Source organism: Oncorhynchus tshawytscha, linkage group LG07 (assembly GCF_018296145.1).
Source record: "Oncorhynchus tshawytscha isolate Ot180627B linkage group LG07, Otsh_v2.0, whole genome shotgun sequence".
Taxonomy (NCBI): Eukaryota; Metazoa; Chordata; class Actinopteri; order Salmoniformes; family Salmonidae; genus Oncorhynchus; species Oncorhynchus tshawytscha.
Window position 1 is genome coordinate 27444182 of NC_056435.1, and position 71206 is coordinate 27515387.

The 71206-nt window shown below is 44.1% G+C and overlaps 4 protein-coding genes across 7 annotated transcripts in view; 1 reads left to right on the forward strand and 3 right to left on the reverse strand.

Moving 5' to 3' along the window:
* The window catches only part of LOC112255449 (tumor necrosis factor receptor superfamily member 4-like), a 2480-nt gene extending 1584 nt beyond the window's left edge, over window positions 1–896 (reverse strand). The window contains exons 1-3 of the mRNA XM_024428431.2: window positions 640–896; window positions 285–398; window positions 1–85 (exon numbers count right to left, since the gene is read on the reverse strand). The exon at window positions 1–85 is cut by the window's left edge and continues 50 nt beyond it. Of these exons, the coding sequence (XP_024284199.1) occupies window positions 1–85; window positions 285–398; window positions 640–736 (296 nt within the window). The 5' untranslated portion in view covers window positions 737–896. The remainder of the gene's footprint in view (window positions 86–284; window positions 399–639) is intronic.
* Window positions 897–8812: 7916 nt separating this feature from the next.
* On the forward strand, window positions 8813–36070 carry LOC112254240 (protein DDI1 homolog 2-like). 2 transcript variants are annotated; one of them, XM_024426608.2, is made up of 10 exons: window positions 8814–9249; window positions 9721–9850; window positions 10151–10432; window positions 15728–15854; window positions 16041–16168; window positions 23882–24010; window positions 27621–27724; window positions 31045–31237; window positions 32638–32688; window positions 33297–33611. In XM_024426608.2, exons 1-9 carry the CDS (start codon window positions 9112–9114, stop codon window positions 32646–32648), a joined length of 1242 nt encoding a protein of 413 aa, XP_024282376.1. In that variant the 5' UTR covers window positions 8814–9111; the 3' UTR covers window positions 32649–32688; window positions 33297–33611. The 2 variants fall into 2 exon arrangements, with proteins under 2 accessions (XP_024282375.1, XP_024282376.1); XM_024426607.2 differs by lacking the exon at window positions 32638–32688 and having other exon boundaries at window positions 8813–9249; window positions 33297–36070.
* Window positions 36071–37399: 1329 nt separating this feature from the next.
* Window positions 37400–39748, reverse strand: cplane2 (ciliogenesis and planar polarity effector 2). The gene is made up of 5 exons (XM_024428432.1): window positions 39382–39748; window positions 39091–39243; window positions 38862–38986; window positions 38595–38731; window positions 37400–38428 (listed from the first exon to the last, which is right to left on the reverse strand). The coding sequence occupies exons 1-5, from the start codon at window positions 39524–39526 to the stop codon at window positions 38188–38190; spliced, it is 801 nt and encodes a 266-aa protein (XP_024284200.1). The 5' UTR covers window positions 39527–39748; the 3' UTR covers window positions 37400–38187.
* Window positions 39749–44730: 4982 nt separating this feature from the next.
* Window positions 44731–63846, reverse strand: LOC112254241 (ephrin type-A receptor 2-like). 3 transcript variants are annotated; one of them, XM_042324229.1, is made up of 15 exons: window positions 63767–63846; window positions 57361–57428; window positions 55205–55844; window positions 50669–50824; window positions 49957–50417; window positions 49564–49741; window positions 49353–49455; window positions 48457–48512; window positions 48214–48339; window positions 47913–48098; window positions 47352–47626; window positions 46980–47129; window positions 46361–46554; window positions 46087–46242; window positions 44731–45686 (listed from the first exon to the last, which is right to left on the reverse strand). In XM_042324229.1, the coding sequence occupies exons 2-15, from the start codon at window positions 57412–57414 to the stop codon at window positions 45566–45568; spliced, it is 2856 nt and encodes a 951-aa protein (XP_042180163.1). In that variant the 5' UTR covers window positions 57415–57428; window positions 63767–63846; the 3' UTR covers window positions 44731–45565. The 3 variants fall into 3 exon arrangements, with proteins under 3 accessions (XP_042180163.1, XP_042180162.1, XP_042180161.1); XM_042324228.1 differs by lacking the exon at window positions 63767–63846 and adding an exon at window positions 59471–59650 and having other exon boundaries at window positions 47352–47623; XM_042324227.1 differs by lacking the exon at window positions 63767–63846 and adding an exon at window positions 59471–59650.
* Window positions 63847–71206: the final 7360 nt, after the last annotated feature.

Consider the following 71206-nt stretch of genomic DNA (forward strand, 5'->3'; position numbering starts at 1 on the left):
TTGTCTCTGTTAGTGAATCCTCCACGACACTGACACTTAGCATTAGAAGTCTTTGTGCACTTTGATATTACCTCACTCCCAGAACCTGCATAGAAACAAGCATATCGTCTTTGGCTTACACTGGCATATTTTATGGCTATTTAGATTCAACTCAAAGATTTGGCGTGGGATCACGATACATTTGAAAGATGCCCTCTTCCGTCATGATTTACACATCCACAGGTTATTTTTTACGTAATGTATTCGTACTGATTATGACTTCTTATTGCATAATCATGTCTTACTCTCATTGCAGGAGTAGCAGGGTTGACATTGCAGAGATTCATTTGGTACTGCCTGGAAGTTCTCGTCGGGGCACGGTTCACACTGTTCCTTTTTTCCTCGACTTATCCTCTCACCTTGATAATATCGTTCACATAATTGTCATTGTACTGTGAATGTTCTCAATGCCGGACAGAGTCATTATTCCATGATGAGTGTCAACCAATTAGAAGTAGTCTTAATAGTATCAATGGTAAAGAAAAATTATTCAAGATAAATCTGCATCTACATTCATCTGCATGGCACAGTGGAGTACGATTCCCAGCAAAACATAAAGAAGCTCCACAATAGCCCTTAATATTCATTAACATACTTTACCTATTTTGCATTTAAAAGCCTCCAAGGGATTTAAAGATCCATTACAAATAAAAACACATACATAGATGAGCACCCAGAATCTAGGCAGGATCATCATATCACTCTGCCAATAGAAAAGAGAACTCCTGCCTGTCAACCTGTAGAGAGAGCGTGTAAAACTGTATGAAAGCTACTCGGGTGATGAAATCTCACTTATATCTAGAGTTTATATCGATATTTGATGTGGTGTAAGTTCAGCTGTACCATGTCTGCGTTAACATTCCGTGATGAATCATAATTTCCTGTCCCTCTTATCTTATCCCGCCCCAAGAGTGGTAAACAAATTATATTTCTCTCATTCTTTCAACTGAAAATCCTCTGTCATTCAAGATTCGTTATATTTCCTTCAGGTCACATCCACTCATATAGAATTTTTGTTTTACTCTTTGTTTGTGAGACAGTAATCAGTTACCAGTTACCTGTCCAAAATTGTAATCAGTAACATAACATTTGGGTTACCCAAACTCAGTAATGTAATATGATTACATTCAGTTACTTTTAGATTATTAAGAGGCATTCGAAGAAGACAAAAATGGATGTTACCAATTGAACCACGTCTGTTGCAGGATAAATCAGTGTTGAAGTTTACATAGCTGACCACATATGGATGTTACATTTTACTTTATGATTCGGTTATGTAGGCTTCTTCTAACCCATCACTTTCTACTACATATAATAATATGAAACAATTCTATATTTACATTGAAAAACCAAAGTCGATCAGAATTTCTGTCACTCCAATAAATGTTATACCCCTTGATCTTCAAGAATAGGACTTGGAAATATGGATGTATAGATTAGCCAAATTGTTTTACCTGAGCATAACCCCAAAACTAAGGATTTATTAGCCAGCTATGTGTCTCTCGATGTGCAAAACTGATAGAGACATACCCCAAGCGACTTACAGCTGTAATCGCAGCAAAAGGTGGCGCTACAAAGTATTAACTTAAGGGGGCTGAATAATTTTGCACGCCCAATTTTTCAGTTTTTGATTTGTTAAAAAAGTTTGAAATATCCAATAAATGTCGTTCCACTTCATGATTGTGTCCCACTTGTTGTTGATTCTTCACAAAAAAATACAGTTTTATATCTTTATGTTTGAAGCCTGAAATGTGGCAAAAGGTCGCAAAGTTCAAGGGGGCCGAATACTTTCGCAAGGCACTGTACATACACTACTGGTCAAAAGTTTTAGAACACCTACTCATTCAAGGGTTTTTCTTTATTTGTACTATTTTCTACATTGTAGAATAATTGTGAAGACATCAACTATGAAATAACACATATGGAATCATGTAGTAACCGAAAAAGTGTTAAACAAATCAAAATATATTTTATATTTGAGATTCATCAAATGGCTACCATTTATCTTGACAGCTTTGCACACAATTTGCACACTGCTCCACCAATTTTCACAGTGGGTGCAAAACACAGGCTTGTAGGCCTCTCCAGGTCTCGCACCCACTGTGAAATTTGGTGGAAGATCAGTGATGATCAAGGGGTGCTTACAGCAAGGCTGGAATCGGGCAGATTTGTCTTTGTGAAGGACTCATGAATCAAGCCACGTACAAGGTTGTCCTGGAAGAAAACTTTGCTTCCTTCTGCTCTGACAAAGTTCCCCAACTCTGAGGATTGTTTTTTTCCCAGCAGGACAATGCTCCATGCCACACAGCCAGGGCAATCAAGGTGTGGATGGAGGACCATCAGATCAAGACCCTGTCATGGCCAGCCCAATCTCCAGACCTGAACCCCATTAAAAACCTCTGGAATGTGATCAAGAGGAAGATGGATGGTCACAAGCCATTAAACAAAGCCGAGCTGCTTGAATTTTTGCACCAGTGGTGGCATAAAGTCACCCAACATCAATGTGAAAGGCTGGTGGAGCGCATGCCAAGACGCATGAAAGCTGTGATTGAAAATCGCCGTTATTCAGCCAAAAATGTAAACTATTAGTATTGTGTTGTTTAAAAATGAATATGAACTTATTTTCTTTGCATTATTGGAGGTCTGACAACACTGCATCTTTTTTGTTATTTTGACCAGTTGTCATTTTCTGCAAATAAATGCTTTTAAATGACAATATTTTTATTTGGAATTTGGGAGAAATGTTGTCAGTAGTTTATGGAATAAAACAAAAATGTTAATTTTACCCAAACAGTATACTGTATATATATATAGTCCAAAAATGAATGTAGCAACTCCAGATTGCCCCTTTAAGTCTATCAAAAGTATGTATGTATGTAATGTAATCCCTTACTCCCCAACCCTGCATGCCATGTATACTAAATCTCAGCATAACCCACCTTCTCGTAGGCTTTATTATGTAAATTCAAGTTTCAAGATACGTTGAGGTGTAAAAATAGAATGTATTGTTGTGTTTTATTGACAACAAGATATCTCAAAATTGCAGACAATAAAGTATTTTATTGTTCTTGCATGACGTCATCTCCTCCCACTATGTTAGCTTCTCATTGGGTCCACTTAAAGTTATCTCATATCTTGTTACGGGATGACTCATTGTTGTCCATTGTTCTATATTGTTACATGCTATAGTTGACATTTTGGCAAGAAAAACAACCAGAAACATTGAATCTTCAACAATATTTTGTACACAATTTCCTTCCCTGCCCTTTGCAAAACACTGCATGATGATTCCACTGCATGGAGGGAGCAAGATTACTATCTGCATGGTTTTCATACACTAAGTGTACAAAACATTAGGAACATGCTCTTTCCATGACATGATATCCTTGATGTCACCTGTTAAACCCACTTCGATCAGTGAAGATGAAGGGAAGGAGACAGATTAAAGAAAGATTGTTACGCCTTGAGACAACTGAGACATGGATTGTGTGTGTGTGTCATTCAGAGGGTGAATGGGCAAGACAAAATACTGATGTGCCTTTGAACGGGGCATGGTAGTAACTGCCAGGCTCACCTGTTTGAATGTGTCACGAACTGCAACTCTGCTGAGTGTTTCACGCGCAACAGTTCCCAGTGTGCATCAAGAATGATCCACCACCCAAAGGACATCCAGCCAACTCGACACAACTGTGAGAAGCATTGGAGTCAACATGGGCCAGCATCCCTGTGGAGCGCTTTCGACACCTTTGTAGTCCAAGCCCCGACGAATTGAGTCTGTTTGGAGGGCAGAAGGGGGGTGCAACTCAATATTAGGAAGGTGCTCCTAATGTTTTGAACACTCAGTGTATGTATTCTACCATGTCTAACAGACTCATGGAGAGACACAGAAGTACTGTGGTATCATCCACTGTGTTCAAGTCATGGGCTGATCAAAGCAATACAATCTCTGAATAATAATACAATGCATTAATAAGGCTACTGATAACATGCCATCTGCTATGACTAGAAGGAAGAGACATTCACATTCATTTCAGCACTGTTGCATAGTGATATAATTAAGCAATAAGGTCTGGGGGGCGTGGTATATGGTCAATATACCACGGCTAAGGGCTGTTCTTATGCACGACGCAACAGGGGGTGTCTGGATACAACCCTTAGCCGTGGTATATTTGCCACATACGGCCAACTCCAGGGGTGCCTTATTGCTATTACAAACTGGTTACCAATGTAATTAGCGCAATACAAATAAATGCTTTGTCATACCAGGGGTATACGGTCTGATATACCACAGTTGTCAGCAAATCAGCATTCAGTGCTTGAACCACCCAGTTTATAATGTTCTTTATGATGAGGTTCTCAAGTTAAAATGTGTATGTACAGTATTTGCAGGAGAGGGTTAGGATTATGTCAAGATTTGGGTTATGGCTAAGGTTCAATCGGGGTGTGGACATGAACCTAGGGTTAGGGTTATGTTTATGGCTTGGGTTAGGGTTACTGCTTTAATGTATTGCCATTTTAGGGTTAGTATTTTTATCTTACTTTCTATCCTACTCCTCTTTGGACCAGTAAGGCGCTGAAGCTTGGCTCCACCTGGCTCTCTCTTTGACACAAGGTGGTTATTATTCTGTTAGATGAGCTCATGGTGGACGGGTAAGGATATGACCCTGTACATTTGATCGCCGTGTAACACCAAGCTGCCCCTGTTTATGTTTTTCCCTAATTGTTGTATTGAGAACATTTAAGGTCGGAGACAATGAGGAGATAGCTTCTGGGGAAATACATAGCAGTTACTGTGGGCCTATTTTATCGGAAACTGTGCTGTTTAACCATATGTTTTGCCTGTAAGTTCAGGGAGTGCCAGTCTTTTGATTGCTATTACAGATGGAAATAACCACATTTCTTGCTAATCTGCAAGATAGACCTACAACCACGCAACTTCCTGTGGAAGAGCACTCAAACCTTTGGTGTTTTCTCCATCAGCCAATGTTTAAATTCTGATGTTATTATTTGATTTGCAACAGATAAAGCACATACAATCAATGAACCATCCACACAGGAACATCTCAAGTAAAACATGCCACCGAATGATAGAGTGTTGTAATGTTGTTGTCCAACGTCTACATAGCTCACCACAAAGAAAAAACGTTTTTAAAAAATGATAATAACAAATGAACAAAAAGTAGAAACAGAGGTGTATATCCTTGTGATTAAAGGCAACAATCTGTGATATGTACTGCTGCAGTGCAATAGTCTTTTCAACTGATAAATGCCCATTGATTCTTGATGAATATTTATACATTCAAATTAAATAAATACAAATCAACAGTTATAAATTAGTACTGTAAATGCCTTATGCTGCATTTACACTGGCAGACCAATATTGATATTTTGCCACTAATTGGTCTTTAGACCAACCAATCAGATCAGCTCTCTTGCCATAGTAGGGCACCCCTGGGCGAAGCTGCCAACAACCGGATGTATCCGGTTTTCAGGGATACAGCTAATCAACCTAGCTTACTTTCCCCCTGAAACCGTATGTGAGAACTTCGCTCAGGCGTTTTCTTCACACCTGATACGTTAGGTTAATAATAGGGCAAAAGAGTAGAATTTAGCTGCCTGTGTAAACGCAGCCTTATGCATTTCAGAAAGTAAATGGCAAGGTTGTAGGTAGTTTCTGTTTTTGTTGTCATTTGACTGAACAAAGCATAGCTTCAAATACGTTTACAACTGTCAATTACATCAATGTGTCAAACTCATTTAATATATTATTTGTAAGCACAGGGTCTTACATCTAAACACAACATGTAAAGTGTTTCATGATCTGAAATAAAACATCCAATACATTTTCCATACGTACAAAAAGCATCTTTCCCTAAAATGTTGTGCACAAATTTGTTTACATCCCTGTTAGTGAGCATTTCTCATTTACCAAGATAGTCCATCCACCTGACAGGCATATCAAGAAGCTGATTAAACAGCATGATGATTACACAAGTGCACCTTGTGCTGGGGACAATAATAGGCCACTCTAAAATGTGCAGTTTTGTCACATAACACAATGCCACAGGTGTCTCAAGTTTTGAGGGAGCAAGCAATTGACATGCTGACTGGAGGAATGTCCACCAGAGTGTTGCCAGGTAATTTAATGTTAATTTCTCTACCATAAGCTGCCACCAACATTGTTTTAGAGAATTTGGCAGTACATCCAACCGGCCTCACAACCGCAGACCATGTGTAACCTCGCCAGCCCAGGACCTCCACATTCTGCTTCTTCACCTACGGGATCGTCTGAGACCAGCCATCTGGACAGCTGATGAAACTGTGGGTTTGCACAACCAAAGAATTTCTGCACAAACTGTCAGAAACCGTCTCAGAGAAACTCATCTGCATGCTCGTCGTCCTTGACCTGATTGCAATTTGGCTTCATAACCGACTTCAGTGTGCAAATGCTCACCTAAGATGGTCACTGGTACTCTGGAGAAGTGTGCTCTTCACGGATGAATCCCGGTTTTAACTGTATCAGACAGTGTGTATGGTGTCATGTGGGCGAGCGGTTTGCTGATGTCAACGTTGTGAACAGAGTGCCCCATGGTGGCTGTGGGGTTATGGTATGGGTAGGCATAAGCTACAGACAACTATGGCACATTGACCGCACACAGATACCATGATGAGATCATGAGGCCCATTGTTGTGCCACTCATCCACCACCATCTCCTCATGTTTCAACATGATAATGCACAGGCCCATGTCGCAAAGATCTGTACACAATTGCTGGAAACTGAACATGTCCCGTGTTCTTCCATGGCCTGCATGCTCACCAGACATGTCACCATTGAGCATTTGTGGGATGCTCTGGATCGACGTGTACAACAGCGTGCACCAGTTCCCGCCAATGTTCAGCAACTTCGCACAGCCATTGATGAGGAGTGGGACAACATTCCACAGACCAGAATCAAAAGCCTGATCAACTCTATGCGAAGGAGATGTGTCATGCTGCATGAGGCAAATGGTGGTCACCAGATGCTGACTGGTTTTATGATCCACGCCCCTACTTTTCTTTTAAGGTATCTGTAACCAACGGATGAATATCTGCATTCCTAGTCATGTGAAATGCACAGATTGGGGTCTAATGAACACATTTCCTTATATGAACTGTAACTCTGTAAAAATCTTTGAAATTGTTGCATGTTGTGTTTATATTTTTGTTCAATGCAGGTGCAGAGATAGATGGTGTTGCAATTTAAGATTTTCCCATTACCCATTTCCCTTTCTTTTTGGTGACTAAAATGAGCAATCCACACTCCAACCTGTGAAAGGCAGCAATACGCAACACAGCGTCTAGTCGATAGGCGGACGGAACTATTGAGGAGGAGACGAACGAAAGATGGCGGAAGCAGAGGATGAAGTGGATTCTGAATACAATGACGGTAGAATCAAGGAGAATTGGAGTGTTGTCCAAAATAATGGAGAACGGAGAAAAGTAGTGTACAGTGATGAGAATGACCCTTCGCATCTAGTAGGAGTGCGGTTAGTTAATGAGGAGAAGCTGAGCAGAGTACCAATCTTGAAGAAACCATTTGAGTTATCCAAAATGCTGGAGAGAGTGCTGGGTAAAGTGAAGGCTGTGAAGATCACGAGAGGCGGGCTTGTTTTGATTTTTTTATGTGCTTCTGCGGATCAGAAGGAATGTACGTTGTGTCTTAACCGATTTGATAAGTTTGAAGTGTTGTGTGTGTCTCTTTGGAACAGGATGCCCCTCAATAGGATTATATCTGGCATCTCCTGGGAGGTCTATTTTGAAGAATTGAAAAATAGGATCTCCCTACTCAAGTGAAGTTAGGGTATATTAACTACAGAGTCAGAGCATTTATCCCAAGACCAACACAGTGTCATCATTGTAAAGCTTTTGGTCATGTATCAAGTATTTGCAGAAGGGAGAAGCCGAGATGTCCAAGTTGTGGAAAATATCATAGTATGTGTTATAAAAGTGATGAATATGTGACGTTGCAATTGTGGTGGGAACCATGATGCCACATCTTTCGATTGCCCGACAAGGGTGAAAGAGAATGAGGTGGCCAAAGTCAGGGTTGTACAGAGCATTTTATATGCAGCAGCTTTGAAAAGAGTTGAGGGTTTGAATGGTGCACCAGAAGAGTCCATGGTGGTGGATAGGCCTGCACTGCAGGCTGCAGGGGTTGCCTTTCACCAGCAGGATCCTGACATTTTAAACGTTAAGAAAGTGGTCGTTGTGGCAGTTATAGCTATGGTAATTAATGACACTGCCAAGGTGGAGAGAAGATCCAGGAAGATAGAAGTCATAGTGGATGCTGCGGAGAGGTTCCTGGGGCTGAAAGATTTCTCAGCGAAGGAGTTGCATGGAATAATGGCACAAGCCGCACCACCCTCTCAGGAGCCTGAGAAGGGAGATATGGAGAATTAAAAGAAGGAAGAAGTGGGAGTTTTGTTTGTTTTGGTAATGTACTGTAACGACCCTGGGTTTATACGCGCGGATATCGACTCTGCCGCACGAGCATGCTTTTGCGTCTCATTCGATAGCGCGCTGGACTTCGGGCTAGTAGGTCGAGGGTTCGAGACCTGCTCCCTCCCTGTTTCATTACAGTACTATTTTTATTAGGGTTGATTAAGTTAGTTTCACTATTACGTATGGATTTACTTGTACATATATATATTTTTTAACCCGTCCAGTTGGTGGCGGCAATACACCTTTTGGGATTGTAGTCCGCAGTAAAAACCCTCACAAGAAAGAAGAAGACAGCGTCTCGTCTGCCGGAAATTCACACGAAGAAGAAGAATACGTCAATGAGAAACATAGGCTAGTTAACAATATTTGATAAGACACAGCAGTCCGTGGTGTATGTACCTAGCTAGCTACTATCCGTGAATACGTCAATATGTCATATTAAATTGTCTTTGTTGAGCGTTTGACTGAAACAGAACTTTGCGTTCACAACGATACTGACATTATAGCCACGGAAAATTTGCTAACACGCTAGCTAGTGTCAACAAACTGCAAGTGACTAGCGGGTTCAAGAGACCCTGCCCAAAAGCGCGATGCTGGTAACCGTTTTCTGCGCCCCGAATGACCGCTCGGAAATCACATTTTCTCTCGATGTGTCTCCAGAGCTTGAACTTAGAGATTTTGTTGCTCTGTGTGAACTAGAATCAGGAATCCCTGCTGGGGAAATTCAGGTGAACCACTAGCTAAAACATGCTAACTAGTTGGCTTAGCATAAACGTGGTAGTAGCTAACGTTACATTAAGCGATTGTTTTATGTCAACCAGTTAGTTAATTCAACATTTTAATTATCCAGACAGACTTGACAGTAGTAGCTAGCTAGGAATAATATATTGCCTTTGCTAGTCAGAATTAACTGTATTGTTCGTCTGGTCGCTAGCTAACGTTAGTTGTACCTTAGTTATTAGCCAACTTTGCTAGCCTATGATCATGTCAACCGTCTGAGAACACAACTTCTACTGACTCCTATAACATTACATGTCAAGCTGTCCAGTGCTTTGCTTGCCACTTTTTGATTAGTAACCTAGCTAACTGATCGAGGTGGTCTGGCCATCAGACAGCGTTTTAATTTGTCTTTTTATTTTTCGTCTAGTGTGGAAAGAGAATGTTTATTTTTTTCCCCTGTGACCCTTCCCTCTCTTCAGATCACATATGCAGAACAGCCTCTGAAAGACCTGACCCGTGCTTTAGGGACCTATGGACTTAAGGATGGAGATGTCGTGGTGCTTAGACAGGCAGACCGAAGGCCACCACCAGCACAATCAGCCTTCCCAGGTAAAGTCAACACTGTTGGGCGAGACAGATTTCGCACCGGTTCTATCGCTGCTCTGTTACAAGGTTGGAATTATGGGAGGAGTCCAGCTGCTCTAGTGAGAGTTTGGCGTCCCGGAGTGGTTAACAGACCTATTAACCTTGCACTTCAGCTCTCACATTTTTCGTTATTTATTGGTCCTCAGTAGTGGCTCACTGTTATTATCTCAGCCCAGTTGTCTACCTGGCATCATCTTACTGAACCTGGAACCCCCTGTCGTGCTCATACTCTCCTACCCTCCCTGTCTCTTCTCCCTCCCCCAGGTCTCCCACGTATTGACTTCAGTTCCATCGCAGTCCCCGGCACTTCTTCTGGTTCCAGTCAACGGTTCACTCGTAGACAGCAGCAACAGGCCCCAACCTCACAACAGCAGCGCTCTCCACCCCCTGCTGCACCCCCATCCCTACCGGGCTCCGCCTCCTCTCCTCAGGGTCTGGATGACCCCGCCTTACTGCAGCAGATGCTCTTGGCCAATCCACACGAGCTGTCCCTGCTCAAGGAGCGCAATCCACCATTGGCTGAAGCCTTATTGAGTGGAGACCTGGGTACGTGGGGATAGGGGATAGCATCAACCCTTCTCTTTCGATGTTGATTATCTTGTCATTATAAAGGCTTTGGTTAGATATCAATGCGAATAATGGGTCTTAAAGGGATATATCAGGATCTTTGAAATTAAGCCCTTTATCTACTTCCCCAGAGTAGGCTGTTATGTTTCACTATATTGGATCACTCTAATATATTGGTATCAGTCCGCAGCAGAGGGATACATCCGAGGTGAGGATTTACAGATTTACTCCCGTGTACACCTGTGTCACGGCTGGGATCCGCCCCTATATATAGACCCCATGGCTGCGACACACGTTCTCTTTCATTTTCTCGGCGCACGTCTGTATGGTTTGAGGTACAAAGTCTCTGAAATTTGCTTGGTAAGTCACTGGTAGTGCAATATCTTGCATGGAAGTATACTCACTGGCTGTTTGCAGCCTGGAGCAGCTGGCCACATGGCCAGCCCCCCCTCTTGAGTGCTCCACTCGCTGCGCACGGTTGATCTGTATCTTAACATGCTGTCACCGCGCCATGTCACCGCGACTGAAGCCGGGACCCCCCAGAGTCTTTGATGCGGACTTGAAAGCCACCTATGGGACCCTCTGATCTCTTGGCTGCCTTACCAACACGGCCATGCTGCTGCAGGCCTACCTGCAGACTGTTGTCCCAGCTGCAGGGGGGCACAGAAGAGCTCCTCCGGGAGGCGATGGAGGTGTCTCGCCAGCTTTCCCTGCTCCAGAGGGATGTGGCCCGCTCCAACGGACGGCCATGGCGCAGGTGGCTGGCCCAATCCCATCTGCCAGCTGCTCTCCAGAGCAGGAGACCGTTCATGCCGCCTCATGCACAGACGGGCCCCGGCAAAACCCCTGACACACCCTGCCTCGGCCACTTCTCCTGGTCTCAAAGGGCAAAGTGGGAGGAGTATGTGGAGTCCTAATGGGTGTTGTCCACAATGCTCGAGGGGTACCGACTCCAATTCCGGTGCCGGCCACCGTCCTTCAGGGGCCTTGGTGTCACCGCGGTGGCCGACCCCATGAAGAAAACCCTGCGGCTAGAGATCTCCTCACTCCTGGACAAGGTTGCCATCCGCAGGATCAAGAGTTAAGAACGTGTAGGTGGGTTCTACTCCACTTATTTTGTGGTCCCAAAAAGAGATGGAGGATTACGACCGATTCTGGACCTCCGCTACCTCAATGGGTACTTAAAGGTAGAGAGGTTCCACGTGCTGTCCCCAGTCTGCGCGTTGCAGGCCTGTCCAGGGATCAGTGGTTTGTGACGCTGGACCTAAGGGATGCGTATTTCCATGTCCCTGATCACCCAGCTCATTGGCATACCTCTGATTCACTTTCGATGCGAGGGCTTACGAATTCATGGTTCTTCCCTTCGGCCTCTCCTTGGCACCCCGCACTTTCACAAAGTGCATGGACGCTGTCCTGGCACCTCTCACGTCCCGAGGGTTGTTGATCCTCAATTGCCTGGACGATTGGCTGATTTGTGCCCCAACCAGGACTCAGGTCCTGTCAGACAGACATGCTCCTGACCCACATCGGCAGGCTGGGCATTACTGTAAATGACAAGAGTCGTCGTCTGACGCCAACCCAGAGGGTGGCCTTCATTGGCATGGAACTGGACTCAGTCCTCATGAGAGCACGCCTGCCCACCAGAAGGGTTCAGGAATCTTATCTTGCCTCGAACACTTACGGCAGGGGCGGATGGTATCCGTCCTAACCTGCCAACGCCTGTCGGGCTTGCTGACGGCGTCCTCGTTGTTGATTCCCCTGGGCCTGCTCCATCTCCGGCCTCTTCAATGGTGGTTCAACTCCCACCGGCTGCAACTGAAGCGCCACCGTCACCGCCAGCTGTGGGTGACCATACAGTGCCTCAGGGCATTGTTGAGGTGGCTCTGTCACTCCTTTCTCTTAGGTGGGGGGGAGATGCTGAGGATGTGATGCCGGGAGCTGGTCAGCACAGACGCCTCCCAGTTCGGCTGGGGGGGGTGTGACCAAGGGCAGGTCAGCCAGCGGCTGTTGGCTACCCCCTTGGAGCGGCAGGCGCATCAATACACTAGAGCTCTGAGCTGTACTGCTGGTCCTGAAGTCTTTCCTTCCACAACACCGCAGTGGACTGAGGTCGCACAGCCTCCTCCTTATGGCACAGGAGCTCCTTCTCTGGGCTCAGGGACATCTAGTGACTATACGTGCAGCGCATAGACCTGGCTTCCTGAATGTGGCAGTGGATATCCTCTCGAGGGAGGGCCTGCCACTTTGGGACTGGAGCCTACATCCCCAGGTGGTGCAGCACCTGTGGGACAAGTTCGGGAGGGCACAGGCAGACCTATTTGCTTCCCTGGACAATGTGCACTACCCCCTGTGGTTCTCCATGTCGGCGCCACCAGGGCGCCACCTGGATGCTCTGGCTCAGGATTGAGCTGGAGCTTTACGCATTCCCCCCTTTTCTCTGATCCAGGCTGTGCTGGACAGGACCAGGTTGAGCATCGTCTGCTTCTGGTGGCCCCATACTGGCCCAGACGACCCTGGTTCAGTCTTCTCCTGTCGCTGTTGTTTGGGACACCTTGGAAACTTCCCCTGAGACCGGCCTGAGGAACTCTGTGGCATCCGAGGCCGTGCCGTTCAGTGGCCAAGCCCACAATGGTCCATGTTAGGACTACAGGAGGGTGTAATGAACACCATGCAGAACGCAAGGGCGCCGGCTACAACCGCAGCATACCAGTTGCGCTGGCGGTTGTTCTGGTATTAAGGTTGTGCCCGAGTAATGCAGGGTGTAGTATGTCCTCCAATACCTGCAGTCTCACTTTGATGAGGGCTTGGCAGCCTCTACACTGAGAGGATATTTGGCCGCTATATCTGCCTGCCATGCGGGGTGGATGGACAGGTCAGTAGGGTGCTATCCCTTTGTCTACAGATTTATGAAGGGGATTTGTCGCCTGAGTCCAGCTAGAACCCGCTCTCTGTCGAGCTGGGATCTGGATGTGGTATTGGCAGCTTTGGCAAAGCCGCCTTTCTGAAACACCTCTCTATAAAGGTGACTTTCTTGGTAGCGATTACTTCCATGAAGAGGGTGGGTGAGCTCCATGCTCTTCCAGTAAGTTCTGAGTGCTACCGGATGGACCCCGGGGGGAGGAGTATATCTCTCCGCCCCAACCCTTGATTCCTCCTGAAGGTGCTGTCAGACATGCATGTGAACTTCCTTTTTTATCCTGTCTGCTTACAACCTCCCTGCAGTGACGAGAGAGTCTGGGCCTCCCTCCGGCATGCTGTGTCCTGTGAGGGCACTGGCTGCCTATGTGGATCAGCCACGGTCAGTGAGAACAACAGACCAGCTCTTTGTCTGCTATGGTGAGAGAGTCCTGGGGGCTGGGCTATCAAAGCAGAGTCTCTCTCACTGGATCGTGGAAACGGTTATGACGGCATACCGCCTGGCTGGCAGGCCAGTGCTGGGATCTGTGGTGGCATATTCAACACTGGGTGTGGCTGCGTCCTGGGCTCTACTGAGAGGAGTGCCCCTCGCTGATATCTGTACTGCGGCCAGCTAGACTTCCTCTTGCACCTTTGCTAGGTACTATCGGGTAAATGTGACACCTCCCTCTGCGGTTGGTTCAGCGGTCCTGAGCATTGCCTCACCTATTGGGGACTGTGCCGGGACCCGCCTTCCACATAGATGGCCCCTGCGTCTCGGTCCTGCGCTGGGACTTTGCCGCTGGCTGGCCAGGTCCCTCTAGCACAGACTAATCTGGTACGGGTATACCAATATTGGAGTGATCCATATAGCTCACATAACCGTGGTTACATTTAAAAAAAAAAAAATATTTCACCTTTATTTAACCAGGTAGGCTAGTTGAGAACAAGTTCTCATTTGCAACTGTGACCTGGCCAAGATAAAGCATAGCAGTGTGAACAGATAACACAGAGTTACACATGGAGTAAACAATTAACAAGTCCATAACACAGTAGAAAAAAAAGAGAGTCTATATACATTGTGTGCAAAAGGCATGAGGAGGTAGGCGAATAATTACAATTTTGCAGATTAACACTGGAGTGATAAATGATCAGATGGTCATGTACAGGTAGAGATATTGGTGTGCAAAAGAGCAGAGAAGTAAATGAATAAAAACAGTATGGGGATGAGGTAGGTAAAAATGGGTGGGCTATTTACCGATAGACTATGTACAGCTGCAGCGATCGGTTAGCTGCTCAGATAGCAGATGTTTGAAGTTGGTGAGGGAGATAAAAGTCTCCATCTTCAGCGATTTTTTTGCAATTCGTTCCAGTCACAGGCAGCAGAGAACTGGAACGAAAGGCGGCCAAATGAAGTTTTGGCTTTAGGGATGATCAGTGAGATACACCTGCTGGAGCGCGTGCTACGGGTGGGTGTTGCCATCGTGACCAGTGAACTGAGATAAGGCGGAGCTTTACCTAGCATGGACTTGCAGATGACCTGGAGCCAATGGGTCTGGCGACGAATATGTAGCGAGGGCCAGCCGACTAGAGCATACAGGTCGCAGTGGTGGGTGGTATAAGGTGCTTTAGTAACAAAACAGATGGCACTGTGATAAACTACATCCAGTTTGCTGAGTAGAGTGTTGGAAGCAATTTTGTAGATGACATCGCCGAAGTCAAGGATCGGTAGGATAGTCAGTTTTACTAGGGTAAGTTTGGCGGCGTGAGTGAAGGAGGCTTTTTTGCCGAAATAGAAAGCCGACTCTAGATTTTACATACGGTTTACATACGTAACCTTCATTATGTTTCACTATATTGGATCACTCCAATCCTCTACGGTGCTAGAGGCGCCTCAGAAATTATGTAGAGGAAGTATGTCGCGGCCATGGGGTCTATATATAGGGGCGGACCCCAGCCGTGACACGGGAGTAAATCTGTAAATCCTCACCTGAGATGTATCCCTCCGCTGCAGAGTGATACCAATATATTGGAGTGATCCAAATAGCTCAACTGTGGTTACATACATAACCTTCAAACTCGTGGATACCATTTTTATGTCTCTGCGTGCAGTTTGAAGGAAGTTGATAAGGAAGTTGGTTACTGCTAGCATGCTAGTAGATACCATAGACATCCAGCCATTGCACTAATACTAATTAGCATTTGCTGGCAAAACTACCTCTAACTTTCTTCATACTGGATGCAGAGACATAAAAATGCTACCAATGAATTCATCTGACTCTGGGAAAGTAGATAAAGGGCTTCGTTGCCAAAATCTCGAAGTGTCCCTTTAAGTGTTCAACTAGGAGCTCTAATCATGTTTCTGACTGCCTCCCGTAGAGCGTTTCACCAAAGTGCTGTTGGAGCAGCAGCAGGATCGGGCTCGCAGAGAGCAGGAGAGGATCCGACTTCTGACTGCGGACCCATTTGACATGGAGGCCCAGGCCAAGATAGAGGAGGACATCAGGTACTCACACAGCTAAGAGGGGAACGGGAAGGGTTGGAGTCAGAGACGGCCTCAGTCAGGGTCTCTTCTGGAAACAATGTGATAGTTTACGTATTGAATTTTGCCCTCTGTCTGAACTATTTGAGAAATCTAGGTATTCATGTACAATTGCTTTCCTTACATAATCACACACCATTTGTACTTCAGGCAGCACAACGTAGAGGAGAACATGACCATTGCAATGGAGGAGGCCCCAGAGAGCTTTGGCCAGGTGGTTATGCTCTACATCAACTGTATAGTCAACGGGTACCATGTGAAAGCTTTTGTTGACTCAGGTAATGCATACAAATATTTTCTTCCTCAGTGCAAAGCATAGGCTTCTTTGACTAGGGCAATAGGGAGACAATTCAGTCAAGGGGTTTTGTTTTGTGGTGTCTAGTACAGTTTTCCTTGGCTAGTTTTGACAGCTTTGCTCTCATGATGATATTCGAGCTATCCACTACTGTTCAGACAGCCATATTTTACAATTCTCTGTAAACCTTCTTGGCTCCTCCCTACTATTTCACATTCTTTCATCCACATACTCATATTCTCTCTATACCACCTCTGACATCTCTTGATTTAAAAAAAAAAAGAAAGATTTGTTCGAACTTGCTTGCCCGCACTCCATACATGTGCCCCATCTGTTTTTGCCTAATCTTTCCTACGTCTCTCATGTCCCTCTTACTATGAAATTAGCAGATGGACTTAAATTCTATCAAATAACATTACCTGCATCATTTCTAATCCCCCTTTTTTATATATTTATATGCCCATACCATAACCACACTCCCACCAGGGGGTACTCTGTTCACAACGTTGACAATAGCATGTACTGCGAAATTCTCTAAAACTATGTTGGATGTGGCTTATGGTAGAGAAATTAACATTCAATTCTGGCAACAGCTCTGCTGGACAATCCTGTAGTCAGCATGCCAATTTGTACGCTCCCTCAACTTGAGACATCTGTTGCATTTTGTGTTACAAAACTGTACATTTTAGTGGCCCAGCACAAGGTGCACCTTTGTAACGATCATGCTGTTTAATTGATATGCCACACCTGTCAGGTAGACAGATTATTGTGGTAAAGGGGAAATGCTCACTAACAGGGATGTATAATTTGATTATCTTTTTGTGCGTACGGAACATTTCTGGGATATTTTATTTCAGCTCATGAAACTTGACATGTTGCATTTATATTTTTGTTCAGTGTGTATATGCACTTGAGTGTACAAAACATTTGCACCCCCCCCCCAATGCACTCAGAACAGCCTCAATTTGTCAGGGCATGGACTCTACAAGGTATTGAAAGCATTCCACAGGGATGCTGGCCCATGTTGACTCCAATGCTTACCACAGTTGTGACAAGTTGGCTGGAAGTCCTTTGGGTGGTGGACCATTCTTGATACACACAAACTGTTGAGCATGAAAAACCCAGCAGCATTGTAGTTCTTGACACAAACTGGTGTGCCTGGCACCTGCTACCATACGCTTTTCAAAGGCACTTAAATATTTTGTTCACACTCTGAATGGCACACATACACAATCCATGTCTCAAGGGTTAAAATTAGAGGTCGACCGATTATGATTTTTCAATGCCGATACTGATACCACTTGTTGGAGGGCCCAAAAAGCCGATACCGATTAATTGATCAGCCGATTCATTATTTTTATTGATTTGTAATAACAATTTTACAACAATACTGAATGAACACTTTTATTTTAACTTAATATAATACATCAATAAAATCAATTTAGCCTCAAATAAATAATGAAACATGTTCAATTTGGTTTAAATAATGTAAAAAGAAAGTGTTGGAGAAGAAAGTAAAAGTGCAATGTTTATGACTTCAAGCCTATCAACTCCCGAGATTAGGTTGGTGTAACCGAAGTGAAATGGCTAGCTAGTTAGCACGCGCTAATAGCGTTTCAAACATCACTCTCTCTGAGCCTTCTAGTAGTTGTTCCCCTTGCTCTGCATGGGTAACGCTGCTTCGATGGTGGCTGTTGTCGTTGTGTTGCTGATTCGAGCTCAGGGAGGAGCGAGGAGAAGCTATACTGTTACACTGGCAATACTAAAGTGCCTATAAGAACATCCAATAGTCAAAGGTTAATGAAATACAAATGGTATAGAGGGAAATAGTCCTATAATTCCTATAATATCTACAACCAAAAACTTCGTACCTGGGAATATTGAAGTCTCATGTTAAAAGGAACCACCAGCTTTCATATGTTCTCATGTTCTGAGCAAGGAACGGAAACATTAGCTTTCTTACATAGCACATATTGCACTTTTACTTTCTTCTCCAACACTTTCTTTTTACATTATTTAAACCAAATTGAACAGGTTTCATTATTTACTTGAGGCTAAATTGATTTTGATGTATTATATTAAGTTAAAATATGTGTTCGTTCAGTATTGTTGTAATTGTCATTATTACACACAAATGACAAAGATCGGCCGATTTAATCGGTATCTGCTTTTTTGGTCCTCCAATAATCGGCATCGGCGTTGAAAAATCATAATCGGTTGAACTCTAGTTAATATTGCCTGCTAACCTTTCTTTTAGCTAAATATGCAGGTTTAAAAATAAATACTTCTGTGTATTGATTTTAAGAAAGGCATTGATGGTTTATGGTTAGGTCCACGTTGGAGCAACGACAGTCCTTTTTCGCGAATGCGCACCGCATCGGTTATATGCAACGCAGGACACTCAAGATAAACTAGTAATATCATCAACCATGTGTAGTTATAACTAGTTATTATGATTGTTTTTTATACGATAAGTTTAATGCTAGCTAGCAACTTACCTTGGCTTCTTACTGCATTCGCGTAACAGGCGGGCTCCTCGTGAGGCAGGTGGTTAGAGCGTTGGACTCGTTAACCGTAATGGTGCAAGATTGAATCCCTGCGCTGACAAGGTAAATATCTGTCATTCTGCCCCTGAACAAGGCAGTTAACCCACCGTTCCTAGGCCGTCATTGAAAATAAGAATGTGTTCTTAACTGACTTGCCTAGTTAAATAAAGGTGTGTAAAAAAATTATATATATATATTTTTAAGTCGGCAAAATCGGCCTCAAAATACAGATTTACGATTTGTTATGAAAACCGTAATTAATCGGCCATTCCGATTAATCGGTCGACCTCTACTCCTAACAGTACTGTTTGTGTGTCGGTCCATCTGAACACTGACATTATGATATAACATTCCCAAAACAGAAACCGTGGATTGATGGCAGAATTCGCGTGAAACTGAAAGTGCGAACCACTGCTTTTAACCAGGGCAAGGTGACCGGAAACATGACCGAATACAAACAGTGTAGCTACTCCTTCCGCAAGGCAATCAAACAAGCGAAGTGTCAGTATCGAGACAAAGTAGAGTTGCAATTCAACGGCTCAGACACGAGGTATGTGGCAGGGTCTACAGTCAATTACGGATTACAAAAAGAAAACCAAGCCCTGTCGCGGACCAGGATGTCTTGCTCCCAGACAGACTAAATCACTTTTTTGCTCGCTTTGAGGACAATACAGTGCCACTGACACGGCCCGCTACCAAAACCTGTGGGCTCTCCTTCACTGCAGCCGAAGTGAGTGAAACATTTAAACGTGTTAAACCTCGCAAGGCTGCAGGCCCAGACGGCATCCCCAGCCGTGTCCTCAGAGTATACGCAGACCAGCTGACTGGTGTGTTTACGGACATATTGAATCAATCTTTATCCCAGTCTGCTGTTCCCACATGCTTCAAGAGGGCCACAATTGCTCCTGTTCCCAAGAAAGCTAAGGTAACTGAGCTAAACGACTACCGCCCTGTAGCACTCACTTCTGTCATCATGAAGTGCTTTGTGAGACTAGTGAAGGACCATATCACCTCCACCCAACCTGACACCCTAGACCCACTCCAATTTGCTTACCGCCCCAATAGGTCCACAGACGACGCAACCACACTGCACACTGCCCTAACCCATCTGGACAAGAGGAATACCTATGAGAGAATGCTGTTCATCGACTACAGCTCAGCATTTAACACCATAGTACCCTCCAAACTCGTCATCAAGCTCGAGACCCTGGGTCTCGACCCCGCCCTGTGCAACTGGGTACTGGACTTCCTGACGGGTCGCCCCCAGGTGGTGATGGTAGTTAACATCTCCACCCCCCTGATCCTCAACACTGGAGCCCCACAAGAGTGTGTTCTGAGCCCTCTCCTGTACTCCCTGTTCACCCACGACTGCGTGGCCATGCACGCCTCCAACTCAATCATCAAGTTTGTGGATGACACTACAGTGGTAGGCTTGATTACCAACAACGACGAGACGGCCTACAGGGAGGAGGTGAGGGCCCTCTGAGTGTGGGGTCAGGAAAATAACCTCATACTCAACGTCAACAAAACTAAGGAGATGATTGTGGACTTCAGGAAACAGCAGAGGGAGCACCCCCCTATCCACATCGACGGGACTGTAGTGGAGAGGGTAGTAAGTTTTAAGTTCCTCGGCATACACATCATGGACAAACTGAAATGGTCCAGCCACACAGACAGCGTTGTGAAGAAGGTGCAGCAGCGCCTCTTCAACCTCAAGAGGCTGAAGAAATTTGGCTTGTCACCAAACGCACTCACAAACTTCTACAGATGCTCAATCGAGAGCATCCTGTCGGGCTGTATCACCGCCTGGTACGGCAACTGCTCCGCCCACAACCGTAATGCTCTCCAGAGGGTAGTGAGGTCTGCACAACGCATCACCGGGGGCAAACTACCTGCCCTCCAGGACACCTACACCACCCGATGTCACAGGAATGCCATAAAGATCAGCAAGGACAACAACCACCCGAGCCACTGACTGTTCACCCCGTTATCATCCAGAAGGCGAGGTCAGTACAGGTGCATCAAAGCAGGGACCGAGAGACTGAAAAACGGCTTCTATCTCAAGGCCATCAGACTGTTAAACAGCCACCACTAACATTGAGTGGCTCCTGCAAACATACTGACTCAACTCCAGCCACTTTAATAATGGAAATTGATGTAAAACATCAATGAACATTGGATGTGCCTTTTAAGCAGTGTTCACTCTCCAGTCCTTAATGCTCAAATCAGTTTTGTTTTTCAAATCCGGTTTGGGATACTGACTGTCCAAAAGTTACAAGGGACCATATCAGATTTGTGTGTGTGTTCAGACAGGAATCATTTGGCGACATGTCTACTCTCGTTTGTCAAGTAACGACAAGTGTGTGCACAGTGGTGTAGGCTGATTGGTGTTGCTCGTGCTTCCAATACCTCAAATTATATAACAAGCTAAGGTTACGACAATGCCTGCCATGGATGTTTCCCAGTTCAAATCAAAATCAAATCAAACTTTATTTGTCACATGCGTCGAATACAGCAAGTGTAGACCTTACCGTGAAATGCTTACTTACAAGACCTTAACCAACAGTGCAGTTCAAGAAGAGTAAAGAAAATATTTACCAAATTAACTCAAGTAAAACATCATAAAAAGTAACAGAATAACATGATAATAATGAGGCGATATATAGGGGGTACCGAGTCAATGTACAGGTTAGTTGCAGTCATTTGTACATGTAGGTAGGGTTGAAGTGACTATGCATAGATGATAAACTGTGAATAGCAGCAAATGGGGGGGGGTCAATGTAAATAGTCCGGTGGCCATTTGATTATTTGTTCAGCAGTCTTGTGGCTTGGGGGTCGAAGCTGTTTACGGAGCATTTTGGTCCTAGACTTGGTGCTCCGGTACCGCTTGCCGTGCGGTAGCAGAGAAAATGGTCTGTGACTGAGTTTTATGGGCTTTTCTGGCACCGCCCATTATGTAGGTCCTGGATGGCAGGAAGCTTGGCCTCGGTGACGTACTGGGCCGTACACACTAACCTCTGTAGCGCCTTATGGTCAGATGCTAAGCAGTTGCCATACCAGGCGGTGATGCAACCATGCTCTCGATGGTGCAGCTGTAGAACCTTTTGAGGATCTGGGAACCCATGCTAAATCTTTTAAGAAGTCTCCTGAGGTGGAAAAGGTTTTGTCGTGCCCTCTTCACGACGGTCTTGGTGTGTTTGGACCGTGATAGTTCGTTGGTGATGTGGACCCTAAGGAACTTGAAGCTCTGGACCCGCTCCACTACAGCCTCGTTGATGTTAATGGGGGCCTGTTCCACCCGCCTTTTCCTGTAGTCCACAATCAGCTCCTTTGTCTTGCTCACATTGAGGTTGAGGTTGTTGTCTTGTCACCACACTGCCAGTTCTCTGACCTCCTCCCTATAGGCTGTCTCATCGTTGTCGGTGATCAGGCTTACCAGTGTTGTCGTCAGCAAACTTAATGATGGTGTTGGAGTCGTGTTTGGCCACGCAGCCGTGGGTGAACAGGGAGTACAGAAGGGGACTAAGTACACACCCCTGAGGGGCCCCAATGTTGAGGATCAGTGTGGCAGACATGTTGTTGCCTGCCCTTCCCACCTGGGGGTGGCCCATCAGGAAGTCCAGGATCCAGTTGCAGAGGGAGGTGTTTAGTACCAGGGTCCTTAGCTTAGTGATGAGCTTCGTGGGCACTATGTTGTTGAACGCTGCGCTGTAGTCATTGAATAGCATTCTGACATAGCTGTTCCTTTTGTCCATGTGGGAAAGGGCAGTGTGTGGAGTGCAATTTGCATCATATGTGTATCTGTTGGGGCGGTATGCAAATTGGAGTGGGTCTAGGGTATCTGGGAGGATGCTGTTGATGTGAGCCATGACCAGCCTTTCAAAGCACTTCTTCATGGCTACCGGCGTGAGTGCTACAAGGTGGTAATCAGTTAGGCAGGTTACCTTCGCTTCCTTGGGCACAGGGACTATGGTGGTCTGCTTGAAACATGTAGGTATTACAGACTAGGTTAGGGAGAGGTTCCAAATGTCAGTGAAGACACTTGCCAGTTGGTCCACGTATGCTTTGAGTGTTATCACAACGTCATCCAGAACAGCTGGTGCTCTCATGCACACTTCCGTGTTGCTTGCCTCGAAATGAGCATAAAAGGGCATTTAGCTCGTCTGGTAGGCTCGCGTCCATGAGCAGCTCGTGTCTGGGTTTCCCTTTCTAGTCCGTAATAGTTTTCAAGCTGTGCCACATCTGACGAGCGTCAGAGCTGGTGGAGTAGGATTCAATCTTAATCCTGTATTGACACTTTGCTTGTCTGATGGTTCGTCTGGGGGCATAGCAGGATTTCTTATAAGCGTCCGAATTAGTGTCCTGTTCCTTGAAAGCAGCAGCTTTAGCTCGATGTGGATGTTGCCTGTAATCCATGGCTTCTGGTTGGGATATGTACGTATGGTCATCCAGTTGCGTTGAATGTTAAAAATCATAGTGCAAGAACACTTTTTTTTTAAGATGACCCAACTTTCAAAACGAGTCCTTTTTGGCTAGCCATAGCAGTCAACTAGCTAGCTAGGTAGCGGTTTAGCTTTCTAGCACATTCACTTATTTGTTTGTAAGCAATTAACAAGCTAGTTAGCTACCCCAGTAGCTAGCAAGCAACAAGACATGCCAAATAAGTCTAGAAATAACTTGAGGGCAAATAAATCAGATTTAACCATTCAAGCCAAGCCGCATGGCCAGGAATCAGATTTGCATCTTATTTCAAACCACCTTCAAAGGGGGTTTGAAATGTGTCTTAAAATATCTGATTCCGTGTGCTTTTTGGCTGTTCAGACTGCAGGAAAAAGAAACACATATTCGAATCAGATATGCCAAAAAAAATGATTTTGAGTCACTTAAAACAAGGCTGTAGTAGCCTGCTGGAAAACCAGTTTGGATATTATTTTGGTATAAGGGAGGTTTAATGCCTTTTTAATATTTAAGATGTAACCCTCAACTCATGTTCATTATAGAAATATTCCTGTTTAACCCTAACTGGTTTGCCATTTCAAGTGAAGAAAAATTCTCGCATGATTTGAAAAAGGATTCTCATGGAGTTGGTAGAGCTCTTCCTTGTATTTGTTTTCACCCCTCTCTCCCATTGACTGCTCCCGCTCATCCAGGGGCCCAGATGACCATCATGAGTCAGGCGTGTGCCAAGCGCTGTAACATCATGCGTCTGGTGGACCGACGGTGGGCTGGCATCGCCAAGGGAGTGGGCACCCAGAAGATCATTGGCAGAGTCCACTTGGGTGGGTATAGGTCATGTCTCAAAGAGATTACCTTTCCAAACGATGCACATCTTGGCAGTGTTTTCCACAAGCACATGGAGTAGCCAGCCAAATAGAAAAGATTGCCAGACAGGCCCCCTCGGGGGTTACGAAAGTTTTGCCGAACAAGCTCCATTTTGATGCCCTGTGGTACATTCTAATGCTAGATTGTATTTTCAACCAGCAACTATCAGGAAAGAACACTGATCACATTTTCACACTTCCAGTGTTAGTTTCATCAGCTCTTTTACAATATGAAATGGCTGAAACACTGGAAACTTAATTCTGACTGCACTGGGCCTTTAACGAATCATGTAAGAGTCTGCTGACTTCCACAGGCTTCAAGCTTCCTATTAAGAGGTACACTATGTGGACACCCCTTCAAATTAGTAGATCCGGATATTTTAGCTACACCCGTTGCTGACAGGTGTATAAAATACAGCACATAGCCATGCGATCTCCATAGACAAACATTGGCAGTAGAATGGCCTTACTGAAGAAATCAGTGACTTTCAACATGGCACTGCCATAGGATGCCACCTTTCCAACAGTCAGTTCGTCAAATTTCTGCCCTGCTAGTGCTGCCCCGGTCAACTGTAAGTGATGTTATTGTGAAGTGGAAACGTCTAGGAGTAACAATGGCTTAGCCGCTGTAGCGGGTAAAAATCGACTAGCCTCAGTTGTAACTCACTACCGAGTTCCAAACTGCCTCTGGAAGCAACGTCAGCACAAGAACTGTTCATCGGAAGCTTCATGAAATGGGTTTCCATGGCCGAGCAGCCACACACAAGCCTGCGATCACAATGCGCAATGCCAAGCGTCGGCTGGGGTGGTGTAAAGATCGCCGTCATTGGACTGGAAACGCGTTCTCTGGAGTGGTGAATCACGCTTCACCATCTGGCAGTCCAATGGACGAATCTGGGTTTGTCTTATGCCATGAGAACGTTACCCGCTCGAATGCATAGTTCACACTGTAAAGTTTGGTGGAGGATGAATAATGGTCTGGGGCTATTTTTCATGGTTCTGGCTAGGCTCGAACCAGTTCCAATGAAGGGAAAAACGCTACAGCATACAGCATGACATTCTAGACAAATCTGTGCTTCCAGCTTTGTGGCAACAGGTTAGGGAAGGCCCTTTCCTGTTTCCGCATGACAATGCCCCCGTGCACAAAGCAAGGTCCATACAGTAATGGTTTGTCAAGATTCGTGTGGAAGAACTTGACTGGCCTGCACAGAGCCCTACCTCAACCCCGTCAAACACATTTGGGATGAATTGGAACGCCGACTGCGATCCAGGCTTCATTGCCGAACAGTACTCGACCTCACGAATGCTCTTGTGGCTGAATGGAAGCAAGTCCCTCCAGCAATGTTCCAACATCTATTGGAAAGCCTTCCCAGAAGAGTGGAGGTTGTTATAGCAGCAAAGGGGGGACCAACCCCATATTAATTAACCTTTGTCTATCTTAGAAAATACCACATGCAGTGTTGTGATTAAGTATTTGCCCCCTTTCTGGTTTGATCATGAGTTCCCTTTATCTAATATTAGGTTTTGGTTGACCTGATAACATTCAGTATCAAAAATATGCCAAAATAAAGACAATCAGAAAGGGGGCAAATACTTTTTCACTGGACTGTAAGTAAGATTAGCTTTTATCGAATGTTTTAATAATTTATCTGCAGATAATTACCCGTATACAAATTAGGGAGCCAAATGAATGTCTCTCTTACCGATGAGATTCGGGAAGCTACTGACGAGTCACTCAATTTAAAGGGGTACTTCATGATTTTGGCAATAACTGGCGTTGGCACAATGACGAACTCTATGGTAACTGCTTGCATGCTAGTAGAGACCATAGCGCAATAACTGGATGTCTAACACTAGTTAGCATTGGCTCACAAAATTACCGCACATAAAGATGGTATCCATGAGTTCCTCTGACTCTGGTGAAGTAGATAAAGGGCTTCATTGCCAAAATCCCTAAGTATCCCTTTGTCAGGACTGTATGGCAAGTAAAATCTTGAAGTAACTTGTCCCGATGAGATACCGTGGACATATAACTACATTGTATGATTTATGAATGGCAAGGATATGAGATCAGTCAGTTTGACACCTTTTATGAACTAGTCAAGCTTTCTGTTCGTCAATTAAAGCACAGTAAATAGCCTATGCTCCAGCACCATGGCTGCATATGAAACATACCAGGGTCCAACATAAAAATAAATCCCACTGGCCCTCTCAGGCCAGTTGGCCAAAAATCTACTGGCCCGGACAGAATTCATACTGGCCCAAACATGGTGTAGTTTTTAAATGCATTAGGCCCTGCATGACCCTATCAGTTGGCATGCTCTCTCTATACCCAGCTATTAATTGGCTATATTTGGTGGTTGTATTTAAAAGCGGTGTAATAATTTAGCAATGCAAGTCATTGCTCTCATTAGAATTGTATTAGTTGCATTCGTTTTTAGTTTCTAAAATGTCATTTTGAGAAGATGTGAAAATAGGATGCTGCCCCTTAAAGATAAACGTTCCAAGAGAGAGATCAACTAGGCTTACAGTAGGGTAAGCCAAGATGAATGCTAGGTGTCTTTTTGGAGCTTTCTTTTTGCAACAGTAGCTGGCAATTTGCTAGTATGTGAACTATTGAAGGTTTACTTTTATTAATCACTTTCCCTAAAATAAATAAGCTCAGCTAGTAGATTGATGGCAGATTTTTTTTTTTGTGTGTTTTTTTTGTTTGTTTGTTTTTTGTTGCTCTGGACAGCACGCGTGTGCGGTGTGAAGGCGTCAACTCATGTACTGCTCACGTGCTCGAAGTTGACTCGCAGGAGTGTGGTGGTGCTTGAATGAACGGCCAATCATATTGCTCAAATACAAATAGCATGACATTTACACATGTCGTCTTCGATGGTAGACAGCGACAGAGCAGGTAAATGTTGAACTGGAATGCAAAAATGCGCTGAAAAGTTACATCACTGACGATCCACTGGTCCAACATGTGATTTTCCTGGCCCTGGGCCAGCGGGACAACATTGTTCCTGTACGTGAAAGAAAATGCATGAATGTGCCAGAAAACAATATGTTACGTGGATTTTGACTCATCATTGCCACGTTATATGGGACGTGCAAATTCATGCTCTCTCCCTCTGTGTAAAGAAATCTGACTGCAACCACAACACACACCTACCGAGAGGCGGGAGAGACAGCACTGTCAAACCAGCAGTGTTTCCCTGTCATTGCTCACCTTGTGACTGACAAGCACCTGTCCTATCAATAGATCAATAGAATATGCATATCGTTAATTCTAGTGAGAGAGGGCTTGGCAGACTCTTTTTTTCCCCCTATCTAATTTGTTTATAATTAGCCTGGTTAATTTTAGGTGGAAAAAGTGCCCGGCTGAAAACGAGTCTAACTAGCCTGCGCTAGTTGAAGAAACTGAAAATGGGTGTTTCTCCACAATCAAGTGGCTCCTGCGACGTTTGCCTTGTTTTATCCAACCTGTCGAAAGAAAAGACATTCAAACCTCCAGCAAATGTTGATGGTAGCATCTGTACCTGATAATGGCTAAAAGTGAGGTGTGTGTTTCCCTACCCAGCTCAGGTCCAGATAGAAGGGGACTTCCTGCCTTGTTCCTTTTCCATCCTGGAGGACCAACCTATGGACATGCTGCTTGGACTGGACATGCTCAAGAGACATCAGGTCAGATCCCTATTCCTGTCCCTCCATTTCCATGAACACTACCACATATACAGTCGTGGCCAACAGTTTTGAGAATGACACATTCATTTTCACAAAGTCTGCTGCCTCAGTGTCTTTTAGATATTTTTGTTCGATGTCACTATGGAATACTGAAGTATAATTACAAGCATTTCATAAGTGTCAAAGGCTTTTGACAATTACATGAAGTGGATGCTAAGAGTCAATATTTGCAGTGTTGACCCTTTTTCAAGACCTCTGCAATCCGCCCTGGCATGCTGTCAATTAACTTCTGGGCCACATCCTGACTGATGGCAGCCCATTCTTGCATAATCAATGCTTGGAGTTTGTCAGAATTTGTGGGGTTTTGTTTGTCCACCCGCCTCTGAGGATTGACCACAAGTTCTCAATGGGATTACGGTCTGGGGAGTTTCCTGGCCATGGACCCAAAATATCAATGTTTTGTTCCCCGAGCCATTTAGTTATCACTTTTGCCTTATGGCAAGGTGCTCCATCATGCTGGAAAAGGCATTGTTCGTCACCAAACTGTTCCTGGATGGTTGCGAGAAGTTGCTCTCGAAGGATGTGTTGGTACCATTCTTTATTCATGGCTGTGTTCTTAGGCAAAATTGTGAGTGAGCCCACTCCCTTTGCTGAGAAGCAACCCCACACATTAATGGTCTCAGGATGCTTTACTGTTGGCATGACACAGGACTGATGGTAGCGTTCACCTTGTCTTTTCCGGACAAGCTTTTTTCCGGATGCCCCAAACAATCGGAAAGGGGATTCATCAGAGAAAATGACTTTACCCCATTCCTCAGCAGTCCAATCCCTGTACCTTTTGCAGAATATCAGTGTGTCCCTGATTTATTTTTATTTTTTTCCCCCGGAGAGAAGTGGCTTCTTTGCTACCCTTGACACCAGGCCATCCTCCAAAAGTCTTCGCCTCACTGTGCGTGCAGGTGCATTCACACCTGCCTGCTGCCATTCCTGAGCAAGATCTGTACTGGTGGTGCCCCGATCCCGCAGCTGAATCAACTTTAGGAGACGGTCCTGGCGCTTGCTGGACTTTCTTGGGCGCCCTGAAGCCATTTTCACAACAATTGAACCACTCTCCTTGAAGTTCTTGATGATCCGATAAATGTTTGATTTAGGTGCAATCTTACTAGCAGCAATATCCTTGTCTGTGAAGCCCTTTTTGTGCAAAGCAATGATGACGCACGTGTTTCCTTGCAGGTAACCATGGTTGACAGAGGAGGAACAATGATTCCAAGCACCCCACCCTCTTTTTGAAGCTTCCAGTCTGTTATTTGAACTCAATCAGCATGACAGAGTGATCTCCAGCCTTGTCCTCATCAACACTCGCACCTGTGTTAACGAGAGAATCACTGACATGTCAGCTGGTCCTTTTGTGGCAGGGCTGAAATGCAGTGGAAATGTTTTGGGGGGATTCAGTTCATTTGCATGGCAAAGTGGGACTTCGCAATTTAATTGCAATTTATCTGATCACTCTTCATAACATTCTGGAGTATATGCAAATTGCCATCATACAAACTGAGGCAGCAGAGTTTTTGAAAATTAATATTTGTGTCATTCTCAACTTTTGGCCACGACTGTACAGTGCATTCAGAAAGTATTCAGACCCCTTGCCTTTTTCCACTTTTTATTTTTTATTTATTTTTTACATTAGCCTTCTTTTAAAATACATCCTCAATCTACTCACACAATACCCCAGAATGACAAAGCGAAAACAGGTTTTTAGAAATGTTTGCTAATTTATTTGGACCTGTCACACCTGTCTTTATAAGGTCCCACAGTTGACAGTGCATTTCAGAGCAAAAACCAAGCCATGAGGTCGAAGGAATTGTTCGTAGAGCTCCAAGACAGGATTGTGTCGAAGCACAGATCTGGGGAAGGGTACCAAAAAATGTCTGCAGCATTTAAGGTCCCCGAGAACACAGTGGCCACCAAGACTCTTCCTTGAGCTGGCTGCCCAGCCAAACTGCCCAATCGGGGGTGAAGGACCTTGGTCAGGGAGGTGACCAAGAACCTGATGGTCACTCTGACAGGGCTCTAGAGTTCCTTCCAGAAGGACAACCATCTCTGCAGCACTCCACCAATCAGGCCTTTATGGATGTGTGGCCAGATGGAAGCCACTCCTCAGAAAGGCACATGAGAGCCACCGAAAGGACTCTGACCATGAGAAACAAGATTCTCTGGTCTGATGAAACCAAGATTGAACTCTTTTGCCTGAATGCCATGTGTCACATCTAGAGGAAACCTGGCACCATCACTACGGTGAAGCATGGTGGTGGTGTCACGAACCGGTTAGTAGCCCATAACAAGAAGGGAGACAACACAGAGTTCAAGGAATAACAAAAATATATTTATGAACTAAAGTAAACTATATACAATTAACAATGGTGTGTGTAGTCAGTAATCAGTGGTTACGTGAATAGATGGTGATCATGAGAGGTGTTGAGGTGCCAAAATAAACAAGCCACAAAATGCCACAACCCAAAATAGTGTCTGCGTGGACAGTGTCTCCTCAGTTAATGGGGGAAAGGTGTATTTATCCCCGGGACACACTCGAGTCCATTTCGCTGACGCTCCGCCCACCGACATCCTATTAAGGAAAACGAAGCAAAGAGAGAATTCGGCAGACATTGGGATAGTCGTCAGTGGCAGCATCATGCTGTGAGGATGTTTTTCAGCGGCAGGGACTGGTAGACTAGTTAGGAGCAAGGGAAAGATGGACGGAGCAAAATACAGAGATCCTTGATGAACCTGCTCAGGACCTCGGACTGGGGCAAAGTTTCACCTTCCAACAGGACAACGACCCTAAGCACACAGCCAAGACAATGCAGGAGTGGCTCCGGGACAAGTCTCAGTGTTCTTGAGTGGCCCAGACTTGAACCCTATCAAACATCTCTGGAGAGACCTGGAAATAGCTGTGCAGTGATGCTCCTCATCCAACCTGACAGAGCTTGAGAGGATCTGCAGAGAAGAATGGGAGAAACTCCCTAAATACAAATGTGCCAAGCTTGTAGTGTCATACCCAACAAGGCACGAGGCTGTAATTGCTGTCAAAGGGGCTTCAACAAAGTACTGAGTAAAGGGTCTGATTACTTATGTAAATGTCATTTCAGCTTTTTTTTCTCTTTTGTTTTGTAGATTGAGGGGGGGGGAAACAAATCAATTTTAGAATAAGGCTGTAACATAACAAAATGCAGAAAAAGAAGGGGTCTGAATACATCCTGATGACATCCTAACTAATCCCTGTGTTTAAACTACTGTTCTGTCTATATATCCTGCTACCTCAGTGTTCCATTGACCTGAAAAAGAACACGTTGCTGATCGGGACAACAGGCACTGAGACCCTCTTCCTGCCTGAGGCAGAGCTGCCAGAGTGTGCCCGGCTGGCATACGGGCCCGAGGGGCGCGAGGACGCCCAGCCAGATGAGATCGCAGACCGAGAGCTGGCAGAGGCACTTCAGAGATCTGTACAGGAGAGCGGTAAGGAACGAGGTCAGGGAGAGGGCTATGGTGATTCCTCAGCTCTGCCGGCACACTCTAAAGCAGTGCACATTACTGCAGCAGAGACATGAGCCAGAAAGCACATTTGCATTTAGCTTCTTTACTCCTGAGCCCTGTTTCTGCAGTCATCTGAATTCTCAGCAGGGGTTGGAACCAAAATTATTTTCCAATTGTTTAATTCTGAACAGAACCACAATTTGTGGGGGGTTTCATTCCAATCAGCAAAATAAAGTTCTGAACCGGTTCGAACCCCAAAAAAGATAACGGTTTAGATCATCCCTTTCTGTTCCTTACATTTAGCTCATTAAATTACTTCACCAATCAGTGCGGATAGAACAGGCAAGCTAGTTGTTTACATGCGTGATGGACAGTCAAGTGTTGCTTATGGTGAAGATGCAACCAACATTTTGCAGGTGGGGGGAGGGTTGAGGAGGAGGCTTGAAGGCATCTTATGACATGCATTATCTGAATTAGGCCGACAATTATACGTAAAGAGGAGCGGCTTCAATGGAGGAACTTGAAATGTACTTTGAGCTCGCTAACTGCTTGTGTGTGCAGAGCGACACCAGAATTAAAAACACGTCTTTTTGTAAGTAATGAATTCAACGTTAAGTGATAACTAGGCCTATAGTATCCTTAACTACCATTTAAAAAGTTAATCCATTCTTCTCTGGCTAATTAAAAATCTCTCTCCCTATCTTCTGAATCAAGCTCGTAATGTCAGTACTGTAGCCTATGCTTCGGAGGGGAAGGTAGCCTAAACACGCACAGGGTAAGATTTCCAGGTTGCAGGCTGACGATGGAATACGTTTCTGAGTGACAGAGTGATGGCTTTGCGTAGGCACTTTGTTACGTTTTTGTTGTGGGACTAGAAAAAGAGAGTCTGGAACGTAAAATAATGTTATTAAACGGTTCTGTTCCCTGAACAGTATGGATCACTTTTGTTCCAGGTTCTGTTTTGGTTAGGTTCCCTAAACCGGTTCCAACCCCTGATTTGATCACATACATGATCACTGCATGCCATCACCTCAAAAATAAGCTCTATAAATCAGACCTAGGTATGAAATCAAAACCTGACCTGTGGTTGGATTTAGTCTAGTTAGTGTTTAGTCTTTATTTGGTTTTACAGTTCTTCTTTAACTAAGTAAAACAAATACACTAAAATCACTCTGCGGACCATTTTAGCTTATGGAAGAGGTTAGCTGACAGGTCCTGTGATCACTCTGTGACCTCTAGGGTCATTGGTCAAATAAAGTTATCTTGGCTGACACTGTTCACCACTGTGAACAGTCTGACAGCGTGGTGCATGCTTTGTGTGCGAGTGCTAACTCTCTGCGTCCCTTTGCATGATGTGTGGTGTGTGGCCTAACCCTGAGCAGGACAGCACTGATGCATTTGTGAAGACAGCTGGAGAGGGCCTTACCAACCAGGTACTGCAAACCTACAGAGAGAATAAATGCTAAGTCTATCACCCATATTCTCTTTTTTGTTGCAAAATTGTATTTTGGGCTTATTGGGAGAAAAAAAAACATATCGGTACGATGTTATTGATAAATAGTCATTACCATGTTTTTCAACTTATTTTAAGAAGTAGAGGATGCAATCACTGATTAAAAGGGATAGTTAGAGATTTTGGCAATGAAGCATGCTAGCTGTTCCTGTAGACTTCCAGGCATTGTGCTCATGCTAACTTCCTTTATACTGGACGCATTGACATAACATAAAAATACATTTTTTGCACTATTGGTTAGAGCCTGTAAGTAAGCATTTCACTGTAAGGTCCACACCTATTGTATTCACCGCACATGACAAACTTTGATTTGATGGTATCCACGAGTTCATCTGACTCTCGGGAAGTAGCCAAAATCTCAAACTATCCCTTTTAAAATCTCTGCATTTCAATATCATGTTTCATTTCAGAAGCTGGCATGGACAAACTATGCATGTTGTGTACAAGAGTGTTTTGGTCCATAGCAGGTTTCAATTGTTGTTCAACTACTGTTTCATTCTAAAACTGATCTCTACCCTCACACTGCAGGTGGACAAACTACCTCACCGGAATCCCCACCATTCCCAACACTCAAACCCCCGAACAACATGCCCCTGTCCTCCCTTTCCCCTGGTCACCCCCGGAGCCTTGCCCTGGACCGTTCTCAGTCTGCTCCAGCCTACATGCGCCAGGCCGGGGCCCCAACACCAGGGCAGAGCCAAACCCAGCCTGGTTTCCTGGGTCTCCCCATCCCTGGGCCCTCATCTCAGAACATACCACCTACAGCCCAACAGTCCTCTCAGACCCAAGCAGTCCTCAGTCCTCTCTCAGACCCAAGCCCTACCAACCCCACCCAGCGACTCCTACCCACCATCCCCACTCCCCCGGCTCAGGATCTGTCCACATGCGCCCCTCCTGCAGACAAGTCTGTGACTGGCACTCCCACCCTGGGAGGTTCAGACAGTCAGATCCCTCCAGAGATGTGTGTCTCTGAGAAGGCAAATAATGGCTCCCTGTCCCCCCTCCCAGAGGAAAGCCTCCCAATTCAGCCCATGGAGCAGGAGGACATGTCAGTCAACACCACAGATCACTGGACATGTCTGAGTAACCCAAGTCAGCAGAGTGGAGAAAGGGGTTCCCACCGTCCCATCTCTAATCCCCCATCACTCACCCTGGAGCCCTGTCTTTCTGGATCCACATCTGCAGAGATGGAGTCTCCCCCTGCCTCCTCTCAGAGCACTGTGCAATCAGAGAGGGACCAGCCAGAGGGGGAGCGCTGTCCCAACTCTGACCAGATCCCATCTCTGGCCCAGGCCCTGCGGGAGCTCCATGAGCTGCTGGTGTCTAACAGCTGTGGCCTGTCCCCCCAGGACCGCAGTGTCTCCTGCTCCCCCTCACACAGACAGGACGCTGACGGAGTGAACGACAACCACAACCCCACCGCAGAGCCCCAAACCCTGACGCCTGAAAACACCACACAACCCTCCCCCTCTACTGCCATTATAGCTGGTGCAGAACCATGCGATGCCAAAGCCAACCATGCTGCTGCTATGTCTGATGGAGGGCCTCCTCCTGACTGTGTCCTGCCAGGCACCTCTGGCCAGGAGCAGAGTCTGGAGACTAGGGACAGGGCAGAGGCTGAACCAGGAGCGGGTCAGGGAGAACTAGAACCACAGTGTCCAGACAACTCCAGGGGGGAAAAGAGGGCTGACGGGTATGGGCTAGATGCCAGTAAAAACAGAGGGACTGTGTCTGAGGTCCAGAGTCCCTCGCCCTCTTCACTCCAAGCAGACCTGGAGTTCAGGGAGCCCCCGGAGGGGCAGCAGGGGAGGGGCGTGGCAGACGGGAGAGCCTCTGCCATTGACAACCCAGACACTCCCGGCCTCCATCCTGAGCCAACACAGCGGAGCCCTCTGTCCATGGCTGTGGGTTCACCTGAGGATGACTCCGGCCTTTCGCCCCGCACTTCCCCTCCTCAGGCCCTGGGCCCCCAACACCCCTCCTCCTCTCCAGCCCCTCTCTTCTCTGCTCCACATCCCGTTATCGAACAGTTTCCGGCTGAGCACATCCAGAGGATCCAGACAGCTGGCTTCTCTGCCAGGGAGGCTGCAGAGGCACTGGAACAGGCCCAGGGCTGTGTGGAGCTGGCTCTGCTGGCTCTGCTGGCCCGCAAGATCACTGTGCCCACCTAGACACTCACGACATTACAATCATATGGGAGACCCAGGCTCTTGTCAACATGGGTTTCATGTGTACTCTTGTCTTATTGTTGGTGACATCTGAACCCCCCTGGCCTCGCAGCCACTACATGCTAAAGGGGAAATGCTTTTTGTCTCTTGGTTTCTCACAGACCATACAACTTATTTGTTCCTAGATTGAGCCAATATGATCGGAGTTGTGTTTGCATGCAGCAGTAGTTGGTGCCTATTTCATGGATTTTATAGATTGGTAGATTGATTTCCTTAATTCCCCCCCCCCCTCGTTTAACCCTGTATATGCGTATTTTATTCTAAACTCAATTGAACTGCCCCATTGACGAGAAAATGTTGGTAAATGTTTACATTTGTATGTGAAATGGCATTTGTTTAAAGGGCTGAAGATGAACCTAAAATACTATGTTAAAATGTCCAATTTGTCAGCAGTATTATTGCTCTGCTAAACAATTTGTTTTTAAATTGATGTTTGATTTTAACTCTACTCCGATTCTGATAAAACCCACCAGACAGTAAACATATTACACTGTGGAAATGACTGCATTTAAGAAGCATTGCTAACTGCTGATCTTTTGTCTTTTTCTGCCGATTGTTAGCATTATGTAATATGACATTCTCTCAGTCATATGATTATTGCCAATGCTGGGGAACCTGGGAGTTTATGTTTAAGACAGCTTGCACAAGAAAATAAATCAAGCAGCACTCTTACTTTCAGCACGACTTTGTTGATAGAGGAACATCAACATAGCCAAGGAGTTAAAGAGTATTGAATATTTCTGGGGATGCAGGTAAAGGATGAGGTCTTCAAATATAACAGCATGTATAACATCTTTGGAAATGTGATATGGTCATTAATAAAGGGGGTTTGGTAGTTCCTGTTCACTTTCAGACATCTATCATACATGCAGAACTGGAAACCTCTCCCACAGTCCAAGTCAACCCTATCTAGCTGTCAGATCATTCATTCATATATCCATTATCAACTTTGTTTTTTTAAATTGCATTATCTGGATCATATTCATATACCAACAACATCGTGGCAGGTTTAATTATTTAGATTTTCTTGTACTCAATTTAAACTCCCAAATAAAGTAAAACTGGTTCTTTGTATTGTATGTGTGTGGTTCTTGATATTTCTAAAGAATGGGTGTTAAGATTAGTCATGTTTTGCTAATCTGTCTTATATTTGTTCTTTGCTGCAAACGTACGAGTTCGTGAATTAAGCAGACTTGTTTTTATGTCAGCTCTATCCTTATGGCAGGGTGAGGGGAAATTGATTATTAAATGGGCAGAAGGCACCACCTGTAGACTTGATCTGTTGGAGGCTGAATCCGCGCCAAGCAAGGTGGGCCCTTTACAAGATTTGACTTCACGACCTATCGCCAGGGTTCAAAGAACACCAAAGCCGATGCCCTGTCCCATCTCTCCAATTCAGGAGAGGGTCCCATAATCCCTTCCTCTCGAGTCGTAGCCCCTGTGGTCTGAGACGTAGATGTGGACATTCCCAAGGCTCTGGAGAGGGAGTCCGCACCCACTATCTGTCCTGAGCGCATCTACGTTCCCACAGGGATAAGACATCGGCTGCTGACCTGAGCGTGCACAGCTGTCGTCGCTTGGCATCCAGGTATTTCTCGTACTACTCAATCGATCTCCGAGAAGTATTGGTGGCCTACCTTGGCGCAGGACGTTATTCGTTACGTCAACTCCTGTTCAGTTTGCTCAAACCAAATCCTCCATCCATTTGTTTGACATTTTATACCAACTTGTGTGTTATGGGGCTTTAGGCTGAGTGACTGCTCTGATACCTGCAGGTTTCTGCTGGGCCTGGAGTTGCGGTGATTTCTCAGGTTGGAGAGATTCTTGCTCCATCACGACCCTATGTTCTGATCCCTCTACATGCCATATGTGACCAACATGATGCACCAGGAGACCCTCATCACTCTTGCTGTCAGTTTATTTTCTCTGTCTTGTCTGAAGATCATCATGGAGGTAAGCAGGCCTCGGAGATCGGAGTCTACATCGACAGGAGCAGCAGTATTGGGTGGTGCAAGTCCCTGGCTCCACTGGTTGGGGGTCTGGTAGAGAGGAATTTGTTGAGGTTAATGCTGCGGGTTTCTGAAGTCATTGCAGAGAATCCTGAAGCTGACTGAGCAAGACTCCGATCCCTTGTCTGAAAGAGGCCATTGAAGCCGTAGACAAGGTAGAGGTCAAATGGTTAGCCTACAATCCTATGTTCTTTCTTTCTATCCTCCAATGCTCCGTGGAGACCAGGTGGTGAAGGAGTGCGAAGAGGGGGTTCTGCAAATTGAGGAACTGGTTTACCCGGACAATGGATTTTGGCAATGTCAAGGTTTGACATTGTGTGTGTTACCACATGTTGTGGAAGCTACTCTGAAAATGTTTAGCAAGCTACAAATGACTTCACGCTGGAAGTTAAGCTACCCTTTAGAAAAAGTTTATTTAACTGAAGTTACTTTGAAAAAGTAGTTCACTACATCCAAACTACATTATAAATCATATCTCAATCTGAAATAGACTACAAATTGTAAGAACATAATATCACTCTGGAGTCAGATGTTAACAGAATGTGTAATTTGGCCTAAAACACAAAAACTGAAGTGAGAATTAAGCAGGTCTAAATGGCTCAAAAAGGAAATTCTTGCCTACTTCACCCATATTTTATTTTTGCAAAAAGAGTTGCGTATAGTTCCAGTAGTTAGCTATACTGCTACATGACAAAAAAAGTTCTTAACTACTGAAAACACTACCTAGATTTGAATTTAGTTCAACTACCACCATGCTACTGCAAAATGTATTTAAATTACTAGTTTAACTATATGTAGTTCACTACTCCCCAACACTGGCTACTAATTGTATCCCTTCTGTTTACCAAGATCACAACTTTGAAAAATGTGTAAATGCAGATTGACTCTTTTTTTTTTTAAACACACCCTGCTTCTTCTCCCTGTTTAACCTATAGGTGGCAGTGGTTCCCAAAAAGGAAAAACCCAACATTGCGATTCACCATTTACCTCAAGTTTCATTTTCCAGGCCTGGATGAATGCTTGTCCTCACAAAGTTCAACATGTTCAAAGGCCCAATAAACTCAGATGCAGGTTCTGTTTCTCCACAGTCCTATGTGAGAAGGTATTCCAGGATATCGCTGTTGAGTGCACCACAGCAGTGGTGTAGGAGATGAAAACAATTGTCTCTCAACCTATTGGATTTCATACATGTACCACAGTAGCAGCCTCTGACTGTGTGGCGACTGGAAGGATGGTAGACCTGGTAGCCACACAGTCCTGGTGCCACAGGTGCTCTGCCAAGCAGTTCAGTAGGGGGGCTACCTCACCCAGGTTACTGACGTTGCTGACGTCACCCCCCATACGGAACACAGGCAACCCCCAGACCTCCTGGAACCGAGTCACCTCTCTCTCCGTCACGTCTGTATGCATGAACAGGTCAAATCTGAGGTCGCTGTCAAGAACAAAGAATTCTGGGTAGTGGATATTAGTCGGTCACAAAACGGTCAACTACACACACACACACACACAACACACACACACACACACACACACACACACACACACACACACACACACACACACACACAAAGGGAACAATGTAAGGATACTTGGTGCCAACAACCAATTTCACAACTCTGTCGCAAGATTCAGACCCTCTGGCGATCTGATTGGACAGATCATCGAAGGACACTCGGTCAGTAAAGGAGAAGAGGAAGAGGATGGCATCCACCTGCTCCTTACAGGACTGAGATGCACAGGAAAAGGGAATTATATCATTTTTGTTCATATGAATCACCAAAACATTGTGCCGTTTTTTTTAATGCTATTATGCTTTTTTTCTGTGCTAGGTGAAGCTTGTGATACTTCAAGCATACCGGAAGCAAGTGGTCAAATCGGCGTAAGGCGTTCTCTCCACAGTCCCATAGCTGCAAGCGGAAAAACAGAACACGACCGCTCTCTCTCAACTTCACAGGCCAATATACCACTGTGGTCTCAATGCCTACAAGAACAGTTGTTACTTGAGAAACGTCCTGTAAACACATGTTAATTTAACCCACAATATCCAGGTATTATGCCAAATGTTCACAGCTGCAGTAGGCCTACCTGTAGTTTCATAGTGCATGTTGGGAATATTGAATCCAGCTAGACGTGCAGCAAGAGCAGTCTTCCCCACCCCACTCTTTCCTGATATGAAGATCTTGTAGTGAACAGTGTCCACAGACACATTAGGGGGCATCACTATACCCTCCAGAAGACCTGGAAAATTGTTTGAAATATATTTGCTGTATTAAAATGTAAAGTTAATGAATCAATATAAGGCTAACTGTGTACGGTATGATTTATGGATGATATACAAGCAGGGCAACTTAGCAGCTACTAAGTCAAGAAACATACCAAAGTTTCTACGTTTTTTCTTGTGTAGAATCCTGCTGAAGAACTCCTTGCTATCTGTACTTCGGTGCCAGTCGGCTACAACAATCGACCCAGGATCGAGGACTTGTGCCATATCGTGTGGTTCGACTACGCACTGGCGTGGCATCTATAAAGAATCTGCTCTATGCACGTCTACAACCCGATAAGGAGTCCCTGCGTGAGTACCCGACCGGACCACCTGCACCTTTTGAAGTTCATGAATTATATTTTAACACACATTGACGTTACCATAGCGCTGCGCGACTAAATTGTGAGAACGCTAACAGAGAACCGGAGCCTAAAAATGAGCGTTGTTACCTTGACACCCAACCCAGCGTCTCGTCATCAACATTAAGACGTTTCTTTTTCTAAGTACTTCCGGGTCACGGAATTTCCCCTACATATAAGTCCCTCAACGTAGTAGAAAAATGTAATTAACTTGTATTTTTTAAAATAATATATGACAAATTATTGTCTAAACATTAGCATATTTGTTCATATTTATCGAACATTTGCATTAAATGTTGGTTTTAAAACATTTTCCAAAGTCAAATAAATGCCTTCAATGCAAAACACTGTATATGAATAACATATTGCTTATAGAGAAACAAGTATTATATGTGCCGATGTAAAAATGGAGTTGGGAATACTCAGTAGGTTCAGTAGAATCCATATATGGTGTTATTTCATTGGGGACTCTGGTCTAACTACCCAGCAACACTCTCTACTCCACCAACTCCATAGCCCCCAATGCAATAAACTGTACGCCTATAAATTATTGATTTATAGAGTTATGAATAAAGTATGCTTTCTTTAAAAAAATGTACTTGCATTTCTATTGACTTTTTGAATACACATATAGTATGTTGTATATTTTCTAAAGTGTCCACCAGAAAGAAGATAATAAGGTATTTGTATTTTACATTGAAGGTATTTTGGTATGACAATGCGTCCTATGAGCAGTCCTTTATTTGAACCATAGGGTGTCCAGGCACCCCATTTAAGCTGTTTGACCACAATAAAAGTCCAGCAACACTTCCTATGACCTTGCTTTATGTTTAAACTCACCTGTTTTGTGTTCTAGGGACACAAGTGAGTAGACTTGACTGGACACACAATCGATTGTTTTTCCTGTACAGTACAATTTGTTTGTGCAATACAACAAAAATACAGTAAGACTTTTCTTAAACATTACATTTCAAAATTGCATCCTTGAAAAATAACAACAGTAAATTAACAAGACTCATAAAATTAGCTTATATTTTTTACCAGTAGGCTATTACGTTATTTACATTAATTTACTTAAGCTCCAACCATTTCTCAATATTCTCCACCTTATAATATTCTTGATCTTATATAAAGTAGTAATTCCATTTAGTTTAGCTTTTTCTCCACGTAGTTATATATTTTTATACGTTATGAACCATGCAAAGCCGCAAAAAAATATCATATACATAGCGTTTCACCACGGACCTTTATTTTGAAGGCAACATCCGAAAACCGTTCTGCTGCTGTGACGCTATTGTTAATCTACTTCCTGCAACAACAACAAAAATACTTAACTTCCGGTTACTTTCAAAGTAAAGGCATTAACATTTTATTGACTTCCATTGCTGGTGTTTGATTTGTTTATTCTGGAAATGATCTTAGAGGAACTGACAGACGTAACATTAAATAACAAACAAACATTGGGCTATATTAAAATCCTTTCAAACATATATCAACTTAATGAATAAATTAGGCACTGCGGAGCACCATTCCCGGTGGCCTCATTCAAGAATAGATGTTGTCCTAAGGACATTATGCCCCACCCCATTCCCCAAGTTAGAATTTAATGTGAATTAAATTAAATATTTGAATACAATCATCTGAATTAATGCAACCAGATCTGTGTGCGTGTGTGTGTGTGTGTGTGTGTGTGTGTGTGCGTGTGCGTGTGCGTGTGCGTGTGTGTGTATGTGTGTTTAAACTTTTTCAACGCCTCCCACATCCTATGGAAGACTAATTTCTTCTGGCTTTGACAGTCAGAGTCAGACAGCCACCACTGTTTTCCAATGAGGTTGTCACAGACATGGGATCCACATCCCCCGGCAACTGGCACTTGTGGGCAAAAGTGTTCCTAACCGTGCCATCCTCTGCTAGCTGGTGAGAACAAATGATGAGAAGAGGAGGAATGTAAGGGAGATAAAAAAAAACAGATGTACATTTGGTAACAACAATAACTTATACACAAAAAGTGTTTGATGTACCGGAACTTCAGCTCACCTTCTCCGCATAGACTTCTATAAGGTTGTTTGACGATGTGATGATGACATCCTCTGGAGAGTATTCACTCACATCCACTGTGAACAGGTACATGTCTCCCATCGACTGGATCGTCCCCGTAGGATGAGAGTGGCCTGAAAATAACAGCCATTTACACCTCTGTTACCCCCCAGATGCACACTCACACTGCAGCTAGTTTTCATCCTCACCACAATTAACTGTAGTATTACATAAGCCCCTCTATTTCTTATCAATGTCTCCTGTAAAGTTAGTCATAACACAGGTAAAACAACACATCTTCTGAACGGACCTGCAAGTTTATTGTTATTGTTGGAACAGTGTGAGGAAGATCCTAAATTATTGTGGGAAGTTACCTTGAGTTCTCTCCATGCGGGATTTGGAAGTTGAAGTGAGGAGGTAGATGGTGGAAATGGCAAATATTCAGCAGTTTTCCACTGTATTAATCCGCCCAATGCTTTACTGTGAGGAGACTTCACTGTCCACCACAGCCCTCTCTTTTGTCCTCGCGTACCGTCTTTTATACTGTGTGTGAGATGGAGTGTTTTTTGTTGGTGTGTGTGAGGCAGGGTGGGTGAATGTTTTGCTGCCTGGATAACCATGTGCAATATTTATCGTAGGAGAGAGAATGAGAGCTGGGGGCCAGTGGCTGTCATTTCCTACACCTCTATCTCCTCTATTCATCTATCTTCATTTACCATTTAGGTCCGTCCAGAGCGCAAAACGGCATATTCTTTTGAAGAAGTACATAACAAGAATAATAATCAATTAGCCCATACAGTTGGACATTAATAAAGGTTTGAGATAGCATATACAGTGGGGCAAAAAAGTACTTAGTCAGCCACCAATTGTGCAAGTTCTCCCACTTAAAAAGATGAGAGGCCTGTAATTTTCATCATAGGTACACTTAAACTATGACAGACAAAATGAGAAGGAAAAATCCAGAAAATCACATTGTAGGATTTTTAATGAATTTATTTGCAAATTATGGTGGAAAATAAGCAAGATTTCTGGCTCTCACAGACCTGTAACTTCTTCTTTAAGAGGCTCCTCTGTCCTCCACTCGTTACCTGTATTAATGGCACCTGTTTGAACTTGTTATCAGTATAAAAGACACCTGTCCACAACCTCAAACAGTCACACTCCAAACTCCACTGTGGCCAAGACCAAAGAGCTGTCAAAGGACACCAGAAACAAAATTGTAGACCTGCACCAGGCTGGGAAGACTGAATCTGCAATAGGTAAGCAGCTTGGTTTAAAGAAATCAACTGTGGGAGCAATTATTAGGAAAAGGAAGACATACAAGACCACTGATAATCTCCCTCGATCTGGGGCTCCACGCAAGATCTCACCCCGTGGGGTCAAAATGACCACAAGAACGGTGAGCAAAAATCCCAGAACCACACGGGGGGACCTAGTGAATGACCTGCAGAGAGCTGGGACCAAAGTAACAAAGCCTACCATCAGTAACACACTACGCCACCAGGGACTCAAATCCTGCAGTGCCAGACGTGTCCCCCTGCTTAAGCCAGTACATGTCCAGGCCCATCTGAAGTTTGCTAGAGAGCATTTGGATGATCCAGAAGAAGATTGGGAGAATGTCATATGGTCAGATCAAACCAAAATATAACTTTTTGGTAAAAACTCAACTCGTCGTGTTTGGAGGACAAAGAATGCTGAGTTGCATCCAAAGAACACCATACCTACTGTGAAGCATGGGGGTGGAAACGTCATGCTTTGAGGCTGTTTTTCTGCAAAGGGACCAGGACGACTGATCTGTGTAAAGGAAAGAATGAATGGGGCCATGTATCGTGAGATTTTGAGTGAAAACCTCCTTCCATCAGCAAGGGCATTGAAGATGAAACGTGGCTGGGTCATTCAGCTTGACAATGATCCCAAACACACCGCCTAGGCAACGAAGGAGTGGCTTCGTAAGAAGCATTTCAAGGTCATGGAGTGGCCTAGCCAGTCTCCAGATCTCAACCCCATAGAAAATCTATGGAGGGAGTTGAAAGTCCATGTTGCCCAGCAACAGCCCCAAAACATCACTGCTCTGCATGGAGAAATGGGCCAAAATACCAGCAACAGTGTGTGAAAAACATGTGAAGACTTACAGAAAACGTTTGACCTCTGTCATTGCCAACAAAGGGTATATAACAAAGTATTGAGATAAACTTTTGTTATTGACCAAATACTTATTTTCCACCATAATTTGCAAATAAATTCATAAAAAATCCTACAATGTGATTTTCAGGATCTTCTTTCTCATTTTGTCTGTCATAGTTGAAGTGTACCTATGATGAAAATTACAGGCCTCTCTCATCTTTTTAAGTGGGAGAACTTGCACAATTGGTGGCTGACTAAATACTTTTTTGCCCCACTGTAGATTCATGCAAAATAAACATGGTGGATGTGAAACGTTGAAATGGATAAACACACTATGTGTTAATACTAAGCATTACATTTAGAAACGTTCTGTAATTGCTGTCCAACTCAAAATGATGAGTCAATTGTTCATTGAAGAGGAATGAACGCGAAGTCCCAGATACAGGGAATGTAGCAGGGGCTCAGTAGCTCGTGATGCATATTTGATGAAGTACAGTAGAGTGGAGATGTGACATTTCAGACTACCATGGTACAGTCACCAATTGACATCGAAGCGGACTCTGCTTCGACAACCGTATTAGCTAACTGTGTTATTTGGGTTGTTAATTGGATTCATTCTAACGTTTCTTGATTTTAGTTCTGGATTATGTGTGTGCTTGTTTGACATTTTACTGCACTGTTAGGAGCTAGTCAAACAAGCATTGCACTGCACCTGCTATAACATCTGGTAAACTGTGGACACAACCAACTTTGATTTGGAGGGTGGGTGTCAAGGATAACTCCATTTCAATTCATCTATTTCAATCAAACATTCTTGCCTCTTTGTAATGTGTTTCACGTACCAAAATGTATTTTCTGCTAGTTGATTGAATTCAGACAAGCGATTCAGTCCCAAGGCAACGCTGATGTTGTTGGACTGAAAAATACATATTTACAAACATGTGCCAGATCAGTGTCTTTTTAATTAAACAAATATAATAAATACAAAATACAATAAATATTAAATAATAATGGAAGAACCACTATAAGACTAGATGGAGGCAAACTGTAAACTAGAGAAATGAATGAAAAATGAAAAAAACGATTTCAAAATGTAGGAGAAAAGTATATGAGGTGGATTGCAGTCGGAATGGAACCTATAAAATCAAACGGAAAAGATAAAGAGTATCTGATCTCTTGCCCTGAGCGGAAATATTCCGAAGACCAATAAACCTGTCATTTTGAGTAGACAGGCATTCTCATCTATCCATCTGTTATTTCAGAGCCTCAAATCTTTATAAAAAAAACTAATAAGAGTCCAGAAGTCACTGGTGGAATAAGTGAGTGCTTGAGGAGGAGGGAGCCCTGGTCCTGGAATGCCTTAGCTTGAATGTCTCTCGTTTGTCAGACTTCGAGTTCAGAGAAAAATACAAAGTGGGGCCATCCTTCCTGTTCCCGACTCATCACACGGCCATTTCAAAAGGCTGTGGTTTCCTATCTGCCATTATACAGTATATCCACACTTGATAATATAAAACGTTCTTGATACATGACTTTTTCTGTAACCTGTAACCACATCTCTCAGTGTCTCGTCATGGGGTACTTCGACGTTTTTACACGCCATTTCTGATTGGCTGGCTGGCGGGGTCCTCTTCAATCATGCCGTTGATCAGTCTAAAGCAGCGCAGTTCTGACATTAGTACAACCATGCTCAACCCAACTTGCTCCATTAAGTGTGACAGTGAAATGAGATGTTCAGTGCAGTCCTATTCTGGGGAATCTCAGGCTGGGGGGGGTCTCACACGGCAAACACTGTACTGCAAGCACTAAGTGAGCTGGTCTGGTCTTTAAGTCCAAGGATGCTGTAGGCGATTCTCTTCATGTGACCTGGTAACCTCACGCCAATGTTCCTGATGTCGCTGCGAGAGAAGGCAGATAGAGAGAGGAGCTGTTAAGGGAAAGTATACAATATGATTGCCAATGCGACTTCCGACCTGAACATGACACAGCAAAATATGGAAAGTCATATATTCCGTTGGAGCCGAGTACAATGATGCTTTTGAGGGTGGGGCAGTGAGGAATGGTATGGGGGTAATGAGATGGGCGGGGTGCGGGGGGCCGGGCGGGTGCAGCATTCAGTGAATGAGAGTGTCGCATTCCATTACTGATCGTGTGGCATACCGGACAACAAATGCTTAACAAAGATCTGAATACTTTTACTGTATGTTCAAATGTGGCAAGGTGCCAACTAAGCCCTGCAATGTGGTGAGGATGATGCATCTGTGCCATGTGGTCACTGAACATGTGTGTAGTACTTACTCATGCTTCATGGCCAGCACCTGCTCCATGGTTGTGATTCCAGCGCAGGCAAAGCTCTCAGTGTACTGGCTCATCTTGATGGACTCCAGCCATTCCGGCACAGACCTGAAGGGGGAGCCGTCACAGCCACTGGTGCTGGGGAGGCGGATGGACACACTGTGGGGTAAGAACAGGGAAATATATTGGTAAGTAAGTGTTACATTTACAGTATGTGATTTGAACAAGATAAACTGTCAAGTCCAGGAGAGATCAGCTTCATTCATTGGCATCTTACCGGGGATCAAAGTCAGCGATGGTTTTCAGAGACTCTGGGCTCCGGAGCAGTTTGTCCAGGATGTTAACGATGTCAGGGAACCGGGGTCGTTTGGAGCGATCCTGGAGCCAACACTGCAGCATTAGCTGGTAAACGGTGGATGGACAGTCCATGGGCGCAGGCAGCCGGAAGGCCTCGTTAATTGCCTTCATCACCTGAGGAGAGAAGGAAGCAGGGTTTAGACTGTGTTCTCCCAGAGCTTGTGTTTATTGCCCACTGTTGTCTTAGACCACGCCTAGGCCAACAGACTCTAAGAACATGTTTTGTGTTAATGTGTGGACACTTTTTTTTAAATAAAGGAGAGCCACACACTCTAGGAGCTCAGATGCAAAAAATGTTTAGGTCCAACGTTTCGACAGACAAGCTGTCTTCATCAGGGTATAATGTGAGGACACTAACAGTTTTATGTGAAGAGGGACTGTGGGAACTATTTTGGCTTGGTGGCCTTGAGTGGGTTGTTTTAAACACTATGCACCCAGAATAAATACCCAGAGGTGATGCATCAGAGGCCTTGTGTTTAACCAAACCTACAGCACCCTGTCATTTCCCTGAGACGTGACAGATTAAGCGTAGGACCTACCTCATGGTTACTCATGTCCCAGTAGGGTCGCTCTCCGAAGGCCATGACTTCCCACATGACGATGCCGAAGCTCCATACGTCGCTGGCCGAGGTGAACTTCCTGTAGGCGATGGCCTCAGGGGCGGTCCAGCGGATGGGGATCTTCCCTCCCTGAAGGAACAGCAACAAGAACACATCATAAGAATGAGACTGAAAGGAATGCTATTACTAACATAAAGGTTTCAGGAGGCTCACTGATGGCATTATTCATCCGTTGTTCCCAATAATATGTAAAGACATAACTAGGCTACAAATTGCAAAGCACATGGTAGATTGTGATACCCCCACTCTGTTCCCATACATTAGCATCAGTACTATGGAGGGTTGACTCACGCTGGTGGTGTAGGTGCCCTCGGGATCGTCTTCCAGCACGCGGGACAGGCCGAAGTCAGACACTTTGCACTCCAGGTTGCTGTTGACCAGAACGTTGCGGGCAGCCAGGTCTCGGTGCACGTAGCTCATGTCAGAGAGGTACTTCATGCCCGCCGCGATGCCACGCAGCATGCCCACCAGCTGGTACGAGGAAATCTCCCCATCGTGGTCCTTTAGATAGTTGTCAAGTGCCCCATTCTCCATGTATTCCGTCACAATCATGGCATGCTTGACTGCTTGAATAAATAAATAGAAAAGGGGCAAATTTTAGTTCTTCATGTCAAAGAATGAGGCACATGGATAGGAGATGGGATATATGGGACTCTGCTAGATAAGGACAATAACTCACAAATGACTATTCAGTGAATCAGTAGAGGATCAATCAGTAGTCAATCAGTGGCCATGTCCCAAATGATACCCTAGTCCCTTTAGTTCCCATAGGGGTCTAGTCAAAAGTAGTGCACTATATAGGGCATAGGGTGTCATTTGAGACACCACCAGTGTCTGAGAGCAGGGACTCACACTTGGTGACGACTCCCTCCAGGCGAATTATGTTCTGGTGGGAGAACTGGCCCATGATGCTGGCTTCACTTAGGAAGTCCTGCCTCTGCTTCTCTGTGTAGCCTGGCTTCAACGTCTTGATGGCCACCGCCACCTCTCCTCTCCCTGGAGCCTTCATCAGACCGCGGTACACCTCACCGAACTCACCTGAGAAACGGAAACACACACAGAGATGAACACTAATACAGCAATCTTCATCTTGAGGTTTAGGGGATCGGAGAGATCTGTTCAAAATGTTACTGTAAACTGTTTGGACATTTACCGGCTCCAATGACTTTTTGCTTCGTGACCAGACTGGGATTAATCTCGCTGGCAAACTTCAGGATAGCCGTGTTGGGGTCCTCGTACGTGTGTGGGTCAACGTAGGTCTTCAGGGGCTTCAGTTGATCTTGAGGAAGTGCGAAAGACAATTAGTGAAGGCGGTGGAGATGGGAGATAATCTCTTCAGGTAGGACACGTCTCTAATCTAATCTAGGTACATATTCACGGGTGCTGTGGTTCTTACCTGAACTGGAGAAGTAGGGGTCCTCTGATCGCTGTCGGTGACGGAAGTTCAGTCTCCTGTTAGGAAGCACAGTAACTATTAGGACTGGTCAGACAATAGGCAATGCTAAGACATTCATATCAAGGCATCCCTAACTAAATAGCCTAGAGACCCATCAACATGCTTCCTGTGGTGAATAGACAAGTTCAGCTAGAGCCACGACGTGGCTTTTCATTTCGTCAATCTCCTCTCAAGTTTGAACATTGTCGATCCATTTTATCACAGGCAGGCTGCCGGAGTGGAAAGGGCAAGTTCGTCTGCAGCCACAGACTCAGTCAGCTACGGTAAGTTCGTCTGCAGCCACAGACTCAGTCAGCTACGGTAAGTTCGTCTGCAGCCACAGACTCAGTCAGCTACGGTAAGTTCGTCTGCAGCCACAGACTCAGTCAGCTACGGTAAGTTCGTCTGCAGCCACAGACTCAGTCAGCTACGGTAAGTTCGTCTGCAGCCACAGACTCAGTCAGCTACGGTAAGTTCGTCTGCAGCCACAGACTCAGTCAGCTACGGTAAGTTCGTCTGCAGCCACAGACTCAGTCAGCTACGGTAAGTTCGTCTGCAGCCACAGACTCAGTCAGCTACGGTAAGTTCGTCTGCAGCCACAGACTCAGTCAGCTACGGTAAGTTCGTCTGCAGCCACAGACTCAGTCAGCTACGGTAAGTTCGTCTGCAGCCACAGACTCAGTCAGCTACGGTAAGTTCGTCTGCAGCCACAGACTCAGTCAGCTACGGTTACAGTTTTCAACAACATCTTACAGATGGCATGGCATTACATTCTCAATCAGCTCTGGCCCGTGAGCCACCCATAATCATATACTATCTTAGGACAGAGGGATATGATAGCAGTAGTGTGTTCTAACCGTTTGTGTAGAAGTAGAACGACTACAACAACCAGCAGCATGATTCCTCCTCCTACTACAGCTCCCATGACCACCGTGGAGTTGCTCTGGATCTGAGACTCCGCTGAAAACCCCCAGAGAACACAGTTAGACCACAACACACTCGAGTGGCAAAGAAATCTTATTTGGACGTTGGAGAAAAAGAACAGTCTCCAGTTTCTTGGACACTTACCCATGGGCAGGGTCTTGAACTCATGCTCCATGCTGTAACTCCCTGGTTTCCCCTCTGGGCTGAGAGCCTGGACTCTGAACATGTAGGCCGTGCCAGGGGAGAGGTCACTGATCTGCACCGAACTCTTCTCAAGAACCAGGACTGTGTATGTGGTGACATCACGCTCACTGTCGTCCTCCTGCACGGGACAGAGAGAGAGAGAGAGAGGAGGACTGAGAGGGGATTCACTATAGAGCTACACTAGTACTATTAGACGTGCTGTGTGTCAGTTTCATGTGGGACTGATATGGAGAGATAGAAGACACAGAGAGAGAGAGAGAGAGAGAGAGAGAGAGAGAGAGAGAGAGAGAGAGAGAGAGAGAGAGGAGGGACGTGTGCCTTTGTATGTCTTACCTTCCTGCGGTACATGAGTTCATAGCGGTGGTTGACGTGGGATGGTGCTCGGCGGGACAAAGCCCAGGACAGAGACAGACTGGTGGTGCTCCGCTCGTCCAGACGGATGGACGTCACCTTGGGGGGATCAGTGAAGTGCAGAGCGGTGGTGATGGTGCTGCTGGGTCTCTGGCTGCTGTACTGAGACACTCCGCTGCGGGCCTCTACAGTGAACGTGTAGTTGAGATGGGGCTCCAGCTCGCTGACTGTCACCACGGTGTCCTGGAGGTCCGTGGGGTCGGGCTGAAAGCGGACCTTGTCCCCACAGGGCACACACAGGGCCCCGGCGCAGCGCTCACACACCACGCTGTAGCAAATGTCCCGGCGGCCTCCTGTCACCAGCGGCGGGCTCCAGGACAGCTGCAGCCTGCCGTCCGCTGACAGAGTGGTGGAGGCCAGGTCACGAGGGGCGCTGGGCGGGGCTAAAGGAGGAGGAGGAGGCAAAGAGTAAACAGAGTTATTACGAGACATTCCGACATGCTAATACACCCGATGAACAATCCTCAGATTCCTCTATCACCACGACGATGATATAAAGACAATGTATTGTATGAGGGTATGAGGTAAACCATGGGTCGGCCACAGAATAACTGAAGGCAAAGCCGTAGAAGTGGCTAAAACCTTTGTTGGTGGTCCGCCCTGCTGTAGGCGACTATCTGGCCATGGTTCTTACCAGAGCAGGCTGACGTGAGAGGGTCTGATGGGGAGCGGTAGAATCCCTCCGTACATGGACACAGGGAGGCGCCGGCTGTAGATGGCTCAGTATTCTCCGGACAAACCTCACAGGATTCACTGAACAAGGACGCTTTAAAGGAGCCTGGCGTACACGCTGAAAGAGAAAGGAGGGTCACTATTAGTCCTAGTACAATATGTATAGACACAATGGGGCGAGAGTGATTCAGTTACAACACAACAACATGGTATCTCTGTCAGTGCCCTGGGGCTTGGAAGGAAACTCAGGCTGCGGTTCAACTGTAACCAGACCTTTGTATTTAAACAGAATGGAATAGGATTTTCCTGACGATTTGCTTCCACTTGTCCTTTCCATCCTCAAGTTCCATCCTCAAGTCACACTTGTCAACTGGATGCCAAGGAAACACTAAGCACAGCAGATAATCACTCTGTCCTTCCCGTCACTTTTGAACTATAAAATAAAATTGCATTTGTCACATGCGCCGAACACAACAGGCGTTCGACCTTACAGTGAAATGCTTACTTTTACAAGCCCTTAACCAACAAGGCTTTAAAAAAAAAAAAAATTTAAATAAGTGTTTTGTAAAAAGATAGATAAGTTTAAAAAAAATAATAATAAAAGTAACAAATAATTAAACAGCAGCAGTAAAATAACAAGCAAGGCTATATACAGGGGGCACCAGAACAGAGTCAATGTGCGGGGGGGAACTGGTTAGTCAAGGTAAATGAGGTAATATGTACATGTAGGTAGAATTAAAGTGACTAGGCATAGATTATAAACAGAGAGTAGCAGCAACGTAAAAGAAGGGTCTGGTTAGACCTTTGATTAGCACTGTGAGTGTAGACGTGGTTATTGTTTGAGGAGCCCTAGCAACATGGTTACTGCTGGCAATTTTTAATTGACCTGTAGAATATAGAGAAAAAATGTACCTTCCATTCCAGAACTTGTGGGGGTTAATGTGTGTGTGTGTGTGTGTGTGTGTGTATTGGACAGAAACCAGAATGCAAGAAATGCAATGCAATGTTTCGCTTCCTTCCTTCCTCTTTTCCTCTGATGGCAAATGACAACATGCCAGGATGGAGCAGTGGGAGAGGAAGTCTGGAGGAAGAACTGCTAGAGGGGAGATGTTGTTGAACGACTGTGTTGTTGGAGCCTAAACGTAAATGTTCTTTTTGTGGGATCGACTGTTTACTTTAAGAACGCGTAAGAATGGTTCTCTCTCCCTTTATTCTCATGTCTCCCCAGGGGATCAGTCTTTCATCTGGTCTCTATAGGGAAGAGGGTGACCTGTGATGGACAAGAGGGATCCGCCGGTGACTTAATCACTATGGCCGAAGGACCTTTGCGTTACAACCGGCCCCACAATAAAAGAATGGGGACGAGATTTTGAGTTTGAGTAGGGGGGTGGTTTGAGATGAATAGATGGATGTATGGGGGATGGGTTAAAGTCTAAAGTACCAACAGGAGTTCTCTCTGGGGAGTCACCCAGGGAGTGTGGGGGTGTATAGGGCCCCTCGCGCATAAGAAAAGGAGACCAGCCTATTTCATCTGAAAAAGGAGCAGCAGGACTCCTGTCACGTATCAACACACCCCCACCCCTATTCATCTATTGTGACTGGGTTTGGATTGAGTGGTGCCATAAATAAATTGTGTTGAATCATCAGAGCCCTTAAAACGGTGGCGTGCGCGTTGCGTATATCAGTGGCACGAGAGCAATCTTTCCAGAACGTTCAAGTCGCAGTGTGTTAAACTTCAGATATGTGAAAGATATGTGTTATTATGCATGTGTTAACGCGGTTGTTTGTTATTGGCGCATTGTGTTAAAAAAAAATATATATATATTCTTGCAAACTTAAGGACATTCAAATATCTGACTCAAATAATGCCTCACTAACAGTGGGGACCTTGGACTGAAATAACGCCTCACATTGTCCCGGTTGATCTCTTCATGTGCGGCTGTGCCCTTGATGAATGAGCGGTGGTGGCAGTGGCTTCTATTAATTGAATATGTGTTTTGCTCTTTGTGCCGGCCCATTGTTCTAACGAGTGGGAACGAGGATTAAAGAGCCCATGACGTGTGTTAACGACCGGATGAGTGGAGTGAAGCAGGGCATGTCATCCTTCTAAAAGCTGTCCTGTTGCTCCACACTAATCCTCTTGACTAAATTACACTCCACACCTAACTAAGCACTGGTGGTCCCACACATCTAACTAACCCAGCTCTCATGAGACCACCAACTATCCACCAACCACTAACTCCCCTCCCTCGTGACTTCACACAGAGTCATGGACAACCTGCTTATTTGAGTCAGCCCGGTCCAACATTCCCCTTTAATTCCTCGTTCCCAGCGGATCCTCTCCGGAGGGCCTTTGGTGAAATCCCAGAAATACATTGTCATGGACAGGAACGTGTTTCTGCTTGACTACACAGAGAATTAGGATATGACTCGGTGTTATAAATCAGTGTAATAATTAACTGAACAAGTTTGTCACGTCCACTTTATTTGGCAATTTTCTGGACTTTCTGGTCGTTTCGATGTTTTTGAAAGATTGGCCTAGGTCTCGATAGGTATTATGACAACTGAGTGTGTGTGTCCCCCCAAATCCCTAATACATTTTTTTGGACGTATTGGCTTCAGGCTTTGAGGCGTTATGACAACCGCTGTACAATAACCTTTCTCTTTTGTTTTTTACAAAGGTGACAAAAACGTGTTTCCTGTATCCTGATCACAAGGTTGTCCAGCAGGGTTTGGAATCTGACTTTTTCCTGGTATTAAAACATACCCCTTTCCTCTCCGGGACTCCCTGACAATTTCCGCTTCAGGTGGGGAATTCTGGACAGCGAACATTCCTGAGCTTGGCCTTCCCCCTTTCGCCTGGAACTATCAGCCCCTTTGAAGTACTCTTCCTCAGGCTTAGAGCTATGGTGGACTACTTTCTCAATGTTTAGATACATGGAAGTGTTTCTTCTCTGTCGTAAGGTAACAACATGTCAAACTATGAGCTAAATTGGTTACCTGGCCTATATAAATCTCAACTCTGGACCTCGAAGCCAGTTCCACTGCATTTTTTCATTGTTCCCCTCTAATCAGGGACTGATTTAGACCTGGGACACCAGGTGTGTGCAATGAATTATCAGGTACAGAAAACCAGCAGACTCCGGACCTCGTAAGGTAAGAGATGAATACCTCTGGTCTATAAACTACTGTAATAGGGAGTAAAAGAGATACAATCTAACTAGTTCTGTCACACAAGGTGACTAGAATCTCTGACTGTTGAACAAGGGAGCCTCTTGTCTGTCAGAAACCACAGACTGACTCAGTATACCCTTCCTGACTGAGATGGGCGTGACGGCACAGTCCCTGTAATCTGTGGTTCACCGCAGCCATGGCTACAGGCACACACAAATAGCTGTGTGGAGAAGACACATCACTCAGGTACTCTTCAGTCGGCACATCGAGCCACACTGCTCTCCTCAGTCAATCAGTACAGGAGGTGACGTGAGGGTGAAAGAATTCCTTTCAGAAATCCCCACAGTTCACTGAGCATACAATCATGTAATGTTCCTCCCTCGCTGTCTCTCCTTCCCCGTCTCCCTTCCCTCCCATGTTTCCTCCTGATAGCTTAACACACCACACCCTGGAATACCAAAGACATGGCAACTTCCATACAAACAATGTGAGCAAACATCCCATTTCAATTTCATTACCGTAGTGTGTTCTTTCTAGGAGTACTCAGTGTCCAACTCAAATAGAACATTTAAAAAATACAAATGTCTCTCATTCTACCAGTCTCCTCGCCTAAAAAAAACTCCAGATTGGACGGTTTATAAGCATTTGCACGTTCTTAAACAACAACATTCTTATTTAAACTTAACACTCTTAAGCCTCAAGCCTCTATAGTCAGATTTCTCTTGTCCAGTTTTCCTCGTCTATAAAACAGTATCCTCCTCACCCACCTCATTCCTAAGTATGAGAGACAAACACAGTGGAAAGAATGTTGGCCAACAGCAACAGGTACGATTACCAGGAGACCTCATAACCGCAGTCAAAACGTTCAAAAACTTCCTCTATGCTTATTCATCTCTGACATATTCTCCCAGACAGTCCCTCTCTCTGTTCCTCTCCCATAATATGTTTGGAAATAGTGCTACAATCCTAAAACTCTGTTATTGGTGTTATAGAGCAACTTAATCAAAACAAAACAAACAAAAACTTGTCCAAACACCTTCCCCTGTTTTCTCTAAATTCATTCCTCTGAATCCAGAAAAATGCACCGTTTTTATTTCTGAGGTGTTTGAAATCACTGAAGAAACTACAATTAACATTCCCATGCAGTCATTTCTCAAACCCAGTCAGGGTGGTGGTTAGGTCCTGTGCTTCTATAAATACAGCTACTGTTTAAAACTAACGCCCAATACAACAGAGCCCGTTTTAGGCCAACACTACAACAGGCAGAGAGAGGGTCGGGGTGTGTAGAGAGATGCAATATGTGAAGCCTGGCTGTAAGTCTTACCTTGGCAGGAGTCTCCAACAGCTTCGTAGCCTGCGCGACATTGGCACTGTCCCACGGGCACCACCCACTCTCCCTCAGCTGTGCAGTAGATGCGTGGGGTGGCCTGGCTCACTGCGTTCTCAACACATGTTCCCTCCACCTCCCTCAGGGCGTCCGCCACCGTCTCTGGGAAGGCGGCCAGGCTCTGCACGGTGGACGGGCACGTCTTGTAGTACACCCTGACAGAGAGCAGTGCCACGCACGCTCCCATGTCCTGGAAGGCCAGGTAGAAGCCCTTCCTGGATAGAGGGGCCACTGCCCGTGTCTCCACGTTGACCTTCAGCGCCCCGCGGCCTCGCGTTATTTCGTCCGGCGCGATGGTGGCCACTTTGCGGAACTGGCCCTTGCGGAAGATGGTGCCCACGTCGGCATCGGCCTCGGACATGTGCAGGTTGAAGGTCTCTTTGCAGGCGAGCGAGGCGCCGTCGAAGGTGTTGCAGTCCCGCATGACAAAGCGCAGCTCCACAGAGACGCGGGTGGTCCCTGGGCGCCGCTGGATGAAGGTGGTTCGGAGCCAGTTGTCCTGCTCCCCCGCGTCAATGTTACACACACTGTAGGTGTACAGGAGGGAGCCGTTCACCACTGTCTGAACTATCTCCCACTGAAACAGAGAGAGAACAGGGGTTGAGTTTAACACAATGTACAGGACAAGGGTCACTGTTGCAAAAGCAGCAAACAGAAGTGAGGGAACGAGAGAGAGGGTTTAAGAGAATGCGAAAAACGTCAAGGGGGTTCTGTTCTCGTCAAGGATCAGTTTGCTGTTGTATTCATGAAACAACTGTTTGCCTGCTGAGAAGCCTATAAAATGCTCAAGCTTAATTTCCTGCTACTTTTTTCCACATGCCAGGGAAGGATTTGATCTGGACTTGTGCCGTGCTAAACGACGTGTGTGGCTTCCACAAACAGATGTGAGTGGCTGTGTGAGACAGACATAACACTAAAACCAAAACTCTTGTGGAATACCAAGCATTAAGGCAGTTAAACTGTTTGTTTTTTTATAGGCTCATGGAAAAGACATGGCAGCGATATTGGCTACAATTAAGTCTGTTTTAAGAGAGAGAAAATAAGGAAATGCTTGCCTGGTAGCAGTATTTAAAGGCATCCATTAATTAAGCACAGAGCTTTAAAAGAATAGCCATCCTGAATTATTTTAACACCTCAGATGGCTGCCACAAAGGCATACTTCATTGGACCATGCACAGTGAGTGCTTTATTCCAAGTCTGTTTCGTGGACTTGGGAGAGCAGTAGGAGAAACTTAGTGTGTGCGAAGGAAGAGACGATAGATATAGATCAAAGACAAGGACAATGTGCATTCTTAACACTTCCACTCCAAAGTCAAATTGAAATGTGCTTCAAAAGTTTGAGGAGGTTTGGTGAGAATGGGTGAAACATCATAAAACAGGGGGAGGGAAAACCAATAGAATGCATTGGACGATCTGTAAACCTCATGGTCACAAAAGAAAAGCAGTCAGCACACTGCCACTGACCACGTCCTGTTGCTTTTTTTAGACAGTCAACCACACAACTATAGATAGAGGGATGCCTTTCTCCCACACAACCCATCTGCCTTCCTTTCTTATTCCCCTAGTCTTATGTTCCACAGTGACTGACGGGAGCCTCCCACATTCATATCACCGCTTTATATCAAATAAAAGAACATTTTTTTTGTGGAGTACTGTAGGAATTATAACTTGTTGGCTCTATGCAAGAAAAGTGACTTCTGTCCTGTGAATTCAGATGCAGCTCTTACCCTGGAATTTATATGACATTCATGGTTGTATTATTAAAGGGTTGCTTTAAAACCAGTAATGGCTGACTTTGCGAGCTGCCACTCATTCCATCTTTCCCAGAAAACTATTCTGAAGGAATGAGAGTGAAGAAAATAGCTCGCATTCTACTCCTCTGGAGAGCAGAACTTATGACCCTTTTAAAACATGCTACTTAAACATGTGGCTTGGAATCAACATTGTGTGACATCTATCCTATGTTAACCACCATTGGGTAGTAGTAGGGGAAATACACCTTACGATCAATGTCATTTTTTGAGTCCTAATCGACCATCTGGTTAGACTACGGAAATCCTTATAATTCCTCACTTCAAGATATAACTACTCACCCCTTCTTCATGTGGCCAGGGCAACCAGCCCAACTCTCCCCCAGAAGCTTTCATATCCAGCAGCACCTCTACAGAAAGACAAATAGAGAGCCCTATTAGAAAACATTCTTAATTCATATGAGGACATATGGTGTTCATAAGCAATTGAACATGTGTAGTTAGCAATGTAATTAGCAATGGACAAGTAATACTACTCTTCAACTGGTTTATCAAAGTTACTTTGATTCTCTGAGCCAACAATTATTACAGTAGAAATACCCAGAACTAGATTAACCGAATAGGCCCAATATCATGCCACCCACTGCATTGAAGAGGACATGCCCTGGCATGACAAACCTGATTAAATAAACCGTCAACTATTAATTACTATATGTTTGGATGAAGAAAGCTGAGAAAAGCGTGGGAAGGTAAAAAGCATGATAGAGGGAGTGAAAATAGTTGGGATCATCCCTAAGAACCAACGGAAGTCCGACACAGCCTACACTCCTATCCCCTCTTTCTTCAGTACAAGACCCTGTCCACTCCAATATTGAAACTAAAAGCTTCTTAGAAGTTTTAACCATGTGGAGTAATATTCCTTCCTTGAAACCTGATCAAATAGCAATATTACCTAGTTTTATAAATGAAGAATACTGAGAATGATACTGCATGTTTGAAGTAGCCAAGTTAGTTTACACAGTAAATTAGCCAGTGTTGATTTTTTAATGTTACATTTCTAGTGTTGATTCAATAGTTAAATTCACTCTGTAAGAGTGAAATTAACACTCAGTGGTCTAAAGATAACCCTGGTGTCGGTGTTAATAACCAGAGTTATTGTCTTACACTGTGGAGAGTAAAACAGTCCCATCAAAACCACACCCATCAGTGTCATTTCCCAGCATGCTCTACTGCGAGTAGATTTTTTAGGATTGTTTTTAATGTCTGTGTTTTTGCATGTACATTGATTGACTTATTAATGTTATGCAACACAAAGGCAAATATATCAGTTAGTTTGATTTATTGCACTCGTTACTGATATGGTTGTTCCAGTTTAAATGGTTTAGGTAGTCTCCTTTATCAATTCCCATTATCCTGACAGTCATTCTGAATGCAGGTGAATAAAAATTACAACTTTTGAATATCCTAATTATGTCTGGATTCCAACAGGAATTACACATCACTTTGCAAGCCAGCATAATGTGACTTGCAGGCTGATATGGCCTGTAAACCAGGAGTTTCCTAACACCACTGAGTTAGGATAAAACTAGGCCATTAAAGTAAGGTGTATGTATGATATACGTCATGTATATTGTCAGAGTTTAATTTTAATGATAGCATACACCTACGAAATAATTTGTTGGAAACCATAGGCCTTTTAAAAGAACAACCATGCCTGTGTCACTAACAAATACAGTCATGGGTGGTAACTCTACAAATGTGTCTTTACTCAATACTCCATTTCAATATATTGCACTCCAGAGTAGAGTGAAATACTAATTAGTTCACTCCAGTGTATTGTAAAATCCTTAATATTTAATTCCAGTGCATTGTGAATTTCATGCAGCCAGTTTTAATGTTCTACTCTGTATAGGGTTACAGAAACACTGTCTAAATGTAAACATTTTAACACTTTTGAAAGTGTGAACATCACTTTGTTGAAAGTGGATGCATATACACACTGCAAAAGTGTTCAAATCAACACTAACAGCGAGTTACTTTCACACTTCTGATTTGGCTGTGTACAATTTACTGGCTTTCTTTAACTCAACAAAGGCTAATTCTTAGACAATTTCTAGACAATTTACAACCATCTTCATCATTTCACCATGTTCAACAAACAGTACATTAAATATTTTTCAATAGCCTATGGAATTGTTAGAGGGCTCTTTCCCCACATTGACAAGTTATCATAGGAATAATAACGTACTGAAATTGAAATAAAATTATTGGGAGGAGAAAAGCTTAAAGTTAACATTGTATTAGCACTGTAATATACAAAACATATACAATAATATTACAAGAGTGCCATGTCACAGCCCAATCCCCCAACTCATCAAACCTCACAATCATGTGGGGCCACAAAGCAAAGCTCTTTACATACACATTTTAAGACGAAAAATGTTGCACTTACGTTCTTTCGATTGAAGAGTAATAAACACGTGGTTAATAAATACATACAAAAACAAAGAACAACAACGAATACGACGGAAATCCATTTCTTTAACTTTGACGGGAATTACTCTGTGTGCGGATCTCGTAATATCGCCGAACTTCTGTGAGCGCTACCGTCTACTGCCCTTGTTACAGCCGAACGTCCCATTGAGAAACAGGTGGCGTCATGAGCTCCGCCTTTGGGAATGTAGACCCAATCCATATATGGTATGCCGAAGGGTGGGGTCATCTCATTAGACTCTGAACTACCTGTGTAGAGCGGATGTGTATTCAGTGAAATGACTGTACCCCGAGCATTTCGCTTTTTTATTAAATGAATAATATTGTGCTGTCTATTTGTACATTTCCTTCAAGAATACACCGCACATGCATACACACACACACAGACTATTCTGCCTCAGAATAATGTTGATATAATATTCATTGTATCTTATATTCTTATCAATAGTAATAAATAGCATGACAACTTGTCTTCTCACCTACTATTTAGTGCAGTAAGAGAGAACATGAGAGTCCAGAAACCACTGGTTTTTACTTATGATATTCTTGGCATGTGTTATAATTCAGAAAAATGAGCAAGCTGGAGGACAGACTTACAAATAGCTGGAAGCATCTTCAACAATCCATCTTTCCCACGCTAGGAGAGGGAGGGGTCAAGTGTGTGTGTGTGTGTGGGGGGGGTACTGGTATGAATATATGACTACTAATGAGAGTCTTCATAAAGAACCTCAGAATTTGGGTATGAATATGGGGACACAAAAAAAGGCATGAATAATGGCATCACCTAGCAACTCTTATCTGAAAGAATTTCAGAGTCAAGTCCTCTTTGTGGCGTTGCGTGTACTTGGACAGGAGAGACCCTTGAGCTGAGAGCCAAAGACAGACGGCCATCCTCACAAAGACATGGACAAATCAACTGAAGAAAACAGATATGTTACCATACATAGACATCACACAACAGGCGGAATAAACATTGTTGGGGGGAAAATGTATTAACAAGTGAAATGCTAATTGGACGATAATGGTGCCTTTTGGACTGTGCTTGAAGGACACAGACTGTCAGTCATTACACCAGAATGCATATATAACATGATTCATCCCCGTTACGACGCACCATAAACACACATGGAGGTCCTGTTGAGGTCACGTGATAGAACATTTAGAATGAATAAGAGCCTATATATCATTACTAGGCAGGTTTCCATTGACCCGGGTTTATTAGACAAACGCAATTTCACAAAATGTTTCATTGCGATGTGTATTGGAAACGGCACATATAGGAGATATTTTCTAAAGATCTGCAACATTTCTATCTGTTTGACAGGGGTGGATTTTTCCTTTGTCAAATGTTCTTCATTGCGACAAATGATGATGGAACAGTGTTTTTCAAATAAATTATGACTGATAATTTGAAGGTGGGGGGCACATGATGTCATCACGTAACTATGAAGCTCCACTCCACATTTCATTCTAAATGCCTGCTTCTTGCTAAAACAAATTTTTAAACTTTAAAAATAATGTTTGTTTACTGACTTTCAAGAATGCCTGAATTGCTTCACCTTGCTTTTCTGGTTGCCTGGCAAGTTCCACCATCCAATTATTTCAGATCTATATTAGTGAAAGTTTCACCACGGCACAGACTGTGGCAATATGTTGGCACATGAGAATGATTAGAATATGGCAAATATTAGTCAATTATTGCATTTTATCAATGCTGGCTTTCGCGGGCTACCCGAGACAAGAAACAATTAGGTGGGAGGGCATATAGGCTGTCACCTATTTCTTAATGCCCAATTTGCCTAAATGGGTCATGGAAACTCTTCAACCACTTCAGTTTTATTCGACACCGTAGGTTTTTGCAAAATAGTTTTTAGGTGTCTGTGTGACATTATTTTACTGGCAGAAGATAGTTAAATAGAGACGCACCATCTATTTCTAAATGTTATCTGTTTCAAGTATGAAAATGCTGAGATACTGAGTGAGGTGGTTTGTGTTGTCAGTTTGTCAGTGGTGCTAGAGAGATGGTTAGAGATGCTAGAGAAAGGTTAACACCCTCTGGAAGTATGCAAATGCATTACAGTATGCATATGCCATTATAATACATTCTTCTTAATCCTCCTTAGGAGCATGCGTCCTGGTTGAGAGTGGATGGCTGGCCACAGAAGAGTGTTGAACCCCAACCTCTCCCTCCCCCGGCCGGTACCCATCCCACCCCCCTCTCCGCTGGTTCCATGCTTCTTTGGGATCTGCCAACACAAAAGTACTTCACACTGGGGGCTGGGCCCGCATTTCGAGGGTCAGCGAACAGCGGCAGCATCAACACCATGTCATTCAGCCTCTCCCACCCCCTTCTTTTCTTACACCTCTCATGCTATCAGCAAACAGAGAGGTGGAGCACTATTGTGAAGCCACTCTGGATTGTGTGTAATGCCCAAATGAATGTGCCTACTGTTTTTCACGGTTCTCACGGTTAGGGCGCCCAGACACATAGCTAGTCAATGATGAAGGTTTGCCAGTGTGATGAAACATTGCATTTAAGCCCCTGCCTCTGTAAGTGGTTTCTATTTAGAGTTTGTGCTGGTTGCTGGATTCTCTTTAGTCATTGTTTAAAGGCCTAGTGCAGTCGAAATCCTGTTTTCCTATGTTTTCTATCATATTGTACAACAGCTGATGAAACTAAAAATGTAAAAGTTTCTATTTTTATCAGTGTTTTTAACCAGGATTTGAGTTTTAGTGAGGTCCGGATGCAGTAAATGAGCTTCAATTTCCCCTCAAAATATATATATATTATTTAATGCTATTTGGAGAATAGCAAAAATGACCCAGCAATTATCACCTTGGCTGCTGTATGTGAATTTACCTCAATAGATCCACAAACACAAATCACAGTCCTTAATTTATGTGTTTCTAAAATCCCCTATGGAAAACATGAATGGTGGAAAAACGATTGGAACCATTTCCCTGTTTGAACACTAGGTTTTATGGGTATTATGACACCTCCACTGTTTGGCTCTATTGCAGCCTGTTTCAGCCTCACCACTGAGCGCCACATCAATGTCTGTCTCAGTAGCCTACTCTCTGTAAAGCAACGTTATTATTTGTTGCTCCTACTGCGTTAGGCTCCGTTTTGCTTCTTACTTCATCCGTCTAGCTGGCTAAGTAATACTAGCCAAAGCCCTTCAACGTTATTGCAATATAATTCTCTGCCGGCAGCTAGCCACCTGACTGACATATATATAAGCGACTATTTACCAGATGTGCATTCATTCTCCAAGAGTTTTTGTTCGTTTGGGGGATGTCTGTAGACGGTTTAAAATGGCCTTTAGTCCGGCATCTCGCAAACACACCGTCAGCAGCGTCTAGTTGTCTACTTGAGTCGACTGCGAGCTGGGTTAGTTCGTTTCACGTCTCGGGGCAGCGTTAGCCGTTTGAGAGTGGTGAATATGTTGCTAAAAAGGCAAATCCGTGAGGCCATCATAACAAACAAACCACTGTTCATGAATCCATTCATTTGTAAAGAGTCAGGCGTGATTATAACTCAGTCAGATTACGAATATAGAGCGTTCTTCTGCTGTGGTCAGCGCTGGGAGCAATATTTAGATGATAACGCGGAATTGATTTTCTTTATTGCGTACAAAATATATATGTATTTTTTGTTGTTCGTGGTATTATCCTTTTTAAAAATTATTATTACTGAGGTCCGGACCTCGGTGTCTTCATCCGTAGTTACGGCCATGTTCCTGGTAGTAGCTGGTTGAAAATACAATCTACACCTTCTAATCAGCAAATTTGCATGGAAGGGAGTTTTGTCTTTCTACTGTGACTTTACATGTGGTAAATTGGTTAATAGACCAATAACAAAGAGAGTTACAAACCTCTCTGCCAATAACAGCTAGTTTTAAAAATTTCCCTCCCCACTCAGACCATTTGCTAAAAATACATTTTTGCCTATTTAAATGGAAATCTATTCCAGTAAGGTAATTAATTGTTACCCAAAAAAGGATGTGATATTGATATAAAAACAACAGCTGCATTGGGTCTTTTAACCACTTAAGGAATCCTTAAGACAGATTGCGTGTGTGGGTAAACTGAAGGACACAATATTTTCTGACCAAACTACACACAAAGTGTATAAAGCACTAGATACCAGAAACCCCTTATCACAAGTCACTTGCTCCGGTCAAACAAATAGGGGTTAGGTCCATGGATAAGTACCTCCAGATTTCCATCTGGAGTATAGAGGGGTGTCGCTTACCTGTCAATAAGAGCCCAATGTATTCTCTAAGAATGAGAGGAGCTTTTTTTGTCTTACAATGTCCTCTTAAGTTTCTCACCACCCCTCAAAACACTACCTCTCACAACTGGAATTTCGGTGGGAGTCTGTGTGTTTTACATGGGACTTTTTTGGGGGAGTGTAGCGTTCAGAAACAAAAGAACCCGTTCAGACATGTTTTCACTCCATGGATGCAAGAAATGTGAGTATGCAGTTGAAACACACAAACCATTACTCCGACAAGGAAAACGTTTGACTATGACTTCACGCTTTGAACAGTCTTCATCACTGCCAGCATCTGCTGTCTACCTATCAGGGCTGATTGGTGGTTAGCAGAATGAAATACTTCTGGAATGAGTGATGGAACTGTAAAGACAAGACAACCCATTCATGGTGGGTACCAAGTTTAAGAGTCAATCCCGGTAACATTTTGAAATCCCCTCCTCGGTCAAATGTAGTTGTACAAAATACATTTGCAATGATCAAATTAAGTTTTACATGACAGTAAATACAAACGAAAGAGCTTTAAAGTAATTCAAGGGGAAAGTGTTTTATTTGAGAACTATATTTAAAACTACTGTTTTACCTTTTCAAAGAAAGGTTCTAACACATTTATGAGACATGTATTTCAAATGTTGCACTTGTCCTTTGTATCAGTACCTTCCAACAACCACCTCCATGTTATCAGTACCTTCTAACAGCCACCTCCATGATAGGTTTAGGGGTTCCTGAGTGGCACAGCGGTCTAAGGTACTGCATCTAAATGCTAGAGGCATCACTACAGACCCTGGTTCAATTCCAGGCTGTATCACAACTGGTCAAGAAAAGGAGACCCATAGGGCTGCGCACAATTGGCCCAGCGTCATCAGGGGGAGGCCGTCATTGTAAATAAGAGTTTGTTCTTAACTGACTTGCCTAGTTAAATAAAGATAAAATCAAGATAAGTAGCAGTTTGTGTATTTACAGTGGGGCAAAAAAGTATTTAGTCAGCCACCAATTGTGCAAGTTCTCCCACTGAAAAAGATGAGAGAGGCCTGTAATTTTCATCATAGGTACACTTCAACTATGACAGACAAAATGAGAAGAAAAAAAATCCAGAAAATCACATTGTAGGTTTTTTAATGAATTTATATGCAAATTATGGTGGAAAATAAGTATTTGGTCAATAACAAAAGTTTATCTCAATACTTTGCTATATATCCTTTGTTGGCAATGACAGAGGTCAAACGTTTTCTGTAAGTCTTCACAAGGTTTTCACACACTGTTGCTGGTATTTTGGCCCATTCCTCCATGCAGATCTCCTCTAGAGCAGTGATGTTTTAGGGTTGTTGCTGGGCAACACGGACTTTCAACTCCCTCCAAAGATTTTCTATGGGGTTGAGATCTGGAGACTGGCTAGGCCACTCCAGGACCTTGAAATGCTTCTTACGAAGCCACTCCTTCATTGCCCGGGTGGTGTGTTTGGGATCATTGTCATGCTGAAAGACCCAGCCACGTTTCATGCCCTTGGTGATTGAAGGAGGTTTTCACTCAAAATCTCACGATACATGGCCCCATTCATTCTTTTCTTTACATGTCCTCTTAAGTTTCTCACCACCCCTCAAAACACTACCTCTCACAACTGGAATTTCGGTGGGAAATCAGTCGTCCTGGTCCCTTTGCAGAAAAACAGCCCCAAAGCATGATGTTTCCACCCCCATGCTTCACAGTAGGTATGGTGTTCTTTGGATGCAACTCAGCATTCTTTGTCCTCCAAACACGACGAGTTGAGTTTTTACCAAAAAGTTATATTTTGGTTTGATCTGACCATATGACATTCTCCCAATCTTCTTCTGGATCATCCAAATTCTCTCTAGCAAACTTCAGACGGGCCTGGACATGTACTGGCTTAAGCAGGGGGACACGTCTGGCACTGCAGGATTTGAGTCCCTGGCGGCGTAGTGTGTTACTGATGGTAGTCTTTGTTACTTTGGTCCCAGCTCTCTGCAGGTCATTCACTAGGTCCCCCCAAGTGGTTATGGGATTTTTGCTCACCGTTCTTGTGATCATTTTGACCCCACAGGGTGAGATCTTGCGTGGAGCCCCAGATCGAGGGAGATTATCAGTGGTCTTGTATATCTTCCATTTCCTAATAATTGCTCCCACAGTTGATTTCTTCAAACCAAGCTGCTTACCTATTGCAGATTCAGTCTTCCCAGCCTGGTGCAGGTCTACAATTTTGTTTCTGGTGTCCTTTGACAGCTCTTTGGTCTTGGCCATAGTGGAGTTTGGAGTGTGACTGTTTGAGGTTGTGGACAGGTGTCTTTTATACTGATAACAAGTTCAAACAGGTGCCATTAATACAGGTAAAGAGTGGAGGACAGAGGAGCCTCTTAAAGAAGAAGTTACAGGTCTGTGAGAGACAGAAATCTTGCTTGTTTGTAGGTGACCAAATACTTATTTTCCACCATAATTAGCAAATAAATTCATTAAAAATCCTACAATGTGATTTTCTGGATTTTTTTCCCTAATTTTGTCTGTCATAGTTTAAGTGTACCTATGATGAAAATTACAGGCCTCTCTCATATTTTTAAGTGGTAGAACTTGCACAATTGGTGGCTGACTAAATACTTTTTTGCCCCACTGTAGCTTTAGCCCCAGCCTCCAGATCTGTTTAATCCTCGTCTGGTATTTGGATGTAGAAGGGGAGCCAGACCACAAATGAAAGTGAAATGTTATTAGGTAAAGAGACGTAGTAAATGTGATATGCGTTGGCCGAGGGGGCCTAATAAAGATGAGAGCACACGTTCATATGCATGTGTTTGTGTGCTCAGCTTGACGATGTCTGCCCTGAAGTCTGAACAAAGGGAAGGAAGGAAGCTAGGGGCTGGGTAGAAGGCCTGGGAGGAGGAGGTGATAGCACACAGTGGCCCTACAGCATGTGTCTTGCAGAGCTTGCTCAGCCTCTCAAGTCCTGGGTTATGGCAGCGACAGCTGGGCTAGCAGGCTCTGCATGGGCCCACTCACTCACTCACACTCACTCACTCACTCACTCACTCACTCACACACACACACACACACACACACACACACACACACACACAGGAAGCTCTGTCCTGTTTACTGTTTACATTTCACAGTGTGAGGCCTACTTGGGAGGGCTCTGGGGAATGGCCACTGGACCTACAGCTGTTTGTGTGTGTGTGTTGATAGGGTTTAATTTAGGCTTATCTGTCAAGTAGCCTTTGTGTGGTTGAAAGTCAATGTGAAGCTTTCAGGGATACAATTGCATTACGTAGTCTGGTAGTTGCAAAGTAGTGCAAGGAGGTTGATATTAGATTACTAAGTCAAAAACTGTCATGTGGTAACAACTGTGCAAGTATTGAAAAACGTAACAACCAAGGCCCATAAGGAAACACACACTGTGGTCTGAACAGACAGTTGGCTGTTTAGCCAAAAGGACACCTGCTCTTGGTTCCATAGGCACTGAATGATGGCATGAGGCAGCTGATCAGCTGATGCAGTACTTACCTGAAGGGGTTGTTCTAGCCACAAATGTTTCAGGATATGAAACCAAAAATGTAATTTATTTGAATATCTTATAAGTCATAATCTAGGTTCAGAAAAGGTGCAAGAAATGTTTAGTTTATTGTTGTATCCTTCTTGTTCTGGTGCATGATAGCCAAGACTAATTCCTAAAGAATATTGAATTCACTGTATGGCCATTTTGAGTAGGTTTTTTAGTATGCAAGAAGACATAGATCATGATACAATGTAGACCAGGCAACTTTACTTTATTTTGTAATCTTGTTATTTTATCTGTATTGTAGGCTATATCTATTATTCTATAACAAAAGAAAAAGGCAGAGGATAACCTCATAGAACCATCCGGAAGTCTCACGAGCTTACATTCTGTTTCACTACACAGATTCTAATCAGTCTCGTAATTACGAGCTCCAAAATTGCTCATGTGGATATCCAAAATAACTGTAGTATACCAGCAGAGGGCAGTCATGTGTAGGAGTTGGAGGAATGGGCGGTCAGAAGACAAGGGCTATAGGTGTCAACTCAACTGGGATTTACAGGAATCAGAGGCGTCATGCCCATAGGGGGCACAGGTGCTCCCTCAGATTTAAAAATAATCATATTCTGTAATACTACTAGCCACATGCAATTGTATGACGTTGTCTTTAGCTAGCCCAGATAGGTTTCTATGCTTCCGGTTCTGAAGTTTTGTTTTTCCGTCTTTTACTTTCGGTTTTGTACACAAGCTTTAAACAGCTGAAAATTCAATATTTTTGGTTATGGAAAATATATTTCACAGCAGTTCTCCACACCAGGGTTTCCAAAACTCGGTCCTGGGGTCCTCACCTGGGTTGCACATTTTGGTTTTTGCCCAAGCACTACAGAGCTGATTCAAATAATCAAAGTTTGACGATGAGTTGGTTATTTGAATCAGCTGTGTAGTGCTAGGGCAAAAACCAAAATGTGCACCATGGGGGGGCCCAGGACAAAGTTTGGGAAACTCTGCTCTATACAGTGAATGCTTGTTTTGTTACATAAACTGAAATGAGGCAATTCGAAATTTAGCAACCAGGAAATGGTGGTTCGATTTCTATATTGTGCATCTTTAAGTATATTTTAGCAATTACATTTACATCTATTACATTTTTCCACCACTGAAAAAAAGAAGGTTAAAGGCCCAGTGCAGTAAAAAAAACATGATTTCATGTGTTTTATATACACAGACTGTCTGGATTAAATTCCTATGATCCCTTATTGATGTCACCTGTTAAATCCAATTAAATCCGTGTCGATGAAGGGGAGGAGTTTTAAGCCCTGAGACAATTGATACATGGATTGTGTGTGTGCCATTCAGAGGGTGAATGGTCAAGGTAAAATATTTAAGTTACTTTGAACGGGGTATGGTAGTAGGTGCTAGGTGCACCGGTTTGTGTCAGAACTACAATACTGCTAGGTTTTTCCCGCTCAACATTTTCCCGTGTGTATCAAAAATGGTCCACCACCCAAACGACATCCAGACAACTTGACATAACTGTGGGAAGCATTGGAGTCAACATAGGCGAGCATCCCTGTGGAACACACTTGACACCTTGCAGAGTCCACGCCCTAACGAATTGAGGCTGTTCTGAGGCCAAAAGGGGGTGCAACTCAATATTAGGAAGGTGTTCCTAATGTTTTGTTATTTGTTACCTAGGGATATAAACGTAAATAAGAATGTTCTTAAACGACTTGCATAGTTAAGTAAAAAAAGAAGCACAAGCATTTCACTACACCCGCAATAACATCAGCTAATCATGTGTATTTTAAACAGTGAGGGAGGAGCGCCCTGCTTAAATAGAACTTTAATCTGCGCCACCATGTCATATTGTCAACAAGGCAGCATGGTACATAGTTCAGAAACATACAACATGTATTTTCCATAAATACGCTTTACAATTTTCAAACTAGTTTAAGGCAGATAAAGTATATATGCGTTTTTATCAAGAGCAAACCCTTTGCATGTGTTGTAATCATCACTCCACGTGCTTGACATATTTCACCTTGTTTTGAGACAACTTTGCCATGTCACCTGGCTCACCTCCTCATTGGGACTTAAAAATCGGGGCGCAGCTGCTTGTTTAGATAACTTTTTGTTTCTTCATAAAATCTGCAATCAAAATAAACCTATCCCAGCGACCATATTATTTTTGCAAGTCCAAATTATTTCTGGATTCAGGCATTTAAAATGTATTGTTATGCTCAGACCTCTTGATGTAAGGACTAAGGCAGGGGTGTCAAACACAATTCCTGGAGAAAGGAGTGTGTTGGTTTATTCGTTTGGAACTCCTCTCATCTGGTTTTATAGGTTTTAATTAAACACAAATTAAAAGGAAAGTGTCTCTCCGGGAATTGAGTTTGACACCCCTGGACTGTTTGTCCAAACAGTGCTGGACTGTTTGTCACAGGGAGTCCCAGCATGGCTACCCATCAAATTTGCTTTAGTAGGATATTATGCACTTATACTGTAGATAGAATTATGATAGACTGATCATATGCAGACATAAAAATGAACAGAAGTAGGGTAAATTTCACCTTGGTGAACATCGCTTTGAGGACAAAGTACACCTTTTCAAGGTTTGCCAACCTTTTAAGATATTTTAAGTATTTTAAGATAGGCCTATGTTTCTTGTTCTCTGTTGTGGGCAGCCCTGGTATGGTCTGCCATCAGTTCCCCACCTGGACCTTGAATGGTGTGTTTGCCTCGCTCTCCCTTGTCACTACCTTGGTGTGGGCAAGGCACTGCTTTTTTTTTAGGTTTCAGAGACAGGCAGTTGACACCTGAAGTGGTTGACAAGGTCGTCTTGACCATTCTGCCGCCCCTACAAGAATAGTCCCAGTAAGCAAAATGATGTTGAAAATACGTCTAAAATAAGAATTTTCCCATACGTTGAAGTTAGGTTCAATTTAGGTTCTGTATGAATGGTGAAAATATATATTTTCCGGGTGTTGAAAATACTTTTTTTTACATCAAGGCTGGTCCAGACCCTACAAAATCTGAACCAAACATAGACATTTTTGATTGGTTCAGATTTGGTCCGGACCAAAAACCAACATCCGTGGACGTGGAAATCAAGGCCGGTCAGGAGTGCACAAAAAAAAGGCGTCCAAAAGGCGTCAGCATCAGTCCGTGTTTACTGAGATATGGCCAAGACCAGTCCTCATGTGCCAGAGTGGTGTCACACTTTTTCCCCATCCCTAGTCAACACAGCTGATGGAACGAATTGCATTCTAAACTGAAGATCATGATTAGTAGATTATTGGAGTCAGATGTGTTAGCTGGGGCTGGGGAAAAAGTGTGACACCAATCAGGCCCCAGAGGACTGGAGTTGCCCATCCCTGGCCTACAGTGTCGCCTGACATTTGATTTTAGGAATGCCCATCTATGTGGTAAGCCTAACGTCCGGTCAGGACCAAAAACAAGACGTCGGTGTCGGTCCGTGCATACTGGGGTGTAGCCTACCATGTCAACCCACAATGGAATTTTATGAATGCCCATCCATTAGGTAGGCCCACCATTCATAAAATAGGCCGTTGCATTGGCGTTTTTAGTCCTGATTCCTGTGATTAATCAATTTAGCTATTTAAGATCTGAATATCAGCACCCCAACTTTATCAGGAGGAGTTATCCTGAGCCTATTTGCAATGTGTTTACACAGCGGGAAATGCAGAAGTATTTAATTTTTTCGATGTGATCTGCTCGTAAAAAATGTTTATGGATACAAACTTCAAACCACTGATCATGACAGATTAGCCCACTGGGTGAAACTCCTGGACAGCAGTTGTGAGTAGCCTGATTGTCCATTTCACATTGTCCATTTTACCTTGACCTGTCCTGTTTTTAGGATATTTAATTTGTTAACATGTGCAAATTAATTACTT

Bases quoted from the DNA above. Each gene is read 5' to 3' on its own strand.
- LOC112254241 (XM_042324227.1), bottom strand. From the start codon at position 59,555: ATGGATTTCCGTCGTATTCGTTGTTGTTCTTTGTTTTTGTATGTATTT. The intron at 50,825-55,204 runs GTAAGACTTACA...TTTCTCTTTCAG, and splicing joins TGTTGGAGACTCCTGCCAAG to CGTGTACGCCAGGCTCCTTT. The intron at 48,340-48,456 runs GTAAGAACCACA...CACTTCCTCAAG, and splicing joins CCCCTACTTCTCCAGTTCAG to ATCAACTGAAGCCCCTGAAG.
- LOC112254240 (XM_024426607.2), top strand. From the start codon at position 9,112: ATGCTGGTAACCGTTTTCTGCGCCCCGAATGACCGCTCGGAAATCACA. The intron at 10,433-15,727 runs GTACGTGGGGAT...TGCCTCCCGTAG, and splicing joins CTTATTGAGTGGAGACCTGG to AGCGTTTCACCAAAGTGCTG. The intron at 16,169-23,881 runs GTAATGCATACA...CCGCTCATCCAG, and splicing joins GAAAGCTTTTGTTGACTCAG to GGGCCCAGATGACCATCATG.
- cplane2 (XM_024428432.1), bottom strand. From the start codon at position 39,526: ATGCCACGCCAGTGCGTAGTCGAACCACACGATATGGCACAAGTCCTC. The intron at 38,732-38,861 runs GTATGCTTGAAG...TGTGCATCTCAG, and splicing joins GATTTGACCACTTGCTTCCG to TCCTGTAAGGAGCAGGTGGA. The intron at 38,429-38,594 runs GTATCCTTACAT...CAGCGACCTCAG, and splicing joins AAATTGGTTGTTGGCACCAA to ATTTGACCTGTTCATGCATA.